Source organism: Miscanthus floridulus, chromosome 5 (assembly GCF_019320115.1).
Source record: "Miscanthus floridulus cultivar M001 chromosome 5, ASM1932011v1, whole genome shotgun sequence".
NCBI lineage: Eukaryota > Viridiplantae > Streptophyta > Magnoliopsida > Poales > Poaceae > Miscanthus > Miscanthus floridulus.
In genome coordinates, this window is record NC_089584.1 from 93,463,063 (window position 1) to 93,535,151 (window position 72,089).

General features: G+C 47.6%; 1 protein-coding gene and 1 long non-coding RNA gene across 2 annotated transcripts; one reads left to right on the top strand and one right to left on the bottom strand.

Annotated features, from left to right (window-relative positions):
- Positions 1–37,601: 37,601 nt before the first annotated feature.
- Positions 37,602–40,371, top strand: LOC136452622 (uncharacterized). The gene is made up of 3 exons (XR_010758862.1): positions 37,602–39,111; positions 39,197–39,626; positions 39,707–40,371. It is a non-coding gene; the product is annotated as an uncharacterized lncRNA (long non-coding RNA).
- Positions 40,372–59,607: 19,236 nt separating this feature from the next.
- LOC136452623 (inorganic phosphate transporter 1-11-like) lies at positions 59,608–61,666 on the bottom strand. The gene is made up of 2 exons (XM_066453224.1): positions 60,446–61,666; positions 59,608–60,358 (listed from the first exon to the last, which is right to left on the bottom strand). The coding sequence occupies exons 1-2, from the start codon at positions 61,585–61,587 to the stop codon at positions 59,854–59,856; spliced, it is 1,647 nt and encodes a 548-aa protein (XP_066309321.1). The 5' UTR covers positions 61,588–61,666; the 3' UTR covers positions 59,608–59,853.
- Positions 61,667–72,089: the final 10,423 nt, after the last annotated feature.

Below are 72,089 nucleotides of genomic sequence, written 5' to 3' on the forward strand. Positions count from 1 at the left end.
GGCCGGGCAAGGGCTCGTCTAGGAGTACGCAGACATCAATCGCGAGATTGAATGCCGCAAAGATGGGGGGGCGCGCACGCGCCACGGCCTGCACCATACACCAAAGGATCCTCACCGATGATGGGACCCTACCTCACTTTGCTCGAGCTAGCCAGAACATTGCCATAGCAACCGCCTTGCTGCATGGCCTTTTGGAGGCCGCGACAGCCGAAGATCGCTGGGCCCACAGGGAGATTCACACGTTGCTTGAGCATGCGGCGGCGTAGCAGGCGGAAAGTTTGTTGTCTCGACGATGCGAACCCGACACCAGCCAGCGCACGCCCTCAGTGCGTCCCACCAGGGATGCGTCCATTCACCAAACACCGCCAGCCAGCAGGCAGCCCTCTGCCGTCCCAGTACATCAACGCCTCGGCCATGGCCGCGACGTACGCAACATCATTGATGCTCAGAAATGCACCCATGGCGACGATGGAGAAGCAGCACGCCGCGGCTACCATCCCCGACGTGGCGGACGCTACGACAGCTGTAACACCCTAGGTGTTTGGCTTCCACTAAATTGCATGTCATTTCATAAACATATGCATCATCTATGTCATCACGCCATTGTCACTGAAACATACATATGCAACATTCGCATATTCTGTTTGTTTCGTACTTGATTGCTTATGAATGGTAGTAGTGAAACATGTGAATGCAACATGAGCTTCTCATACCTTAAAACATGGCAATATGGTAGTAATGTGACAAGTGTAAAGTAACAACAAAGTCATGAAACATGTGAAACATTACATTGCAACAATTGGGTGAAATGCTTGTTTTGTTGTTTCATCACATGTGATCATTTGAATGGGTATAACAATTGTGTAAAGTGGTTGATCATGGTCTAATACACCTTAACTACACTTAGGGTAATTGTTTGGACATTGTTCATGTAGATCAAAATGACAAAATTGCCCTTTGGGAGAGGTTTGACTTGAATTGACCCTTTGAGTGCTACTGTTTGACTGTTTCAAAAGACCAGCTTAGAAACTTTGCATGGCTGTGCACTCTTTACCAAAGTTGTAGCTAATTTATCAAGGAACAAAAGTTGTTTTATGATCAACTCATGACAATGTGTGGAACAGCCTCAAACATGGCCCACAAGTCAGAATTCCATGCTGATTTCACACTTAGAAAATATTCTAAGTCATAACTACATTTTCAGTTGGATCAAGCCCACTTTGGTTTGATGTAACTTTTGATCCATGGTGAATTAGATCATGGTCCTTGAAAAGAAGTTGTAGATGGATGGTTGACCTACATTTTTCATGTACACATTTTTTGCAAAGGATCATTGGTTTAGCCGTGTTGACACGATGAATACTCGCTGTCAGTCATAGTCATCGAACACTGAATCGCCATTTTTAGAAAACGGTCAGTGTTGTCATGGCCGACCGGCATAGGAGCCATTCACTGCGTGGCGTTCATGCTTGACCAAAGCCACCACGTCACGCGTTCGCGCTCTAGAAGAGGGCTAGTGCCTGCCCGAACGCACTCGCCAGCCCCATTGCTTCCCTCTCGCCTTCTCCACGCGCAGCACCGAGTCTGCAGCCGCCCTCCATTCTCAACCGAGCATCGCCGTCGTCGTGCATGCTCACCACCATGAAAACGTGTTGCCCAGCTCGTTTGTGGCTTCACAGTGATCTTCTCTACCTTCTCCACCCCACCGTCGATCCGATTGTGCCTTGGTAAGGGTGAATTGCCGTTTTCTTCCACCACCGCCGTGGCTATTCTCATCGGAGATGGCGCTCCACGTGGCTAGTCACCACCGTGGCCTTCCTGTCCTATCTATTTCTTGCGCTAGGTCCTAGGAGCGCTGCTGAAGCTTGTAGGGTCACCATTAGGGGCTGCGACACCGTCGTCTCGCCGGAGCCGACCATGCCACGGCCGTGCGCCGCCATGCTCATCGCTAACCTCGGTAGCCGCACCAATAGCATCAATTGAGGACACTGCTAGATGCGCACTGATGTAGTGAACATCGTAGCACCGTCAGGCTCGCCGGAAGAGTCATCGGCGATGAGCTTCGCCGCCGCCCTGTTCTCCTCCCATGCCTGTCCCTTTGTCATGTGGGACCCGCATGTCAGTCGCTGACGCACGTAGGCGGGAGCCTGGCTAGGCCACGCCGTTGCTGGGCTGCGCTTGCGCACGCGTCATGGGCTGCCATTTCTTCGGGCCGGCCCACCAGTAGTGAATTAGTTCTCTTATTTTGTTTTGTTTTATTATTTCACAGAATTGTGTACATATTTAAAAATATGTAGCTCTTAGATGGTAGATCCAAATGATGTGGTTCTAATTTTGTTGAGTTCATGATAATGTTTAGTTTCTACTAAAAATATAATCCATGTCATGTTCTGTTATGAAAATGGGAGTTTCAATTTATCTCTTTTAATCATGCAAGAAATAGGGGTAATTATATCTTTTTCTAGGTAGCTCCAAATGACATGATTTTTTTTGGTGTACTGCTCATATCATGAATAGCTTGTAGTTAGATTTTCATAAATTTTGGACATTGTATGTAGGAGATAGAAAATTATCTTGTTTGCATGAATGAATCTTGTGTGAATTTTCATAATTTGTCTATAGATCCAGTGAAGGTAAAAATTGGTGAGTACTATTCTTATGCTAGAATGATATTAGGAAAAATAAGAAATCTGTTGCTTGACACTTTTCAATAGGGTTTCCTAATTATGCTAAAAATAGACATGCCACCTTTTATTTTGGGTACAACAAGTTCTGCTTGCTCAATGGCTTTGAAATTTTTATGGTAGTCTATGTGAAGGATGAGATAGCTACTGTAATTTTTGTAGATTTTTATGAATAGTTTTACTATATATTGCTTTAATCACCTAATTAACTAAATAAATTGGAAAAGAATATTAAATAATTTATTTATAAGTTAGCACTATACTTTCTAGTGTTCCTCTGGTATGTGCAACAAGTTGGTAAACTTGGTTTGGTCAAATTAGGCTTTTGCATTATCATTAAATAATTAAGTTAGTAACCCTGTCATTTCTGAACAGATTCTAGGTTTACTGAAATTCGATTTGGTTAACGTAAGAATCATGCTTTGATGTTTACAATTGATTTGTAGAGAATTTCACAAGCTTTCCAGAATGTCCTCATGCAAGTCATTTGGAATTGTAGAACTTTGGTTGTGGTTGAATTAAGGGACTACTCATGTGTATATGAAACTTTAAATGTTAATTTATGTATGCCTTTACTATTTCTAAGTTTGTGATAATGTTCCTAGGTGTTAGGCCTTTAACTGAAGATGAGCATCTTTATCTTAGGTTATGCAAGTTAGGTAAGTAGATCTTGTTCTTCAAGTTAAGTGAGATACATGTTTTAAAGTGATTTGAATAGAGCTATTTTACTTGGTAAACGAGTGTCCAGTGATGCTTTCGTAAACACTTACTGTGATTCATTCATCATGAGCATCATGTCATTCCTTATGCATCCATGATATTTATCTCGTGCATCGGCATGCAATAGGTGTACCGGAGGGAGTAACACTGCTGGAATTCGAGGAATCGAGCGAGCAGCAGCAGCCGACACCAGAGGTTCAGGAGGTGCAGCCTTCAGGAGAAGTGCCAGATGAGGTCACCGTTGAGTGCTCGGATCACCGTCCATGCAACTTTGTGAAAGGCAAGCCCCAGAGCATATTAAGCCTCCTAATTTCCTAAATGCAGTTACAGTATATATATTGTTGCATTAAGTTTAGGTGTTAGATGCAAACACTTGCTGCATTGGTTATCCGATCCTTGTCCAGATATTGATACCCTGAATCCTATGTTGCTCAGGCTCGTGTAGTGCTTAGCCCTACTTAAACGTGGTAGAAGTCAGGTGATTTCCTGTCACCTGCGAGATATAGGAAGATACATATGGCACGGTTGGCTATATTTGCTATCGTGGAAAAGAACCAGTCTTAATTTGAAATGGAGACCGAGCGGAGGCTTGCCGGTTTGCAGTGACTCCGTCTGTGTCGATTAAGGACTGAATCTTGGAGCCTTTCCTATTCATGTTGAACGCATGCCTCTCTCTTAGTTGGCCGGGTCTGGAGACCGACCACAAAGCCGAGTAGCTCACCTCAGGCCGGGAGTCGATAAGTATAAAGTATGCCTTGGAAGGGAGCCATAGGCGTGAGTCCAAGGGCAGGTGATTTAAAAGTCCTGATCGTCCTAGCAGAAGGGTAATCCCTGAGAGCGCTGGCGCTGATCAAACCCACGAAATTGGTTCCTGAGTTGTCCCAAAGGTGACCCACGGCTACCCTTGCAAAGTATGCCAGGGTGAGAGTTAGGAATACCCCCTCAGCTGAGTTGTAATTCGATTCGAGTCGCCGTCTCTCTCGGTTAGTGAGAACTTGACGGGCTTATCTCCAAAGTAGATACACTAAATAATATAATGCTTCGGAAATGATGATATGATGATGACAGCCTTATTATACCTGCTATGGTTAATATTGTTTGCTCCTAATAAGTGAGTGCTCTAGTACAGGTGCTAATCTAGTGGACAGGTAAATGATGTTAAGCTTGATGCTAAGTTTAAATTGGTTACTATAATCATAAGCTCTTTTATGCAACTGTGTCAAGCTAGCCCACCTCATAAGCCTTGCATGATCCTTGGTGTCTTTTATTTCTGGTTTGATGGGTAAGTCTAGCTGAGTACCTTATCGTACTTAGGGTTTATCTCCCACCTGTTGCAGATGACCAGTTCTACTTTGGTTGCTGCAAGTACTGCCTTCTCTCAGCTGGGGATGAAGACTAGACCGTTGGGCGTGGTTTCTACTAGTTCTCGTACCTGATAATGCTTTTGTGGGACATGACTCAGACTTGGCAATGTATTTGAAAACTATGATGTTTTGTACTAAACTATGTTGCTTCCGCACACTCAAACTTGGTTTGTAATATGTTATTTGAACTCTGATGGATGTAATTCGAATGCTACTTATGAAATGTTGTAACGAATGATGTGTTGTGTTGAATCACTACGATCTTGGTTTGTATGTCGAGAGTTGGTTGAAATCCTTCATGATTTTCAGACTACCAGGATTATGGGAGCTTAAGTACAGGAATTTGATCGCTTCGATGATTGTTTTTGTACTTACGTTCTTATGATTTGGTCGGTTCTGTTACAGCTAGCATCAGAGCAAGATTCGACACTAAACATGTCATTTGTGTATTTAAAACAAAAGTATTTGTGAAAATCCTAAATTAAATACTAAGTATTGCCAGTGGTCATATCCCTTATGCCCAAATAAGGACTCTTAGGTGGCTTATTAAAGAACTAACTTGGGGGTTCCTACTTATTTCTTTTTCGTTGTCCATACGGCGTGCTATTGTATGGATGCCATCCGCTTGGGTGGTAATGTATGGATCAAAATACCTCTACGCTCTGGTAAGTGGGAGTTGTGAGAGCATGACCGTCCAACCGTCGGTCTAGGGGAGAGTAGTTGTGGTTGCTCGCATACTTACATGTCCAATCATGAATCTATGAGAGTACTTAAATGTGGGTATCTCTGACGGGTAGCTGTGATACTAGAGTATATGCATCAGGGGATGTATGTATGAAAGTATTTAGTTTACTGCTTGCTTTTTATGCATTTTGGGAAATTACTGGGCTGAAATGAAATTTTCTGCAGGTACACTAACAACGTATTGTTGTAGATCGACTAGCTACCGTATATGAGAGAACGTATGTGTGCCACCGTATATTTCGCTAGCCTTTAAATTTTTCTAGGTTTGTGAGGACGTACGGATCGTGCATGCATCATGTTCAAAGCATACATGGCATTTCTTTCATTACTCCCTCCTTTAAAATATGATTGTCCCGACTAATTAAATTTCGTATCCCTTAAATGATTCTCCCCTTATGTTGCAACTTTTTTCTACAGATGGCGTGTATGAAACTCACTACTCGCAAGTCCGCTGGGGGCAGGGTGCCTCGTCACCGGTTAGCTCCTCGTGAGCCCCATCCTGAGCCTACTGAGGCAGAAAGGCTGAGGACAGAGCTGGCCCAGGTGACTGCTGAGAGGAATGCGGCTCAGCACCGTTTGGAGCAAGTAACACAGGAATAGGACCAAGAGACCCTTGAGGTTCAGAGGTTGACAGTTGCTCACCGCAACTGTGAATGTTTGTTGATTCATGTGATGAACCAATGGAATGAAGCCTGGCACGAAGAGAATGTGTTGAGAGCACGACAGGTGGAGCTAGAGCAGCAAGTGGCAGTTGCTGAAGAGTACAATGACCATCTCCATGAGGAGGTTCACCTGTTACACAATCAACTTCACCCTCTCCTGCCACCTGATGATGAGGATGAGATGGGCTCTGGTGTCATCATGGCTGAAGATGATGATGGCATTGAGGTTAATGGACCTGAGGACGTTCCACCTGATGAGGAGGAAGATGAGGAGTTAGAGCCTGCTAGTGATGAAGATGGAGGAGAGATCTTCGACACTGACTCTGAGGACGATGCGTAGTTTAGCTTACTACTTAGCTAATGCGCTAGAGCTAGTCTTTTGTTGATCCTCATGCATGAACGAGTAGCTTTATATCAAGTTAATCATTGGGATGTAATATCGAACCCTATGTTATCCTTGATGTAAGTTTGGAACCTCTATGGCTTCGATGTAACCTATCGAACGTGTTATGCCCCACGTATGTGAGCTTTTGATGAATTTCATCTTTGCGGTCTATAGATCTCGCTGTTGGTTAAGTTCATCGTATTTATGTGTCAATTGATGCGCTTAATGAGTTGTGTGATTGTGATGAATGATTGTGCCTCTGTTGATTATATAAATGTATTCTCTCCAATGGACTCAGTTTGGCATAATTATACAATTCATCTACAAAAATTTCCACATCGTCAGTGCTCATTGGCTATACATTTTGTAGATGGCTTATAACCTTCATCGTGGTCATAGCATGGGAGATAAGGAACAACCACCTCCTCCACCGCCCACACCAGCTGAGCTAATGCAGACAGTCGTGGAAAGTCAGCGCATGCTAGCTGAGGCTATGCGCCATATGGCTAACCGTGAGGATCGGCATGTCCGCCAGGGACCTGAGTCGAACTAGTACAACAACTTTAAGGACTTCATGGACACAAAGCCTCCTATCTTTCGTGAGGTAGAAGAACCATTACAAGCTGATGAATGGTTGGGCATGATAGAGCAAAGGTTTGGATTGCTCTATTTGACAAAAGGCATGAAGGCTTCATATGTAGGACACCAGCTCCAAGGCCCTACAGGCATCTGGTGGACCCATCATAGGACCACCTTCCCTGCTAATGTTGAGATCGTTTGGGACCAGTTCTAGGTAGCTTTTAGGGGACACTTTATCCCTCCTGGTCTCATGGCCATTAAGCATACCGAGTTTATGAAGCTAACCCAAGGCAACAAGAGTCTTAATGAATACCTCCAGGCATTCAACAACCTGGCAAGGTATGCTCCCGAGTTCATGGATACTGACGCTAAAAGAATAGCTAGCTTCAAGAGGGGACTTTCCCCTAAACTGATGAAGTCTATGGGCAACTACAAGTGTGTCACCTTCAATGAGTTTATCAGTGACACCCTAACTTAGGAGAATAATGATAAGATATATGCCGCTTCCAAGAACCGTAAAAGAAACTTTGAGGCTAGTTCTTCTCAGTCTAAGGCACCAGTGGTATCCAAGACCCCATATCATCTACCCAATGCTAATGTCCAGTACCGCCCACCTCAGAAGAAGAATCAAGCTAAAACTGGTTTCCGCAAGGGGTACACAATTTCCTTGCCAAAGAATACCTCTAGGCAGGGCAGCTCTAATGCCCCACCAGTTAACAGGCCGTGCTAGAACAGTAACCAGCCTAGTCACTAGGCAAATAAGTGTCCCTATCCTCCCAAGAATGCTTAAGGAAATGTCCGTCAGGGGCATGTTCACTACACGACTATGGAGGAAATTCCTGCTGGTGAAGTGGTCACCACTGGTAAGTTCCTTGTTAATGATCACCCTACAGTTGTGCTCTTTGATTCGGGTGCTTCGCTTTCCTTTATGAGTTCTACTTTTGTGTCTATGCATAAGATGAATGTGATTACAATTGTCAAGGATGGTTATTGTATTAGTGCTGCTAGAAATAATATCCTGACTAACCAAGTAGTTAAAGATGTAAAGCTTGAGATTGGGGATCGAGAGTTCCTTACGGATCTTGTAGTTCTACCGGGGGTAGGAATCGATGTAATCCTAGGAATGAAGTGGATGAGTGAGAATGGAGTGTTGATTGATACATCAACCCATGTGGTAATGTTGAGGGATCCTATGGATAAGAAGGGTTTTCTAGTACAGTTACCTCGTGATATCTCTATCCACAATATAGCCAATGCTACCCTAGCCAAAGCCATTAAGGATCTATCAATTGTCTGTGAGTTTCTAGATGTCTTCCCTGATGACTTGCCTGGATTACCTCTGGACCGTGATGTAGAATTCAAGATAGAACTCATTCTGGGTACGGCTCCTATTTCTCGAAGGCCCTATAGAATGCCACCCAATGAGTTGGCTGAGTTGAAGAGTTAGTTAAATGAGCTACTAAAGAAAGGCTTGATTCAGCCTAGTTCTTCTCCTTGGGGTTGTCCGGCTATATTTGTGAAGAAGAAGGATGAGTCTCTACGCATGTGCGTGGATTATCGCCCCCTTAATGCTGTTACTATCAAGAACAAATACCCTCTTCCTCACATTGATATTCTGTTTGATCAGCTCTCTCAAGCTAAGGTATTCTCCAAGATCGATTTGAGGTCTGGCTACCATCAGATCAAAATTTGTCCTAAAGATATACCTAAGACATCTTTCTCTACTCGTTATGGCTTGTTCGAATACCTCGTCATGTCCTTTGGGTTGACAAATGCTTTGGCACACTTTATGTACCTAATGAATTATGTATTCATGCCAGAATTGGACAAATTCGACATTGTGTTTATTGATGATATCTTTGTATATTCTTAGAATGAAGAAGAGCATGCTGAACATCTGAGAATTGTTTTAACTCGGTTACGTGACAACCAGCTTTATGCTAAGTTCAGCAAGTGCGAATTCTGGTTGAACAAGATACCTTTTCTAGGTCATGTGTTATCTGGTGATGGAATTTCAGTTGACCCTACTAAGGTGCAAGAAGTCCTAGAGTGGAAGGCACCTACTACGGTCACAGAAGTCCGAAGTTTCCTGGGTTTGGCTGGCTATTATCGTCGCTTTATCCTAGATTTCTCTAAAATCGCCAAGCCCATGACTCGACTACTTCAAAAGGATGAGAAGTTTGTGTGGACTCCGAAGTGTGAAGAGGCTTTCCACACTTTGCGGACCTTACTAACCTCTGCTCCTGTATTGGCATAACCTGACATCGAGAATCCTTTTGATGTCTACTGTGACGCATGTGGCACCGGTTTGGGGTGTGTTCTTATGCAGGAGGGCTGAGTAATTGCTTATGCTTCGCGCCAGCTTCGAAAGCATGAAGTCAACTATCCTACCCATGACTTAGAGCTAGCCGCAGTTGTTCATGCCCTGAAGATTTGGAGACATTACTTGCTGGATAATGTGTGCAACATCTATACTAACCATAAAAGCCTCAAGTACATCTTTACTCAACCCGAGTTGAACATGCGTCAACGACGATGGTTAGAATTAATCAAAGACTACAACCTTCAAGTGCACTACCATCCTGGTAAAGCAAATGTGGTTGCTGATGCCTTAAGCAGAAAGGCCCATTGCAATTCCTTAGTTAGTGAAGACTTTCATCTGGCACACCTCCTTCATCCTGTAGTACTCCACAATATCACTGTGGATTGCTCTCTTAGAAGTCGAATTATCGAACTCCAGAAGACTGATGTGGGTGTGTTTCACATCAAGCGGAAGATGAAAGAGAAAGAGACCAAGCACTTTAGGGTCGATGACAAAGGAATTCTCTAGTTTAATGATAGGCTTGTGGTACCCAAAGACAAAGAACTTAGAAATCAAATTATGGTTGAAGCCCATTCTTCTAAATTGTCCATCCATCCTAGTAGCAGTAAAATGTATCAAGATCTCAAGCCGTATTATTAGTGGACCAAGATGAAGAAAGAAATTGCAGCTTACGTGGCAAAGTGTGATAACTGTTGCAGAGTCAAGGCTATTCACATGAGTCCTGGATTATTGCAGCCACTCTCTATTCCTGGCTGGAAGTGGGAAGAAATTAGCATGGATTTCATTGTTGGATTACCCACTACCAAAAAGGGTTGTGATTCCATCTGGGTTATCGTAGATCACCTAACTAAATCTGCTCACTTTATTCCAGTCAAGTCTACCTATCACCCTCACAATTATGCCGAGATTTACTTTCAACAAGTGGTATGTCTCCATGGTGTACCCAAATCCATTATTTCTGATAGAGGACCGCAATTCACGGCTCGCTTTTGGGAGTGCTTACATCAGAATCTTGGCACTCATTTAATCCGTAGTTCTGCCTATCATCCACAAACATCAGGACAGACTGAGCGTGTTAATCAAATTCTTGAAGACATGCTTAGAGCTTGTCTTATCTCTTGCAAAGGCTCTTGGGAGGACTGGTTACCTCTCGCTGAATTCTCTTATAACAACAGTTATCAAGAGAGTATCAAAATGGCTCCTTTTGAAGCTCTTTATGGCCACAAGTGTAGAACTCCTTTGAACTGGGTGGAACCCGGGGAAAGAAGATTCTATGGTATTGACTTTGTAAAAGAAGCCAAAGAGCAAGTCTGAACTATACAGAAGAATATGACTATCGCATAGGCTAGACAAAAGAGCTACGCTGACAAGAGAAGAAAACCTATTGAGTTTGAAGTAGGTGATCATGTTTATCTAAAGGTATCCCCTATGAAAGGAGTCAAGCGTTTTGGAATTAAAAGGAAGCTAGAGCCTCGATATGTTGGACCTTACCGCACTATCGAGAAAAGTGGAAGAGTAGCCTATAAACTCGATCTACCACGTGAAATGGGAGCTATATTTCTGGTATTCCATGTGTCCTAGCTGAAGAAGTGTCTCTGTATTTCCGAGGAAAGAATAGCAACAAGGAAAGTCAACTTGAAATCTGATCTTTCTTATGAGGAGAAGCCCATGCAAGTTCTAGATACTCAAGAAAGAGTGACTCATACACGAGTAGTTAAGTTATACAAGGTAGTTTGGAGTAATCATAGTGAACGGGATGCAATCTGGGAGCGGGAAGATTATTTAAAGGAAAATCATCCAACTTTCTATACTAAATGGTATGCATTCCAAATCTTAGGATGAGATTTTTCTAAGGGGGGAGGGCTGTAACACCTTAGGTGTTTGGCTTCCACTAAATTGCATGTCATTTCATAAACATATGCATCATCTATGTCATCATGCCATTGTCACTGAAACATACATATGCAACATTCGCATATTCTATTTGTTTCGTAATTGATTGCTTATGAATGGTAGTAGTGAAACATGTGAATGCAACATGAGCTTCTCATACCTTGAAACATGGCAATATGGTAGTAATGTGACAAGTGTAAAGTAACAACAAAGTCATGAAACATGTGAAACATTGCATTGCAACAATTGGGTGAAATGCTTGTTTTGTTGTTTCATCACATGTGATCATTTGAATTGGTATAACAATTGTGTAAAGTAGTTGATCATGGTCTAATACACCTTAACTACACTTAGGGTAATTGTTTGGACATTGTTCATGTAGATCAAAATGACAAAATTGCCCTTTGGGAGAGGTTTGACTTGAATTGACCCTTTGAGTGCCACTGTTTGACTGTTTCAAAAGACCAGCTTAGAGACTTTGCATGGCTATGCACTCTTTACCAAAGTTGTAGCTAATTTATCAAGGAACAAAAGTTGTTTTATGATCAACTCATGAAAATGTGTGGAATAGCCTCAAACATGGCCCACAAGTCAGAATTCCATGCTGATTTCACACTTAGAAAATATTCTAAGTCATAACTACATTTTCAGTTGGATCAAGCCCACTTTGGCTTGATGTAACTGCTGATCCATGGCAAATTAGATCATGGTCCTTGAAAAGAAGTTATAGATGGATGGTTGACCTACATTTTTCATGTACACATTTTTTGCAAAGGATCATTGGTTTAGCCATGTTGACACGATGAATACTCGCTGTCAGTCATAGTCATCGAACACTGAATCGCCATTTTCAGAAAACGGTTAGTGTCGTCATGGCCGACCGGCGTAGGAGCTATTTGCCACGTGGCATTCATGCTTGGCCAAAGCCACCACGTCGTGCGTCCGCGCTCCAGAAGAGGGCCAGTGCTTGCTCGAACGCACTCGCCAACCCCATTGCTTCCCTCTCGCCTTCTCCGCACGCAGCGCCGAGTCTGCAGCCGCCCTCCACTCCCGACCGAGCGTCGCCGTCGTCGTGTAGGCTCACCACCATGAAAATGTGTTGCCCAGCTCATCTGTGGCTTCGTAGTGATCTTCTCTACCTTCTCCACCCCACCGTCGATCCAATTGTGCCTTGGTAAGGGCGAATCGCCATTTTCTTCCACCGCCGCCGTGGCTGTTCTCGCCGAAGATGGCGCTCCACGTGGCCAGTCGCCACTGTGGCCTTCCCATCCTATCTCTTTCTCACGCTAGGTCCTAGGAGCGCTGCTGAAGCTCATAGGGTCACCATTAGGGGCCGCGATGCCGTCGTCTCGCCAGAGCCGACCATGCCACGGCCGTGCGCCACCATGCTCTTCGCCAACCTCGGTAGCCATGCCGATAGCATCAATTGAGGACACTGCTAGATGCGCACTAATGTAGTGAACACCGTAGCACCGTCAGGTTCACCGGAAGAGTCACCGACGATGAGCTTCGCCGCCGCCCTGTTCTCCTCTCCTGCCTGTCTCTCTGTCACGTGGGACCCGCACGTCAGTCGCTGACGCACGTAGGCGGGAGCCTGGCTGGGCCACGCCGTTGCTGGGCTACGCTTGCGCACATGTCACGGGCCGCCATTTCTTCGGGCCGGCCCACCAGTAGTGAATTGGTTCTCTTATTTTGTTTTGTTTTATTATTGCACAGAATTGTGTATATATTTAAAAATATGTAGCTCTTAGATGGTAGATCCAAATGATGTGGTTCTAATTTTGTTGAGTTCATGATAATGTCTAGTTTCTACTAAAAATATAATCCATACCTTGTTCTGTTATGAAAATGGGAGTTTCAATTTATCTCTTTTAATCATGCAAGAAATAGGGGTAATTATATCTTTTTCTAGGTAGCTCTAAATGGCATGAAATTTTTATGGTGTACTGCTCATATCATGAATAGCTTGTAGTTAAATTTTCATAAATTTTGGACATTGTATGTAGGAGATAGAAAATTATCTTGTTTGCATGGATGGATCTTGTGTGAATTTTCATAATTTTTCTATAGATCCAGTGAAGGTAAAAATTGGCGAGTGCTTCCTAATTATGCTAAAAATAGACATGCCACCTGTTATTTTGGGTACAGCAAGTTCTGCTTACTCAATGGCTTTGAAATTTTTATGGTAGTCTATGTGAAGCATGAGATAGCTACTGTAATTTTTGTAGATTTGTATGAACAGTTGTAATATATATTGCTTTAATCACCTAATCAACTAAATAAACTGGAAAAGGATATTAAATAATTTATTTAGAAGTTAGCACTATACTTTCTAGTGTTCCTCTGGTATGTGCAACAAGTTGGTAAACTTGGTTTGGTCAAATTAGGCTTTTGCATCATCATTAAATAATTAAGTTAGTGACCCTGTCATTTCTGGATAGATTCTAGGTTTACTGAAATTCGATTTGGTTAACGTAAGAATCATGCTTTGATGTTTACAATTGATTTGTAGAGAATTTCACAAGCTTTCCAGAATGTCCTCATGCAAGTTGTTTGGAATTGTAGAACTTTGGTTGTGGTTGAATTAAGGGACTACTTGTGTGTATATGAAACTTTAAATGTTAATTTATGTATGCCTTTACTATTTCTAAGTTTGTGGTAATGTTCCTAGGTGTTAGGCCTTTAACTGAAGATGAGCATCTTTATCTTAGGTTATGCAAGTTAGGTAAGTAGATCTCGTTCTTCAAGTTAAGTGAGATACATATTTTAAAGTGATTTGAATAGTGCTATTTTACTCAGTAAACGAGTGTCCAGTGATACTTTCGTAAACACTTACTATGATTCATTCATCATGAGCATCATGTCATTTCTTATGCATCCATGATATTTATCTCGTGCATCGGCATGCAATAGGTGTACCAGAGGGAGTAACACTGCTGGAATTCAAGGAACCGAGCAAGCAGCAGCAACCGACACCGGAGGTTCAGGAGGTGCAGCCTTCAGGAGAAGTGCCAGACGAGGTCACCGTTGAGTGCTCGGATCACCGTCCGTGCAACTTTGTGAAAGGCAAGCCTCGGAGCATATTAAGCCTCCTAATTTCCGAAATGCAGTTACAGTATTATTGTTACAGATATATATATATATTGTTGCATTAAGTTTAGGTGTTGGATGCAAACACTTGCTACATTGGTTATCCGATCCTTGTCTAGATATTGATACCCTGAATCCTATGTAGCTCAGGCTCGTGTAGTGCTTAGCCCTGCTTAAACGCGGTAGAAGTCAGGTGATTTCCTATCACCTGCGAGATATAGGAAGATACATATGGCACGGTTGGCTATATTTGCTATCGTGGAAAAGAACCAGTCTTAATTTGAAATGGAGACCAGGCGGAGGCTTGCCAGTTTGCAGTGACTCCGTCTGTGTCGATTAAGGACTGAATCTTGGAGCCTTTCCTGTTCATGTTGAACGCATGCCTCTCTCTTAGTTGGCCAGGTCTGGAGACCGACCACGAAGCCGAGTAGCTCACCTCAGGCCGGGAGTCGATAAGTATAAAGTACACCTCAGAAGGGAGCCGTAGGCGTGAGTCCAAGGGTAGGTGATTTAAAAGTCCTGATCGTCCTGGTAGAAGGGTAATCCCTGAGAGCGCTGGCACTAATCGAACCTGCGAATTTGATTCCTGAGTTGTCCCAAAGGTGACCCATGGCTACCCTTGCAAAGTATGCCAGTGTGAGAGTTAGGAATACCCCCTCAGCTGAGTTGTAATTCGATTCGAGTCACCGTCTCTCCCGGTTAGTGAGAACTTGATGGGCTTATCTCCAAAGTAGATACACTAAATAACATAATGGTTTGAAAATGATGATATGATGATGACAACCTTATTATACCTGCTATGGTTAATATTGTTTGCTCCTAATAAGTGAGTGCTCTAGTATAGGTGCTAATCTAGTGGACAGGTAAATGATGTTAAGCTTGATGCTAAGTTTAAATTGGTTACTATAATCATAAGCTCTTTTATGCAACTGTGTCAAGCTAGCCCACCTCATAAGCCTTGCATGATCCTTGGTGTCTTTTATTTCTGGTTTGACGAGTAAGTCTAGCTGAGTACCTTCTCGTACTCAGGGTTTATCTCCTACCTGTTGTAGATGACTAGTTCTACTTTGGTTGCTGCAAGTACTGCCTTCTCCCAGCTGGGGATGAAGACTAGACCGTTGGGCGCGGTTTCTACTAGTTCTCGTACTTGATAATGCTTTTGTGGGACATGACTCAGACTTGGCAATGTATTTGAAAACTATGATGTTTTGTACTAAACTATGTTGCTTCCGCACACTCAAACTTGGTTTGTAATATGTTATTTGAACTCTGATGGATGTAATTCGAATGCTACTTGTGAAATGTTGTAACGAATGATGTGTTGTGTTGAATCACTACGATCTTGGTTTGTATGTCGAGAGTTGGTTGAAATCCTTCGTGATTTCTGGACTATCGGGATTATGGGAGCTTAAGTATAGGAATTTGATCGCTTTGGTGATTGTTTTTGTACTTATGTTCTTATGATTTGGTCGGTTCTGTTACAACAGCAACAAAGACCGAAGCCCGAGCCCTGGCCTGCCAGGCCCTCAGGCCTTCGGTCGGCACATCCTCAATGCCGCGTTCCCCCTATGGTATCGACTGCCTACCAACATCCCTAAATATTTTGGCAAAACAAATCCTAGGCTTTGGCTCGAAGACTATCGGCTTGCATGTTAGGCCGGTGGGGCGAGTGATGACAATTTCATTATTCGCAATCTCCCGCTGTTCTTGGCCGATTCAGCGCGAGCATGGCTGGAGCACCTACCATCCAATGCTATTCAGAGTTGGGCGGATCTGATGGAGATCTTCATGGGCAACTTCTACGGCACGTACAAATGCCCTGGAAACCCATGGGACCTTAAGAACTATCGCCAGAAGGCCGATGAAACCCTTCGCGGGTACATTCAGCGCTTCTCTCGACAGTGCAATGAGCTCCCTAACGTCGCCAACGCCGACGTGGTAGGAGCCTTTCTGTCCGGAAAAACCTATGAATCCTTGGTCCACAAGCTAGGATGCAGGGCCCACAGACTACCAAGGATCTCCTAGACATCGCCACCAGTCATGCCTCTAGGGAGGAGGCGGTCGGAGTCATCTTTGATCGCTCCGACTTAAAGATGAGGCAGGACGAGGACGCCAGCGAAGGCACTTCCAACCGTCCCGCCAAAAAGAAAAATAAGAAGCAATAGCGTGACAACTCGCTCGTGGCCGCTGCCGACCACAAAGGTGGCCGGAAGCCCATGGAGGGCACTCCGAACCACTTTGAGAAAATGCTCGAGGGGCCATGCCCAAACCACGCCTTCCCGGCCAAGCATCTATACAAGGATTGCGGCCTCATGCGCAAATACTTGGCCGGGGGCCTCAACAAAGGGGAGCAGGGGAAGGAACCTATTCTCGCCACAGACGACGTAGAGGAGAAGGACGACACCTTCCCAACGCCAACCAGTGCCCTCATGATCTTCAGAGGATCAACGGTCTATGACTCCAAGCGTCGCTAGAAGCTCGCATGCCACGAGGTCTATATAGCTAGACCGGCCACGCCAGCCTTCCTCTGGTGGTTGGAATCCACCATAACCTTCGACTAGACTGACCATCCGGATGCCATCCCACATCTAGGAAGGTACCCGCTTGTCATCGATCCAATCATTGGACCTAAGCGGCTCATGAAAGTACTGATGGACAGAGGCAGCGGCCTCAACATCATGTATGCCAAGACGCTCGATGAGATGGGCATCGATCGAACAAACCTCTGCCCCATCCGAGTGCCTTTCCATGGCATCATGCCTGGTAGGCAGGCATGCCACTAGGGCAGATCGATCTACCCGTCACTTTCGGGGATCGGTCCAATTACCAGACCGAGACCCTCACCTTCGACGTAGTAGGGTTCCTAGGGACTTTCCACGTTATCCTGGGATGACCATGCTACGTGAAGTTCATGGCCGTCCCCAATTATACGTACCCTAAGCTGAAGATGCCAGGTCCCCGTGGGGTCATCACCATCGGCACCTCCTTCCAGCGCGCTTACGAGTGCAAAGTCAAATGCTGCGGATACGCATCCGCAGTCATCGCCTCCAAAGAGCCCGCCACCCTCAGGGAAGAGGTCGTTGAAGAGGCACCCGATGCGAAGAAATCAACCGGGTCGTTTGAATCGGCAGAAAGCTCTAGGGAGGTCCTCTTGGACCCCAGCAGCTCCAAGGGCAAAAAAGTCCGTATCGGGACTGCGCTCTCCTCTAAATAGGAAAGCGCGCTCGTCGACTTCCTCCGCGACAACAAAGACATCTTTGTGTGGAAACCCTCGGATATGCCAGGCATCCCGAGGGAGGTCGCCGAGCATACTCTCTAGATCCTCCCAGGCTCCAAGCCAGTAAAGCAATGCCTACGCCGCTTCAACGAAGAGAAACGCAGGGCCATCGACGAGGAGATAGCCAAACTGTTGGTCACAGGATTCATTAAGGAAGTATACCACCCAGAGTGGTTAGCGAATCCTGTCCTTGTGTGAAAAAAGAGCGGGAAATGGAGAATGTGTATCGATTATACCGGCCTCAACAAAGCGTGTCCAAAGGATCCGTTTCCTTTGCCACGAATAGACCAAATAGTTGATTCCACCTCAGGGTGCGAAACCCTCTGCTTCCTTGATGCATACTCCGGTTACCACCAAATCGCGATGAAAGAGTCTGACCAGCTCGCGACATCTTTTATCACCCCTTCGGATCATTTTGCTACATTTTGATGCCTTTCGGTTTGAAGAATGCTGGGGCAACATACTAGCGCTATATGCTCAGTTGCTTCGGAGACCTCATCGGGCGAACCGTTGAGGCCTATGTCGACGACATCGTAGTCAAATCCAAACGAGCTGACCACCTTGTCGCCGACCTTGAGCAAACCTTTGCGAAACTCCAGGCAAACGGCATCAAGCTCAATCTCGAAAAATGTGTTTTTGGGGTCTCGAGGGGCATGCTGCTCGGTTTTATCGTCTCCGAGCGTGGCATCGAAGCCAACCCAGAGAAAATATCAGCCATCACAAGGATGGGCCCAATTCAAAACATAAAGGGGGTTCAGCGGATCACAGGGTGCCTTGCCGCTCTCAGCCGATTCATTTCACGCCTCGGTGAATGAGGACTCCCCCTTTATCGACTCCTAAAGAAATCTGACTGCTTCGAGTGGACAGCCGAGGCTCAGGAAGCGCTTGACATGGTTAAATGATTTTTGACTAAACCTTCGGTCCTAGTTCCTCCATGCAACGGAGAATCCCTCCTACTATATATATCGGCCACCACCCAAGTGGTCAGCTCTGCCTTAGTGGTAGAACGAGAGGAGGAGGGGCACACCTTCAAGGTGCAGTGCCCTGTATATTTCATCAGCGAGGCGTTATTCGACTCCAAAGCTTGCTACTCCCAAATCCAGAAACTCCTCTACACCGTCCTCATCACCAAGAGAAAGCTGCGCCACTACTTCGAGTCACACCCTGTGATAGTAGTGACGTCGTTCCCCCTCGGTGAGGTTGTCCATAGCCATGACGCTATGGGAAGAACCACAAAGTGGGCACTCGAGCTGATGGATTAGGGCATTTCTTATGCCCCCTGAACAACGATCAAATCTCAGGTACTGGCTGACTTCATCGCGAAGTGGACCGAGGTCTAGATGCCACCAACACCCATCGATCAAGAGTACTAGACAATGTACTTCGACGGATCGCTGATGAAGAAGGGCGTTGGAGCAAGACTAGTCTTTATATCTCCCCTCGGGGTCCACATGAGGTACATGGTTCGGTTCCATTTTCCCTCATCAAATAATACTGTAGAATATGAAGCGCTCGTCAACGGCCTATGAATCGCCATTGAGCTGGGCATCCGACGCCTTGATGTCAGAGGTGACTCCCAGCTGGTCGTCAACCAGGTCATGAAGGAGTCAAGCTGCCACGACGCCAAGATGGAGGTATACTGTTAAGAGGTCCGACGGCTGGAGGACAAATTCGATGGCCTCGAACTCAATCACATCCCAAGGCGCCTCAACGAAGCAGCCGACATGCTTGCGAAAGTAGCATCTAGTCGAGAGCCAGTCTCGGTAGGCGTCTTTGCCAACGACCAACACAAACCCTTGGTACGCTACACGGGGTCAGAACAAGCCAACGATGGCCCATCTAGTCCGACCCTAGGGGCCGATCCTCCAACCGCTCTACTCGACCCCGAGGTCATGGAGCTCGAAGAGGACCCAGTAGCGAATTCCAACCCTCCCGATGACTGGAGAACGCTGTACCTCAACTACCTCCTCCATGACATACTACCGACAGACAAGACGGAAGCCCGACGGCTCACACGACGTGCCAAGTCCTTCGTTCTTGTAGGGGGCAAACTCTACAAACGAAGTCACATCAGGATTCTGCAACTCTGTATCCCTGGCAAATAGGGAAAACTCCTACTGGGCGACATCCATGGTGGAGTCTGCGGTCATCATGCCGCACCAAGAACTTTGGTTGGGAATGCATTCTAACAAGGTTTCTACTGGCCCACCGTAGTAGCAGATGCCGAGCAAATTGTACGCACCTGCGAGGGGTGCTAGTACTACGCTCGGCAAACACACCTCCTGGCCCAGGCTCTCCAGATGATCCCCATCATGTGGCCCTTTGCGGTCTGGGGGCTCGACCTGGTTGGGCCACTCAAAAAGGCGCCCGGGGGCTTCACCCACCCGCTTGTCACCATAAACAAGTTTACAAAATGGATTGAAGCTCGACCAATATCCATGATCAAATCCGAGCAAGCAGTGCTGTTCTTCCTCGACATCACCCATCACTTTGGAGTACCAAACTCCATCATCACAGACAACGGCACGCAGTTCACCGGTAGGAAATTCGTTTGATTCTATGATGAACAACACATCCAAATCGATTAGGCAGCCGTCGCACACCCCCAAACGAACGGGCAGGTCGAGCGCGCAAACGGCATGCTCCTTCAGGGCCTCAAACCCAGAATTTTCAACCGGTTGAACAAGTTTGGCGTGCGCTGGCTCGCTGAGCTCCCGGCCGTGCTCTGGAGCCTAAGGACAACTCCTAGCCGGGCCATCGGCTACACACCCTTCTTCATGGTCTATGGTTCTGAGGCCGTTCTTCCAACGGACCTTGACTATGGAGCGCCAAGAATCAGAGCATACGACAAACAAGGAGCCGAGGCATCCCACCAAGATGCCATGGACCAGCTAGAAGAAGCCCGCGACATCACCCTCCTCCATTTGGCTAAGTACTAGCAGGCGTTGCGACGGTACCACAACCGACGGGTGCGGGGTCGAGCCTTCAACATCGGAGACCTCGTCCTCCGTCTTGTGCAGAGCAACAAGGACCGCCACAAACTCTCCCCGCCCTAGGAAGGGCCCTACATCATCGTGGAAGTACTTCGCCTAGGCGCCTACCAGTTGAAAACCATCAACGATGAGGTCTTCACCAACGCCTGGAACATCGAGCAGCTACGTCATTTCTATCCTTAAAATAAGCTTACACTCTTCCTTATCAGATTTTGTCATAACAAAACCCCGATCCTTAGTGACTTCTGACCCCTGCAAATCGTGAGGGGTCAGACCTCACTCGGGGGCTGGCATGTCATCATAACATATGACATATGTAATACAAGTATTACGCTTGCAAAAACCTCCTGTGTTATGGTTATAAACATTCTCTAAGTTTTCCATTCCTCTCATAAACGAGTCCTAAGGGCTAAGATTTTGGGAACCAATTCTAAATACAACTGGTAGGACTGTAGGACACCCACACCCCAGCGGCTGCAACCTCTTTCCTCACCAGCTCAATCAGAATTAGTTCACCCACATTCCTAGGTTCTTATGACTTAGACCATGAGTAGGGTCGAAAAGCACTAGAATCATTTCTACCAAAAGGAGAAAGAGAAAAAATTGCTTGCCATAAGCAAAAGATGTAAATTCGTTCATTTTTTGCACAAATTTGTCACTTACAAAGCGATTTCATTACAAAAAGGAATAATATACTTGTAAATTCAGAGGACTATTTACTCGGGGGCTTCTCCACAAAGTTATTCAATTATAGTCTCTGCTTAGCTCTACTACAAGTACTACTGCGGTCGCCGTGCCATGCTCTCTATCAGCGACGCTCGGGGCATGTACATGGGCCAGCTCGTCTACTGTGGTCGCCGCGCCACGCTCTCCATCGGCGATGCTTGGGGCATGTACATGGGCCAGCTCATCTACTGTGGTCACCACGCCACGCTCTCCATCGGCGACGCTCGGGGCATGTACATGGGCTAGCTCGTCTATTGCGGTCACCGTGCCACACTCTCCATCGGCGACATCCAGATATCTCGCCGCTTCGCAGGATCCTCGAAGGCGCCGCCATCTGCAACGCCTCCATCGGGGCGTCCGGGGACTACGCCATCATCGTCAGCCCCAACCTCGACAGTGATGCCTCCGCCAGGGTGTCCGAGGACTATGCCATCATCCCCAGCCATAACCCTGACAATGGCGTATGGGCAAGAAATGCCTCCCACCAAAGGAGGAGCACAGCGGACGACGACGCAGTCGACGACGTACGACGCCCACCAGCGCCTCTTCTCCTTCGGCAGCAGCGACTCCTCAGCAAGGGCGGCATGCACCATCTCATCTATGTTGGATAACCTCCAGCTCGACATCACGCTCCAGATTCATGAGCGAATCTGTAAGTTTTCTCTCTCTCTAGCATTACTCTTCCTCACTTAGGAACCGCCACGACGCACGGACGCATTTGGCGGAAAGGAAGAAGAAGGAGAGATAGCGGCTCGGAGGCAGAAGAGGAGGTGGGATGAGAACTCCCCTCCCCCTCCCTATTTAAAGAGGAGGCGCTGTAGCTAAGAAAAGGCGAAAGGTTGGACAAAAATCCCTCTCTATTCCCCTCTTTAAATACGGAATCAATACTAATTGATACCTGAGGGGATGCATTGGAATAGACGGGACGCGCCTTGGTCGACGAGGCGTCCCCCCTTGGTCAAACTGAACACTGCCTGGGTATGGTCCGCCACTGACCCGCTCCGGACGTGGCAATTAAGGCACCCACATAGGCAGACAACCCTTCGCCTCCCCATGCAGGACCATGGGATGATCCGATGACAGGACCTTTTGGATCTCCTGGGCTGGCCATCTAGCCCAGAAGAGATGACAAACAAACACCCAAAGAAAGATAAGCATCTCTGCCTTCTTACTTTACGCGTTAAAAATTCATTCTTAGGCTTCCAACCCCGTCAAACGGTAGGAATACGAACATCAATCGGGGTCTACCGAGGATGTCTACCAATCTAGACTTCCTCCTCACCCGACCCCCTCCATACACTTGAAACTAAGGATGCGAAATACGGGCATAAAACTTTGAGTAAAAACTGGATGAACTAGCAGACCCTACACCTCGGTAGCTACGGTGTTTTTGTTCGCCAGAAAAATCATGCTCAACGCCCCTCGCGTCTCCAGCTTCAACGTCTGCCTTCTCAAAAAGGGTTTGGAGGGGTCTGCCTACAGAGTCTCTCCCAAAGGAGAAGCTGTCAGGTTGCCCAAGTTAATTAAACGGCTCAGATCGCCACCGAGATACGAAAACAAAGAATAGCGATTCTTATGCAGGTTACTCCAACCTCATCGCAAACATCAGGGTCCGAACCCCGCACGGACACATCTGGTAGGAGCTTTTCGTCACTCATACCGCCAAGGTAATGTTACCGAGCCTTCATTTTGATTATATTATACATATGCAAAACATCCCAACACTTCGTGTTGCATCATGAAACGGCCATTGCCTCATTCGATATAGGCGACCATAGGCTGAGGTTTGAAGGTTGGTCCACGAAGGGCTCGAGGCCGCCTCATGCCAAACAGAGCTAGGGAGAAATAACTGAGACAAGCCCCAGTGGCCCTACCCGACTCCGCTCAGAAGCGGACAAGGACGTCTCGACCTTTTCTCGTTCAATTCTAACCCCGAGCCAAACCCACAGAATCTCCATCGAGGAGAGGCCATCAGGCCGCCTGAGCCTATCGAATGGCTCAGGCATCTACCGAGAGGCGGGTTAAGAAGTTGTGGAGTGCCACCAGAGAGCTCTGCCGACCCCATCAGCAAATGATGGACCCAGATTCCACACGAACGTACCCGTTAGTGAGCTCGTTGAGCGCGATACTCGAGCCATCGAGGCAAGTGTCATTTACTCAGCCCCTTCGATTGCGAAAATCGAGGATGGGGTAACACGCAAATTACGACTGACCCCTATCAGACCCTAACAAGGCTCGGGGGCTCGAGCCAATCAATACAGGGACACAAGTTCGAAGGTCCCACCTTGCCGAGCCCATAGAATCCCTAGTTGGGGATTTCTATTGGAAGACAGGGCAGGGAATATTGTAATGTCATCCAAGGACTTCGTCGACCCTATCACCAAAACCACAGTTCTGATCTCCAGTAACCCCTGACCCCAACAAATGCAGGGGGTCAGACCTTACTCAGGGGCTGGTTAAGGTACGGCTACCTTCCTTTCTTTCTTTCGAAATAATCTCCTCGCATCAAGACTAGCAGCATGATTCGGGGGAACAGATTGGTAAGATCGCAAAAAATCAAACAAAACGAAATTACGACGCAAAATCACGAAACCGCGTCCAGACTCAAAAAATACCGACACTTGTCCACATATTACATATAAGTTGTTCTCAAAATTGTTCGACTAACTACTCCCATGAAGGGAGAACCATCTCTTTTAGATTATCCGCCATGTTTTTCATAAGGGGAGCAACCATCTTCTCCATTTCCTCTAGCTCATCATCCTCGTAGGTGGATGGGAAGCCTTCGCTCATCACCTTCAGGTTGATTTCCTTCTCGTAATGAGCATGGGCGATGGTGAAGGCCTGGGTGATCCTGGCGTGAAAGGCACTCTCCTCAAGCTGGCCCACCCGAGCCATGATACCTGCAGCATGAGCCGCGAGCAGGCTGGTCTCCACCGGCTCCGTCACCTTCAGGGCATTGAGAACCACCCTGACCGTAGCTTGCAGAAGATCGTGCTCATCGCTCTCAACCTGAAGGGCCCTTCGTGCATAGGCAGCCTCTTTTTCTAGCTTGACGGAGACGTTTTCGGCGCTCAACCTTTGGCTCACCGCGTCACTGAGCTTCGCCCGGAGAGAGCGGACCACCTCGACATCCTCATCCACCTTCTGCTAAAGGGTTGTGGCCCTACTCTTGGCCTTCCACCGGAAGTCCCACTCCATGTCCAGCTCCTTCAGGACTTTGCCAGCCTTCTCATTGGCCGCAACATTCCTCTGCAGTAGCTCGTCTCGCTCCTTTTGGAGCATGGCGATCTCCTCCCCATCCAGCTTGGACCTCGCCGACAAATCCTCGAACATCCCATGGGCCTCCTCCATGTCTCGACGCGCCTAGGCCTCCTGCTCCTGGGTAGTAGCAAGCTGTGTGGCCAAGTCTGCTCATAGCCGGGCCTCCTTGGAGAGGCGATCCCACTCCGCCTTCTGCTCGCGGAGGAATCGGGATTTATTTCGACTACGAGCAACAAGAACCTGAAGAGGAAGAAGAGTGGAATCAGAAATGTGAAAACACAAAAACATGCAGAGAAAGAAGAAAATCAAGCGAATACCTAGGTAGTAGGAACGATAGTTTCACGAAGGGCTCCTCTGGCCTGGTCCAGGGCCTCCAGCATGGTCGAAATTCTGATGTCAAGACCCTCCCGCTCTATGCTCTCAGAATGATCATCGAGCGAGAATAGAGCTGACGTTGGGTCCTAGGCGGCCATCCACTGAAGCGGTGGCTCCCCCCGCACGAGGGAGGGGCTTCCTCCCAACAAAGGAGCCAGGGGTGGCTCCCTCTTGACCCTGTGCAGCACCACTGCCGCACTCAAGGACCCTCCGGCTGGACCCTCCTCCGTCTGGGCCGCTTCGAGCGCCACGGGCAGATCCACCTGGGCCCCTGGTGGCACGGATTGCACTACGCCCTCGAGCACCACCACGACCGCGCTCGGCTGATCCTAGCTTGGCGTGGTCACGACCACCTCCACCAGTGGTATGTGGCCCTCGGCCGGCTGTTCCACGTCCGCCATGGAGGAGGCCACCCGCTTAGTAACCTTCGTGGGCGTGGGAGACACCACGGACGCCGTTGGGTTGGCCAACGCGGCCCCAATGTCGGCACCACTCCTGCCCAAAATGGGGGTGACTCCAGGCGATGCCATCTGTCCCGCTTGAATGGCAAGGCTCTTCTTGGGCACCAGCCCTAGGGGGTGACCCGTCCGCAAGAACCTGCACAAAGCTATTGATCATTAGATCAAAATAGAAATGGAAAAAGGATGAAAACAGGGGAATCAGTAGCTCACGTTGACGTCCTCGGTCGGCGGAAGTGTTTTGGGGACGGATCCCTAGATCCCTGCCCTGACTCATCTGGGTGGGACCGTTTTGAGCCTACCCCCTGCTCTGGGGCAGGGAGGCTTACCTCGTGGGGCACGGCACCAGACCCGCTCCCCTCCATCATCTCATGGGGCACGGCACTAGACCCGCTCCCCTCCATCGTCTCATGGGGCACAGCACCAGACCCGCTCCCCTCCATTGTCTCACGGGGCGCAGCACTAGAGCCACTCTCCTCCCCCGTCGCTTCGGGGTCGGCAGCGGCAGGCCTGCTTTCCTCCACCCACCGGTCCTCGGCCGGCACGCCGTGTGAAGCGGCGGACTCGCCGGCCTCCACCGACCTCATCGATTCGCTTCCCTCCACGTGGAAAGGGAAGGGTCCCTGCATGGATGGGTGGACACTTGTCAGCGTGTTCTTGTCCTCCAGGACATCCCAATCCACGCCGATGGCTACCTCGTTGTCATCATCATCGTCGTCGTCTTCATCCTCACTGCTCACATCCTCTCCCCGATCCCGTGCCTCCTACTTCAGTCACTTCGCCTTCTTCATCTGCTCTCTTGCTTTCTTGTCCTGCTCGGCCACAAGTCGATTCGCCGCTGCCACGACCTTATCCTTGGGCAATAGAACTGGACTGTCCTTGAAGACTAGCCCCCTCGGTTGGTTCCAACACCATGAAGGTGAGTATCAAAAAATAGAGATTTAGAAAAAAGAAAAGAGCACGAGAGAAGAAGGCTTACGAATTCAAAGAACCTAGGCTCCGGCTGCATTGGGGGATGTCCAGGCACCGGATACACGATGTCGAGGACCCTGTCGGCGGAATCCTTCATCGGCTTCGTCGCCTCCTTAATGCGCTGCGCCACTTCCGAGTAAGGGAGCGCCTCGTCAATGAGCACCGTCCCTTCGAACAACATCCCAGGCACCATCCGATGTAGGGGAAGCACGCACGCCATCAGTGGCGCCACCCTCCTTGCATGATAAGCGCCGATAATCCCCGTCCCCTTTACACCCTGATCCTTCAGGGCTTGGAGGGTGGAGAGAAGGTTGGAGAGGTGTTTCTTGTCTTTGGACTGGACGCCCCAGCTCCACGACTCCAGAGCATCTATAATAAGGCATCTAGTGTACCTTGGAATGGTGGCACTCACATCATCCCTAATATAAAACTACTGCGAGTGCCATCCCTTGTTGGATGTCACCAGACGCATGTATGGGTAACCCCTCGACCGGATATGGCGCAGATGAATGCTGGCACATCCCATCGGCGCGTTCACATCTTTCCCCCCAATCTTCCTCTTCGACAAACTAATGTTAAAGAAATATCACCACAGATCTAAATGGGGATCGATCCCCAGGAAACCCTCGCACAGGGCAACAAACGCTGCCATGTGTTGAATCCCATTGGGAGTTAGATGCTGCAGCTCCACCTCGTAATAATCCAGCAGCCCCCGAAGGAATCTATGCGCGGGTACCATGAATCCCCGCTCATGAAAGATGGCAAAAGAGACAACATACCCTTCGGGCGGCACCGGCTCACCCTCATCGCTAGGTAGCAGCCACTCCTGGACGGCAGACAATGGGCAGAGAAGGCCATGGTGGACGAGGCCCTCCAAACGTCGTGAGGTGATGCTAGATCTACCCCACAACTCCATTAAAGCAATGAGGGAGGAGGGCAGGCGCGAGCTTGATGGCGGCTGCAACACGAGCGCAAGCTGGTCGATGGTGACGATACGGGCGCAGGAGGCTGGGGCGATTGGCAGTGGATGTTTTAGAATGCAAAGGCAGGGGAGCAAAATACGGAACCTTGGGGGGCGAACCCCGTGGTTTTATAGGGGGCGATGGACGCGAGAAGGGCAACCGTCCGCCTCGATCACCGGGCCTGCCATGAACGCCACCGCGTCACATCACGAGACACGCGCTCGCAGTCCCTATCCTCTCATCCCAAAAATCACGGTGGACGGTTCACCTTCCCTAGGCGAATCCGGACTCTTTACCCACCTGAGAAACGTGAGCCACGAAGGCCCTTTTTTCTCTTTGGCCCACCTAGGGCCCAGAAGCTCGGTGGCTGGCCCAACTAAGGAAGGATCCACGAACGATCCAAAATCAAGGGCAGAAGCACCAGTTAGGTTAGCCCTGAATGAGTTCCCCACGGACGGATGCCACGACCCTCTCGAAAAAACATCCAGTTGACGAAAAACTAAGTCCTTCAGCCTTACCCGCGAAGGGACCGATACAACCCCCCGGGCGACTCTACTCGAATCACCCGGGGGCTCGGGGGCTACACCCATCGGGTGCGCTCGCGCGCACCCTTCGGCAAAGTAACTCCGACGAAATCAAAAAACACCCTCTAGGCGGTTCTGCTCGAATCACCTAGAGGCTCGGGGGCTACTGTCGGGGACCTAATACCGGGGTACCCCAGAAGGTGGAACCAAAAACCACCGAACGTTAAAAACTTCTGGACACACAAGAGCACCGTTTCGTCCCTTGTTTGAGTGACAGGGGTTTGGTTCTGCCTCGCCCGACGCCTTTTTGAGATAGCTCTGCCTCGCCCGAGGGCTCAGGGTTAGTCTTCGTCTCGCCCGACGCCTTTGAGGTGGCTCAGCCTCGCCCGAAGGCTCAGGGCTAGACTCCATCTCGCCCGATGCCTTTGAGGTGGCTCTGCCTCGCCCGAGGGCTCAGGGCTAGACTCCATCTCGCCCGACGCCTTTGAGGTGGCTCTGCCTCACCCAAGGGCTCAGGGCTAGCCTCTGTCTCGCTCGACGCCTTTAGGGTGGTCTCGCCCGAGGGCTGAGGGATAGATTTCGCCTCGCCCGACCTCAGAGGGGTAGGGACGGTCTCGCCCTAGAGATAGGGATTGGTCTCTGTTTCGCCCGATGGTAAGGAACGAGCCTCACCCTGCTCCATATCTAAAGACCGGATTCATCTTACCTAACAACTTCTCCCCGTTCCCTCAAGATGATAGGTACAGGGCAGGACAAGACGTTTGGGTCAACCGTGGCTCCAAGGATCATACCCTGTGCCTTGGCAGGAAAAGTACTGCCAGGGGATGACGGGACAGGTGCTTTAGACCCTTCTGGGAGCCGCAGAACCCGAAAGGTTGTACTGGTGCGTGCTCCTCGCCCTGTAGAGTTGTAGGCGCCGCCTTCAGCCCTAGGACATGGAACCCGACGAAGATATACGACAACCGCTACGCTCCAGAAAAGGATTTACTATCTCTACGCACGACGGACATTCCGTCACCACGCTATGGACCCAAGGGAGCGACACCCACTTCTCGACCCCTCAGGTCCGCCAAGTCAGAAGGCCTTGACCACGGCGTTGCTCTGGACCCCGACCCCTCGTCCCTCTGACGAAGACTCACAGGAACCAGAAGGCGTGCAGAGCAAGGCTGGGAGAGGCCAATAAGTCAAAACCACTGTACTACAGCCCATACCCTGCGCAGGGCAGCATTCTGTAATCAACCTGACATTCTACAGAGACATCGACAATATTGTAGGTGCTTATCTTCCTTCGTACTCATCAGAATGAAGAACGAGGCCAGGTAGACGTGAGCCACAAGACTAAGTAGAGTATACATCCTAAACCCTCACCCTTGTAAAAGCCAGCCCCTTCCTCTATAAAACGGGATGCGCTTCCTCCATCAAGGGGGATGGACTTTGAACCGAATAGGAAGACACACATACACACAGTCAAGTTGCTACGAAGCTCTTGACCTCATTTCAACCCTTCCATCAGAGACTTGGGACCAGTCCCTCTCTCGATCGTTTGTACCCCTTACTACAGACCGTTCACGGTGCTAATAACACGAGCAGCAGCAAACTGGACGTAGGGACATTCGGCCCGAACCAGTATAAATCTTATGTCCTTTAGCGCACCATCCGAGCCTAACGCGCATTACTATAAATTTACTTGCCGATGCTCGTACGAAACACCGACACGGGTAGGTCCTCCCCTTTCTCTGTCCATCCATCTAGGGTTAGGGTTAGTGTTAGTGTTGGGGTTCAATCCGATTCATCTCCTTCTTGATTTCTTTTCATTTTCTACCCCAAACTGGATCTACCCACTAGCAACCATGGCTCTGATACCATTGACAGATCTGAAAGTACTTCTAGGCATAGACCAGCGGGTAATACTTAGCTTAGATAGAAGACTTAGGTCGCCAAGCGCAGTCGCGGTCATGGCACCGTAGCGACGTAGCCATTGGGGTCGGAGTCGGGGAAGCCGTGCAGGCGCGGTCCAGTGGCGGCGACGAAGTAGCAGCAGTGCGGGCTCGGTCTGGTGACGGCCGTGAAGGCGATGGCGATTCCCGTCGCACACAGCGTCCCTCTCGATCGGTCTAGAGATAGGACATCGGTGGGGTGCTGGCGGCTGCAGGCCCCCACCTTCTATTTATTGCGCTGCGCGACAGGGGCCATCAACCAGTAGAAAGGTTGAGCGCCCCCGATCAGGACACAGGGCACAATTGGCCGTTGGTGGAGATCAACCTAACAGGGTGCTCTCCCGTTTCTTTGAGGGGTCAGGAGATGATTTTTAGGGGCTTTGATTTTTTTTTAATTGGGGATGATATTGGGAGACTGCTGGAGCACCTCAAATCAAATCTCTAAAACAACAAAATTTTGTCATTGGGGATAAAAAAGGGAGACCGATGGAGATGCTCTAAAAATGCAAAGGGTGCTCCCATTCTTGGCTTTGCAGTTTGCTTGACTGGATTTCAGCCTAGACCAGGTACTCGGTATGCTAGTTAGCCATACGCCTGCGTGGCCGTGTTTGATTTGCCTTTGTACCTACTGTGACTGCTACCTGAGCATTCGGAAGCAGAGGATGGAAACACAGTAAGGCTCCTTAATTGCAATTGAAAGTGGCATATTGGGGATGACCGTTTGTCTTGATGGCAAATAAGGAAAACAAAAGAATTAGTGATAAAATAAGGCGCACCCTCTTAAAACTTTGATAAAGAGTCTTCTCTTAAAGCACCCCCAATTATTATGACTTAACTAGCAAATGTGTCTGTTTTTCTCGATCACACAAAAAGTTTGCGCGTCTTAGTATTAAGATAAAGGAAAACTTTAATACAACACGCCTTAACGACGCTCTAGGTGGTCAGAAGATATTTATATGGACGCTCAGACAATCCCTAGTGTATTGAAAGCTATGCTATTACATTGGACAGTGATCAACCTGAATTATGGCGTCGGCTAGGAGGCTATGCCCGGGCTGCCGAGCAGCAGCGGCGCTGCCTGCGCGGACCCACGTCGCCGTCCGGTGGAAACAACTTGCATAGAGCCTGTATATTACCGAGGTCCCCGCTGTAGATTTCATCGTACGCCTTAAGAGCCGACGTTGAAGGAGACGACATCCCGCTGGTTAGTCTCAGGCGTTTCAAGACAAGGTGTTCATCTCGTTTGGACGCCGCGATATGTGATATGCTCATTATGTTTTGTAATTGGATTCCGTACCATCATCACTAGACGCGAGTTGTTCAAACTTGTATGAACATGGATCGTGAATCCAAATTACATACGGGGGCATGAATGACGCAGGGATGTTCCAAGAATAAAAAAATGGGTGAGAAAAAACCCTTTGTTCTTTAATATTAGGTAGGTATAGAGATCAAGGAGGGCATTGATGTTCAGAATTCACGTGTAGTAATCAGTGGATTACATTATATTGTGGACTGAGATCATCATGTTATTCTTAACATACATGGACTTGGAGTTTCATCCTGTTCTTTAGCTCAATCAGTAACGCGCGCACGTCGGAAAGAATTTGGGTGCCAACTGCCTGACGCTAGATACAGGTGACCTTTGAAGGGTGAGGCTTCGTCAGTCGTTACACAGGTAAAAAATGATCTGACCTTGAACCGCTCTGAATCCGAGCGTGCGAGAGTGCGAGGAACGAGCGAGGCCGTTCGTCCGTCCCTTGTTGATTCCTGCATGCTTGCGTTCCGTCTGGTTTCCACCACGAAATAAGGCTGTATAAATCCTTCCGGGGCTCTCCTCCTGCATCGCCGGAACCAAACGCCAAACGCCGCTGCGCTCTCTCCTCGTCCTGATCCCCCCAGAGCGAGAGGGAGGGGCACCCGGAGGAGCCCGGCGTTTTGATCGGTGTCACAGCCCCCGTTCCCGCGAGGAGAACAACCGGAAGGAAATGGCACCGATCTCCAGAGCCACGGCAATCCTTGTGATGGCTGTCGTCGTCGCCGTGCCCGCCGCCGCGGCTAACGCCCAGGCCCCCGCCCCAGCACCTGCCATCAGTGATGGTCAACTCTCAGATCCTTTTTTTTTTCTTTTCATCGTTGTTTTTTCTCTTGTTCCATGCTTTATTTTCTCTTTTTTGGGAGGAATAGCCGATGCAGGCAGTTTGTTGTGGAAGGAATGCACTATGCAGCTACGTTGTTTGCGTCGAAGAACACAGCCTGATAATCCACATTTTGTTTTTCTTCATTCATGACGATTGGTCTCTTGTCCGTTTTTTGGCAGGAACAAGTGTAGACCAGGGAATCGCCTACGTCCTGATGCTGGTGGCGCTAGTCCTCACCTACCTCATCCACCCAATGGACGCCTCCTCCGCCTACAAGCTCTTTTAAAAATCATCCGCTTTGTAATTTGGCGCTAATTGAGGGTGCCATTAACGGTGTTTAATTAATCGATCCAGTTTGCCCCACAATCAGAAAAGAAAAGAAAAATATGCACACATCTTATCCTTGCTACTTCTAGGACATTTTCCCCTGTCTTTCAGTCGGGGCGAAGCCTGAAGGAGCCACATTATTGCAAATGACTCATTAGGGGACCGATTTTTTTCATTCATCTGCATGATACAACAGTAGTGTGCAATACTAGTGGTGCTTTCAGTAATTCAATTATCTGATCTGATCTCCACCGGCATATCCTGAAGAGTAGAAAATTAAAACAAATCATTGGGGGTAATAATGCATATATCACATAAAAAGTTTTGAAATTTCCCTGGTTGCATGATGCTGACAACATTGTCCAATGTATCCCTTTTTGGAGCATTTTAATTTGTAAATATAAATATAAATCAAAATAAGCATGCCATTATAACATTCTCAACTTTTACCTACGGTTTTTGATGAGTGACCTATAGTTTTTGTGTTCTTTAGTATTTTAATTGAGTGAGGCCTATAACTTTCCGTGTACATATTAGCATATTGTCTTAGAGTTTTATCAAATTGCCAACAACATAATTCCCTACAAATTCATTATTACCCATGGGTATGGTAGTTTGTTAACCATTTTTTGGCAAAGAGTTAGTTAACCAAATATAATATGTGCTTGTTTGGTTCACCTAAAGAAAATATGAGAATTAGATGAAAGAATGATAATAAGATCCAAAACAGGTGGATTATAGGGAAGATTCTTATAATGCGACCACAAGATTGTAAGAATATATAGTAATCCACCTCCAACATTTGGAGATAATGGGTAGAAATATCTTGAACTACCTATAATCTCTTGTTATAATCCAGGGATCCAAACATACATCTTCTTTTTTCTTATATGTGACCCAAATTTTACAATCACTCTTTTGAATTCAGATCCTCATAATCTTAGGAGATCCAAATAGGCCCTATAAATACTTAGCCCATTTGCGAGGAAACCATGGGAAGATGGTTGTTAGTCTTGTGTGTTGTGAAGGTGATTGTTCTCCCCTTAGGTAGATTTTTTATACAACATTTTGTGCTATCTCTCTCTCCCTCTCTCTATCTCTATCTCTATACTTATAGTAAGTGATTTTGAGTTGTTCTAAGCCTAACTGTCATAAGTTTGACTAAGCTAATACAGAAGAAAAATAATATTTACAACATCAAATTAGCATCATTAGATACATTATGAAATATAGTTTTATAATTTATATCTTCGAAGTGGTAGATGTTAGTGCTCTTCTCTATAAACTTGGTCCAACATATGGTAGCTTGACTTAGGATAACCTTACATCCCTTACATTTTAGATGGAGGGAATAGATGTAGTACTCACGACCTAAATGTGTAGTCCTAGATATCATAGGCTGAAGTGTGGGTTTTTTCAAGAGTTGATCATGGTCCATTCCATGTTTTAAACCTTGAGGAGTCATCCTTGCTCTTATTATTCTCATTCTTCTTTTTCTTCCACTATTTGGGATGAGGGCAATCATAAGAAAGATTATTGTAGTCACTACAATTATAGCATCTTCTTAATATGTCCTACCCACCCATGTGTTGCTTGAACTGTTCTTCTAAGGGTGGTGTCGGTGCGAAAAGTGACCAACAAGTAAATATTTATAGTTTTGCCGTACGTTGTGATTGGATGTGGCCTAACACTCAATGACATAGGGTTTATACTGGTTTAGGCAACGTGCTCTACGTCTAGTTTCAGTCGGTCGGAGACTTTATTCCTAAGCCCAGGAGCTCGAAGTTTGCTGTGGGGTTACAAACCAGTGGGAATAAGAAGGGGGTGTTAAAGGTCCGGTCGGACTCTAGACCGAAGGGCCAAGAGTCACGGGAGCTCCAACGTGTGCTAAGTATTGGAACACATGCTCTTTGTAGCTTTAGAGCTTTAGAGTTCTAAAGCCTAGCAGAGAGAGAGTCTGAATGAACGTCCTTTTTAGGAGAGAGCACATCCCCTTTTATAGGTGAAGGGGATGACCTTATAAATTTAGAGAGAGAGTGTGTCACAGAAAGAGAGTGTGTGTGCCACCTAGTCTTGTTGCCCACGCCGTCGGGTACAAGACGGTTTGTCGGAGCCCATAATACTGTTGATGCCTAGATGCATGTGGCAGGCTCCATCGTGTTCTTCTGATGTGGCAAATGTCGGTGCCCACAACACTGTTCGTGCTCTGACATGTCTGGAAGAATGCAAAGCACCCTTCTGACATGGTCTAGCAGTACTGTCCTGCAGGTGTGCAGGGTACGGTCCTCGGTATTGCGGTTGACTTGAGCGCCTTGCCTTATCTACTTTGCCTAATCCCTAGATCCTCACCGAGCGGGCATCCATGGTCGGTCGTTCCCAGTCAGCTCTGACCACGCCGGTCGGAGAAGAGCTATAAGCAGAGGTTCAGCATATTCCCGGTCGAAAAAGCGGGTCGGAGTCAGAAGCAGGTGTCGTCCCCTCCTTGGCCAAGCCTTCTAGTCGGAAAAGCGAGTCGGAGTCAGAAGCGAGCATCGTCTCCTCCTTGGCCAGGCCTTCCGGTCGGAGATTGGAACGCTTTTTCGGCCTATCGTTAGGTATCTAGGCCGGCCTAGGAGTTGCACGTTGTTCATAATGCCATCTGCTAGGATGAGCTTTTGCTGGGAAGCGGGTCCATTAGGGACCCTGGGTTTATGAACCCAACAGGAGCCCCCAAGCCCCCAGGCGATTTGGGTAGAATCATCTGGGGGATTTTTCGTTTTGTTAGTGAGTGCATGCGAGCGCACCCGATGGGTGTAGCCCTCGAGCCTATGTTCGACTGGTGAGTCAGTCAGAGGCTGAGTATCTTGGTACTCTTTCCTAGGGCCATAGACTCCTATGTTTCTACCGGTTGGGGTGTTCGCCCACGTTTGTCCCGCCCGCGACCCGTGCGGTCAATTGGTTTCCTGAGTCGACATCGGGCGACCCGAGCCCCTGAGCCTCGTTGGTTTTGTAGGGGTTTGGTCTAGTTCCATGCGTTACCCTGTCCATGGTTTCTGCAACCGAAGGGGCTAAGCTAACATCGCTTGCCTCGATGGCTTGAGTGACGTGCTCGATGAGCTCACTAACGGGCACATTTGAGCAGAATCCGGGTCTGTCATTCGTAATGGGGTCGGCATAGCCCTCATGTAGCATTCCACTGCTCCTTAACCTGCCTCCTAGTAGATACTCGGGTCATTCTAGAGACCGACTCAGGTGGCCCGCTGGCCTCCCCTCGATGGAGATTCTATGGGCATGGCTCGAGGTTAGGATTGAACGAGAAGGTCAAGATGACCCTGTTTGCTTCTAAGCATATCAAGCGAGGGCCACTGGGGCTCATCTATGTTTTCTCCTCTGGCTCTGTTTGATGCGAGGCGGCCTCAAGCCCTTTGCGGGTCGGCCTTCGAACCCTGGTCGGTTGTTGCTCATGTTGAATGAGGCAACTACCACTTCGTAACGCAACACGAAGCGTTGTGATGCATTAATTGCATATGCGATGCTTTGGGTGTATGGGATGAATGAATGATTGTATGAATGAATGTGTGAATGCATGTATGAGAAAGGAAGAATGAATGATCATGCATTAGAAAATAAAGTAAGAAGGTTTGGTAAAGTTACCTTGATGACTCGAGTGACAGGTTTGAGGAGTGCTTATCGAATATGTCCGAATGGGATCCGTGTCCGTCGTTCGTGGCAGAGATGGTGTAGCCCACATGAGGCATCCCACTGCTCCTTACCTATCTCTCGGTAGTCACCTAAGCCATCCGATCGACTCAGGAAGCCTTTGGTCTCTCCTTGATGGAGATCCCATTGTTGGGCCCTTCTAAGCCCTACCTAGGAAGGCGGAGGGCCGTTTGCGTGCGGTTGCGCCTTGTTTCCTACACCTAGGGTGTTGTAGTGGTGGGCCCAACCTAGGCCACATCCTATTTTAATCGAGCGATGTTTCATTAGGCAGGGTGCATCCCATCAGTCAGGGCACGTCCCACCGCATGCCTATCCGCATTAAATAGGGAAAGGGAGAGGGTTTTCATCCCATTCCTTCACCTTTCTCCACCTGCCGTCTCTCCTCCTTTTTCATTCTCACCAAGCCTGTTCTTGCACTGTGGTGGGTTCTAGGAGAGAGAGAGAGAGGGTAAAGCGAGGGAGAGAAAAACTTATAGATTTGTTCATGAATCCAGAGCACGATGTCAAACTAGAGGCCATCCAACGTAGATGAGGTGGTGCGGGCCGCCTTCACTGAGAAGGGGTTGCTCCTGCCAAAGGAGGTGGCGCACTAGAGGGCTCCTACGCTAGGGGAAGTCGTTCCATGACCTCGGGCCAATGAGGTTGTCTCCTTCCTCGCCTTCCATGAGCGTAGGCTAGGATATCCTGCGCATTGGTTCTTGCGTGGGCTCCTCAACGAGTGGGGCCTAGAGCTGCATCACCTCAATCCGACTAGGGTGCTGCACATTGCTGGTTTCATCACTGTCTACGAGGCCTTCCTTGACATGGAGCTGCACGTGGACCTCTTCTGGCAGATCTTCACCGGGCGAGCCTTGTCAGAGGGGAATCCACCTAGAACTGCGCCGGTTGGGAGCTTCGCCTTGTAGAAGAAGCCAAGGTCGTCGGGCTCCTACCCCACGTACTCCCCCTATGACTCCAATTAGGGGTGGCATAGGGAGTGGTTCTACATCAGAAACCCAGCGGAGGTGCCATTCCCACCATTCACCGAAAGAAGGCTGGAGAGGCAGAAGAGCTGGTCGTGTGGTCCCTCCAGTTGGTAGAACAACCTAGAGATCATTGAGGCGAAGCTTTAGAAGCTGGTGCAGCATGGCCTCGATGGGCTACGGGTATTCCACACCTTCTTCCATCGTCGAGTCGTCCTGCTGGCGGAGAGGAGGCAGCTGATGTGGGCCTACTCTGGCCCAACAGATCCTGACCGCATGTCGTTGGAGGAGTTGGCGAAGGACGAGGTCTGGAGCCGACTCGATCAGATGCTACAACTGAGGGATAAGGAGTCCCTTGAAGCAAAGCCCAAACCTCTCCATGCCGTGAAGCTATCCAATCTGGTATGCTCCGCTCTTCTTATTCTGTGACCTTTTTCTCTTGCTCTCCTTTGTTTTGACTTCGAGTTGTCCATTTCATAGGGACTCGCTGGTTACAAATCCTGGCTGCATCTTCCGAGGGGGCCGGAGGGCGTGGCTCGGTAAGCTACCCTAAAGGAGGCAGCGGCCGCCAAGAAGAAGAAGAGAGCTAAGAAGGCTCAAATGAGGCACAAGGAGAAGGAGATTGCCCGGTGGGTGTGGGATGGTGAAAACTAAAGTGACATGGAGGCGGAGCTCAAGTTAGAGGAGCCCACGAAGATGGGTGGCGACGTGAGCACCTCCGAGGATGAAGAAGACTGGGGCACCATTGCAACCTCGGTGAAGTGTCATGAGCCTACGGCCATGGCCATTGGTGGTGGGCGGGATACGGAGAGGCGCAGCGACATTCCCGTGTCAAGGAAGCACGCCACGAGCTTGGATGTCATCGTTGAGAGAGAGGCGAAGCGGGCATGGTCGCCATGCTTTTCAGAGGCGTCATTGACTTCGCACCCTCCTGCTCTAAGCATGGCATGGCATGTCGGATGATCAAAGGAGAGTGCCCGTAGCCCTATATCTTTAGGGTCGGCTTGTGCGCCCAAGCCACAATGGGGAGATTCCCTGTTAGTCGCTCCGGTGGGTGCGCCACAAGCCAGTGGTCGCGGCCATTCACTGGCCGATCGGGAACTGATCGGGTTGGCTCCTCCCTCAGTCGATATGAGGGGGCGTGGGTCACGACCCGTAAGCAGTCCTTGTCTGGCAGGCTCATTGCTAGCGGGTTGGGGCTTTAGGGCCCTGCCACTTTCATCTCGGTATGCATCTTTGTTCCTTTTTGATCTCTCAGTTGAGTTCTTTGAGCACGACTGACCTGTACTTATTTGACAACGGCCAGGGACTGATGGAACTGGGCATCTCCCCGCCCCCCATGTGGGAGGAGTGGAGACCCAGCCTACAACAAGTCATGATGAGCGGTGGGGAAAGTAGACTGGCAGCGATGCAACCTTCCCTTCTGGGGGTTGCGCCGTCCTAGCCGGTTGCGAGTACAACAGCATCGGCGATAGCGGCAATGGTGGTAATCCCCGTGGTGATGATAGAGGTTAGGTTAGAGGTGACCCTTGTGATCCCTCCCCCAATAGTGATGGCAGAAGAGAGGAGGGAGATTAGGCTCCCTGCCTCGCCCGGCGGAGGAACACACGGCTCGCCCTCCTGATCATAGCTAGAGGGGTCAAGAGGAGACACGGTCAGGCTAGAGGTAGAACATCTGCTGGTGGGCCACAGAGTCAAGATAGTGGAGATCCCCTGCTTCAGCAAGGAAGGCACTAGGGTGGAGCTGCTAGCCATCCTGCTGTCGAAGGAGTTGGCGATAGTCCTGTTGTCGCATGATATTGTGAAGGCTGGATCTTCCAGCAGGTTGGGGGCAACCCGTGAGCTAGTGTGGCCCTGTCCCGGTGACCCAAGGAAGGCTCGGTTCATCCTTCACAATGAGGAGGAGGTGGCGCTCTGGCACTTGCTTGAGGAGAGAGGACTATCGATGGAGTCCGATCTCGCCCAAACCAAGGCGATGCTCAAGGAGGCCTTGGAGCGGGTTGAGCTCGTCCATCAGGCAGTTTCAGTCGACCTACCGCATGTCACAGAGGTAAGCTTTCTATGCTTTTAGCGTTTGTCCTTGATTCCTTGGTTTTTCACTGGTTGTCTCAACATGCTTGTTTCTCACTTTACAGGAGTTAGAGGCGACGTCGATCCGCAAGTCTCGTTTCCTTCGGGAGGAACATGGTTGGATGGAGTGAGAAGCCATGATGTCATGGTGGGTCAATGAGCTTGAGCACTAGCTAGAATCCACCCACCATGAGTCCCAAGACCGGGCGGCCGAAGTGATGGGAGCGTGGGTGGTGGAACTGCTTGTGGCGGAATGGCCGACTGCTGCTGAGTGGGGACTCGACGCAATGAAGGTCCACCTGGCAGAGATCAAGGTGGTGCTCTAGAAGTCCTTGGAAGCGCTGGACACAGAGCGGAAGGCCCGGTCGGAGGCTAATCAAGAAGTGCTCGCACTCTGGGGGCAGGTGCTTGGGGTGGAGGAGTCGAACGCTCAACTGCTCAAGAAGGTGACCTAGCAGGAGGAACGACTCTCCATCCTCAAAAACACCCACCTTGGTATGTACTTGTTCTGCCTTTGGTTGATGTCTTAGTTTTTCCTTTGCTTTGCTTCTGAACTTGTCGTCCTTTTTTTCTAGAACTAGGTGGAAAATTTGGTTCATTAGAGCGAGAGTTGGAGACAGCCAAGACGACGAATGGTTGGAGCATGGAGGCTCTAGCCAAGTCCCTTAAAGAGCAACGTGCTCTTGAGGGGGAGCTCGACCAGATTCACAACGTTGCCTAGGTGGTCATTTCTGAGGTGTTTGGGTCGGCGCCAAGCACCAGTATGCCCTCCATCCAGCTAGCGGAGGTCCCAAACAAAGTTCGGGCGCTCATCTCTGATGGGATGTTCTACAGGACGTCAAGGGTGCTGACCTCAGTGGTGATGCACCACCTGGACCTGGACTTCGTAGCCATCTACAGAGGGTACACTGTGGGCTGGAGTGTAGAAGCCATCCATGCACTCGGGGAGAGCTTGGTGCCATACACATAGATGGATGCCGAGCAAGTCTCTGTGCAGTGGGTGATGGAGGCTCGCCATGCAAGCATGGCTGAAGGCGTGCATCAAGAAGATGTCATTAGCCTATGGACGGAGTGGAGACCGGGTTGGAAGCGAACGTCATCCCGCCTCCGACTGAGCCAAACGTCGTCCCGTCTCCGATCGAGCCAAACATCATCCCGTCGGAGAGCAAGCTGCTCTTATCCTCGTCGGTCATGCCATCAGTCGATGCCGTCAGGCGGCCACAATAGAATTTAGGTTAGAAACAGTCAGTATATGTAAAGGATAAGTTCTAGGGGGAGCCCCCGTGTGAACAGATTTTTACATTCATGAATGCTTTAATTTTGTTTTGTGATGGAATCACATGTAAGGGGAAGCTTGTCCCATCCATCCTTGTTTTTACCCTATCATAGCTTTGTTTTTATCCTTTCTTTTTCGCACCTGCCTTTTTGACCCATAGGCTGCAACCTTAAGAACCCAGACATGGTCCGCGAGGCTCAGCTACTCGTAACCATAGGTCGTGGTGGGGTGTGATCGGTTGGGACTTTAAAACATAAGTCATGTAGGGTAATCAAAGGAACGGAATGCCCTTTTGCTCGGGCGACGCCCTTTTGTTTGGGTGAAAAGTATTACTATATGATAGTAAAAAAGAGAGGTGGTATCGCACCCTCGTGGAGCCCCCGAGCAACCCAGGCCAAAAGTGTTTGGGCTGGGGTGCTTATAGGAGCAAACGTTGAATGAAAGAAAATGATAAGATAGAGCTTTAGGGGAAGAAACAATGTAACTGTTCGATGTTCCATGTATTGGTGAGAACGTCGCCGTTGTCGTCCTTCAGTCGGTAGGTGCCCGGTCGGATCACCTCAGTCACTATATAGGATCCTTCCCATGGTGGACAGAGTTTTTGTTTCTCCTTGGTTGATTGGGTTCTTGGGAGCACGAGGTCTCCGACCTCGATGATCCTCCCTCTTATTATTCTTTCATGGTACCTACGGAGAGTTTGTTGGTAGCGAGCGGAGCGTATGATGGTCGTCTCATGAGCCTCCTCGAGTAGGTCAACCACATCCTGCTGAGCCTCCGTGGCTTAGTCTCAGTCGAAGGCCTTCACTCTTGGGGCACCGTGGTCGAGGTCGGAGGTATAAGGTTGAGATGGCGGACTAGAGCGGGGGGTGGGGGTGGTGGGTGAATAGTCATTTCTAAAATTAATCGCGTCGACTAACTGAAACAAGTGCGGAATTAAAACTATCGGTCTAGCTAAGACTACACCCCTCTATTTTTGTTCTCTAGCACCTTCCAAAGATACTAATTAAGCAACAAAGGTGCCGGTCTAGCTAGAGCTCACCTAACCAATTCTAGAAGCAATGTCACACAAACCTATGCCACTAGTACTTTAAGCAACAAGGGAGCTCCTACACAAGCTAGTAAACAAAAGCACAAAGCCACCTAAGCTCACTAGCAATGCTCAATAACAAGGCAACCAATGCCAAATTAGAGAGCACAATTACTTAGCTACACAAACTAAGTAATGTGACTAACAAGGTTACACAAACCAAATTAGCCACACAAGGGAGCTACTTCTATGCTATACAAACAAGAAGGTAACTAGTAAGCTACACAAGCTAACTAATTACAAGAGCAACTACACAACCACAATGTATATGAAATACAAATACAAGCTTGTGAAACGAGGATGCAAACCAACGGGAAGAACATGGTTGACACGATGATTTTTCTCCCGAGGTTCACGGGTTTGCCAACACGCTAGCCCCCGTTGTGTCGACCGCTCACTTGGTGGTTCGGCGGCTAATTGGCATCACCCACCAAGCTCGCACGTCAGGCACTGCAAGAACCTACCCCAAAAGTGAGGGTAGCTCAATGAAACGCTCAACTGGAGTTGCTCTTCGCGGCTCCCGTGGGGCGAGCACAATGCCCCTCACAAAGCTCTTCTCTAGAGCACCACACAAGCTTCTTGCGAGCTTCGATGGAGACCACCACCGCACAAGCTTCACATGATCATATTGGTTCATCGATCTTGACTTCACTTGCTTTTCACCGTTGCCTTCATCCATCGGCGCCAAGTGTTGCTTAAGCTTCACCGCCACGCGGTCCATCGCTCTAAAGCCTCTAACGTACCCTTCACACTTGCAACTGGTCCATCAAGCCAAATCATGTCTTGATCTTCTCCACCTTGATCACATGACTCAATGTCATGTCTCATTTGCAATGAGCTCCTTCATCATCACATGTGTGAGCTTTGCAACATCTCCAAGCCGTTTTCACCTTCATGGCATATGTTGCTCACATACATGTACATGTGGACTAATCACCTGTGTATCTCACATAAACACAATTAGTCCACCTAGGTTATCACTCAATTACCAAAACCACACAAGGACCTTTCAATCTCCCCCTTTTTGGTAATTGATGACAACTTTATAAAGATATAGAAATTAAGCTCTTTTGGATTCATGTTGCTTGCCCAAGCAATTTTACCATGTGAAAATAATTTTTGGACAAGTACCACAAACCCGAGATAGTAGTATTAGCTCCCCCTACATATGTGTTAGAGTGGTTAATTTTAAGCTTGCACATATGCATATATTAAAATTGTGGGAGAGTAATTACTACTAAATGATGCTAAGGTGTATAGAATAAACCTTTGAAGCATGTACCAATCAGAGTTGTACCTTTAAGTTCATCCTTAGCACCATGGTTAGCTAGATATCACTTGGAAATAAAAGCACTAGATACCTTGTGAGATCAACATTAAAAGCAAGGTACTAGCATTACTTGAAAAGCATACCAAGTGTCTAGCTATCATCCTATGCATGCTAGTTATCAAATCATCATTCTAGTTCTACAACTAGCATACACCACACAAGCATGCATATTGAATTTGAAAGCTTATGCAATGCAAGCAAGCACATGAATATGCACATATCAAATGCAATCAATCAAAGTTCATGAGCTTGCTCCCCTTACTTGTGTGCTTCTCTTGTCCAAGAATTTTGATCCATCTCTTTTCTTCAATGTTGCCCCCTCTTTGTCCATGTCCATGTCCAACCTCTACTTCTTTGAGCTTTTATATCTTATCTCCCCCCTTGTACAATCTTAATCTCAAAGCTTTCATATCTTTGTACAATCTCTCCCCCTTTGTCATTAAATTTCCATAAAAGGTGTGCTTCTCATTGATGCAAAGGTACGCATTTGGGGTAGATGGTTGAGGCTTGAATCTTGCATTTTTTGTGGACGTCACTTGATTGTTGGAATGACACCATTTGTAAATACCACTTGTAATTTGTACCACTTGTATCTTGTGTAGGGCTTCTTGAGATACCACACATAAGATTTTTGATCTTGAGATCAATTTATGGGACACCTCCTCCTATGTGATAGCATGGGTCATCCATTTGATACACTTGAGCTCTTGTAGGTGAAGGATGCATTCTTCATTTGATGATCACTTGTGGAACCATCGTCTTGCATGATTGATACCATGTGTAGATATGATATTACTTGAAAGAATTTTCTAGTATGGAACCACTTATTGGATTTATCAATAAAAACCATTTCTTGAACATTTGCTATCTTCATGAGGACCACTTATAGGATATCACTTGTGAGTTGATCTAGACATCATTTGTAGATTCTTGATGAAATGCTTGAGTCTAGATACCACTTGAAATAAACAACTAGATATCCATTTGCATTGTTGTCTTATGCTTGTACTCTTATCACTATCATGAGCTTCTATGGTTAACTTGAACTAAATTGATTTGCCTAAGCTTTCAAGTCCGGTTTGAACCAATGACAAGCTTCTTCATACCTCTTGCAAGGGTTATCTTGCCAATGTTGTACTTGTCACTTGTTAGCAATCCAAATTAGATCAAGTACTTGGGATCACTAGCTCATGAATAAATTCATATACTAACCACTAGATCAAGTAATCATTCAAGTAATAGTGGTAGGTTATGAATTTAAACATTTCATTTGTTATGCATGATCCTATGAAGCATGTACTATATGCACTAACCGCATACCAGTAAGGGATGAAATGATCATGCACATTACAATGATACCTTTGCTATGTTGGAGTAGAGGATAGTCACATAGATTCCAATTCATTACTCCAATAGCAATGTGAAGTCCAATTATAAGCTTGGTGAAGACTAATAGATACCATGTTGAATTCCATTCTTCACCCATATGAAATGAATACCACTTATAATCAAGTGCACTTTCTTGTTGTGGTTGTCTTGCTTCATCTTTTGATCAATGCTTGCATGAGAGCATCAATGTGAGAATACCGCTTGAAATATTATGACTAGCTCTCTTTTAGGTGTTGCTTGCTTTTCTTGATCAACCCTTTTGATTGCTTTAACTAAGCATCTTAAATGTTCTTCAGATCACCATTTTCATGTTAGCCTTCCAAGTACTACACTTGGTTCACCTACACATAGGCGGCAAGTCCCTACACTAGGGAGAAGTGACCTCTCTCGAAAAACCATTCTTGACACTCACTTGAAATAACTTGATTGCTTGATCCAAGTGATGGACTTAACTTAATGAGTAACCTTGATTCCTTCTTTAAGTCCTTTTCTTTCTACTTGTTTAAGTCCTTTTATTTCTTCCAAATGATCTCTAATCATATCTAGAACTTAAACTTCATCTTCAACTTGAGTTTGATCTTGATTTTCCAATTTGAGTACCAAATATATGCAAAGTACACTCCACAATCAAATTGCTTTGTACTCTTTGCTTGTAATGCTTTTAGATAATCTCAAAACCAAACTTATATGCCTCAATTACTTATAAACATGTTTCCAATTTGAGGACCTTTCAATCAAAGTGACTCTAGATCAATCCAATATTTGTCACTTTTCTGGCAGATTTTGTACCCTTCAAAGAAATAAGCATATCTCCCAAAGTACAAATCCAAATATCATGAAATTTGGTGGAGATGTGCTTCACTTAGTTATCTAGCATCTGTAAAAATTTGAGCTTCATTTGAATTCTTGATTGCTACCAGATCTCAATTCTTTCACCACTGCTACATGCTGAAAACTGCTGCACTATAGCTGACAAGAACCACTCCAAACCCAAAGCATTTCTTATCCAATTTTCATGAAATTTCTACAGAATCTCATACCATAAGTCTAGAGCATGTACACTAATTTTCATGCCAATCCAATAAGTTTTGATTTCTCAAACATGGCTAAGATCACAGCTCACTCAGATTTTCAATATAGGACAGATTTCAATCACTTGAGCTATACTTCATCAAATATGAATCAAACTTGAAACTAACTCGTTTGAATACTTTCAGAAGACATAAATCCATTCAATCCACTTACTAAATGCCATCTTATGAACTTATCCAACATAAATTAATCCAAACTTGACTACTAATCAATTATCCATTCATTCATCTCATCGCAAGCAACATTGCATATTTATCTAATTCAATCAACTCATATGCACCCAAATGAAATGATCAACAAGAGATATACCTTAGTTAGCTCATGATCATCCAACTAGCAATCTTCAACTCAATTATTTGCAAGTCATCAAATATATCCAATGAATCACCAACAACTTGAATTATAGCACTTGTATGTTGATAGCACTTGGACTTCACTCAATTTTCACTTGGCATTGGATTTGAATGCACACTAGGCTTCATATCTTGACTCAACATATGATGATCAATATGAAATCAATTGAATCAAGTCTCTAATGCCGATGGTACCTACAATCTATCATCCACTTTTTGATGGTACCCAAACAAGTTTGGGTCCTCTCAAGTTAGGAGCAACATACTTAGGCATAGCCTTAGTATGAATAGCGGGATGTCTTGCAATAAAAACCATAGAGGTACCATTTTCATCCTTTCTAAGCATAGAATCATCATCAATTGAAATAGGCTTAGGAGTTTTACCTAGGGGACATGAATGTGCCATGTGTTCCATTTCCCGACATGAGTAGCACTTTCTCTTTGATTGAGCCTTCTCTTCCTTGCTCATATGGTGCTTCTCATTGCCTTGCTTATCCTTGTTTGCTTGAGCCTTCTTCTCAAGCTTGTTTGGACAACCTGAAGCTAGGTGGCCCAATATGTCACAACTATAGCATCTCATGTGAGCAATCTTCATTTTCTCTTCTTCGTTCTTGCTCACTTGCTTTGCATCTTGATTCATCCTTGGACGCATTGCTCTTTCTCTTGCTTTTCCACCCCCTTCTAGTTTTCTTCTTCTTTATCATTAAATCACCACCATCTTCATGGTTGATCTTGATTTACTCTTGGGGTGTCTTCTCTTGCTCAATTTGTGGCTTTGGTTGAGGCTCTTCTAGTTGCTTCACCAATTGCTTGCTTGGGCATATTGAGGTAAGATGACCCCAAGTGCGGCACTTGAAGCACTTAACATGCCTTAGCCTCTCTTCTTCTTTCTTCAACTTGAGCTTTTCTTCATTGGAGCAACCATTTGCAAGATGTCCTACTTCATGGCACTTGAAGCACATGAAATGAGAGAGCTTCTCTTGTTCTTGCTTCTTCATCTCTCTTTCATATCTTCTCTTACCCCATCTTTTACCCTCGATCTTGCTCTTGTTGAAGCCAATGCCACTTATGTCATTTCGTCTTTCTTAATGATTGACTTTGCTAGTCTTGAAGCCGACTCCACTCTTGTCACCAAAGTTTCTTTGAGTCTTCAACATATGCTCAAAGGTGGCTTGAGAGTTGTAGCACCTCTCTAACTTGTTGCTCAATTTCTTCACTTGTTCATTGAGCTCATTGTTCTCCTTCAAAAGGTTAGTCTCACAAGACATAGAAGTAGAACAAGCATCTATATGTGAAGAACATGGCATTTCTAATAAATCATCACAAGAGGTGGATACATGCTTCTTGCCTACATCACAAGGGTTAGCAACAATTTGTGATTGATCAATTGACCCATGTGATGAGCTCTCACTATTTTTAAGTTTCTTTGTTAACACTTTAATGAGAGAAGCGTGTTGTTCTAATAATTCCTCATGGGATGCAAGTAGTGTCTCATGATTCAATTTTAGCTCATCATGTGAAGATTTAAAAGCATCAAGTAATTTCTTATGTTCTTCACAAGAGTTCTTTAGAAATAAGTTTTCATTTTCTAATTTCAATGTTTTAGCTTTCTCATTTTCTAAAGACATGATCATGCTAGCAAGTCTACTAACAAGCTCATCATATGAATCAACATGATCAACCACATTATCATTTGATACCTTGGTGTCACCTTGTGACATGAGACAATGTGGTGTAGTTGGAGAGTTTGTAGTAGCATCATCATCATGTCTTGAGCATGAACCAACATTACCATCAAGTGTGCATGGGGTAGCATCATCATTCGTAACACTTGTGGCATCATCATCAACCTTGTCAAGTGAACTTGTAGTGAATCGATCATCATCATCATCACTTGACCATGAGGTGGAGCAATCTTTCTCAATCACCAAATTGTGATCATGCTCGACACACTTATGCGCCTCCTTCTTAGGCTCATCCTCCTTGAATTTGCCATCATCCCATGTGGAGGAATCACTGAAGGTGACCTTGATGGACTCCCATATCTCACGAGCGGTTCCCGTGTAGTTTACTTGTTTCATCAAATCAAAACTCAATGCATCCATTAGAAAACAACAAGCATGTGCATCAAGTTTATAGAGAACTCTTTGAGCTTTGGTGAGATTTCTATGGTCCAAGACATGAGTGAGACCACTAGTGACAATCCACCAAAACTTAGGTCGCTTTGCACAAAAATGATCAAGCATGTGATTTTTCTAAAGTGCAAAGTTTGTGCCATAAAAAATGTGTGTCCCACAAACATCTAACCCACTAGACGCCATCCTCTCGAGTCAGTGAAGACCACAAATGAGAGACCTAGCTCTGATACCACTTATAAGGTTGAGATGGCGGACTAGGGGTGGGGGGGGGGTAAATAGTCTTTTCTAAAATTAATCGCGTTGGCTAACCGAAACAAGTGTGGAATTAAAACTATCAGTCTAGCCAAGACTACACCCCTCTATTTATGTTATCTAGCACCTTCCAAAGATACTAATTAAGCAACAAAGGTGTCGAGCTAGCTAGAGCTCACCTAACCAATTCTAGAAGCAAGGTCACACAAACCTATGTCACTAGTACTTCAAGCAACAACGGAGCTCCTACACAAGCTAGTAAACAAAAGCACAAAGCCATCTAAGCTCACTAGCAATGCTCAATAACAAGGCAACCAATGCCAAATTAGAGAGCGCAATTACTTAGCTACACAAACTAAGTAATATGACTAACAAGGCTACACAAACCAAATTATCCACGCAAGGAAGCTACTTCTATGCTACACAAGCAAGAAGGTAATTAGTAAGCTACACAAGCTAACTAATTACAAGTGCAACTACATAAGCACAATGTATATGAAATACAAATATGAGGATGCAAACCAATAGGAAGAACAAGGTTGACATGATGATTTTTCTCCTGAGGTTCACGTGTTTGCCAACACGCTAGTCCCCGTTGTGTCGACCGCTCACTTGGTGGTTCGGCGGCTAATTGGCATCTCCTGCCAAGCCCGCACGTCGGGCACCGCAAGAACCTACCCCAAAAGTGAGGGTAGCTCAATGAGATGCTCAACTAAAGTTGCACTTCGCAGCTCCTGCGGGGCGAGCACAATGCCCCTCACAAAGCTCTTCTCCGGAGCACCACACATGCTTCTTGCGGGCTTCGACAGAGACCACCACCAAGCCATCTAGGAGGTGGCCCTCTTGATAGTACGACCATCTATCCTAAACCTAGTCATCAACTTCTCTACACACTTATGACCGGTGAAATAAAATGCCCTAGGTGATACCTTTGCCTTGCGCATTCCATTTCATCTCCTTCAATGTTGATGCAACACATGCACCAACATGATCAACAATGATATGATCCACTTCATATCATCATGTGATCATATTGGTTCATCGATCTTGACTTCACTTGCTTTTCACCGTTGCCTTCGTCTATCGGCGCCATGTCTTGCTTAAGCTTCACCGCCACACGGTCCATCGCTCCAAAGCCTCCGACTTGCCCTTCACGCTTGCAACCGGTCCATCAAGCCAAATCATGTCTTGATCTTCTCCACCTTGATCACATGACTCAATGTCATGTCTCATTTGCAATGAGCTCCTTCATCATCACATATGTGAGCTTTGCAACATCTCCAAGCCATTTTCACCTTCATGGCATATGTTGCTCACATACATGTACATGTGGACTAATCACCTGTGTATCTCACATAAACACAATTAGTCCACCTAGGTTGTCACTCAATTACCAAAACCACGCAAGGACCTTTTAGGAGGGCAACACTGCTTTAGCTCCATGGGCTAGGAAGAAAGGTGTGAACCCTGTGGATCGGTTGGGGGTTGTTCTCAGGCTCTAGAAGATCGCTGGGACCTCTGCAACCCATCATCTAGCATACTTATTGAGTCGGTCAAAGATGCGTGGATTAAGTCCTTGGAGGACCATGCCATTGGCCCGTTCGACCTGACCATTAGTACATGGATGTTCGACCAAGGCCCAGTTGATCCTGATGTCGTATCCATCACAAAAGTCTAAGAACTTCTTCTCGATGAAGTTAGTTCCGTGGTCAGTGATGATACAGTTAGGAACACTGAAATGGTAGATGATGTCAAGGAAGAACTTGACTGCCTCTTCTGAGCGAATGTTGGTGATGGGCTTCGCCTCTATCCACTTGGTGAATTTGTCCACCACTATGAGTAAGTGAGTGAAGCCGCCTAGGCCCTTTTTGAGGGGTCCAACCATGTCAAGGCCCTAGACCATGAATGGCCAAGTGATGGGGATGGTTTGAAGCTCCTGTGCTGGCAAATGAGTTTGTCAAGCGTAGACCTAGCATCCCTCACACCTGCGGATGACCTCCTCTGCCTCTCGCAGCGTAGTGGGCTAGTAAAAACCTTGTCGAAAGGCTTTTCTGACCAGCGGCCTCAGGGCCACGTGATGTCCATAGATTTCGGCATGGACCTCGATGAGGAGCTGTTTCCCTTGGTCGGTAGGGATGCACTTCATGAGTATTCCCGATGGACTTTGCTTGTAAAGTTCATTACCGAATGTGACGAACGTCTTGGCGCGTCGAGTGATCCATTGGGCTTTAGTCCTTTTGGGTGGGAGAATCTCCTCGAGAAGGTAGGCAAGTAGTGGTGTTCTCCAGTCAGTTTGATCAAGTGCCTCCACAGCGATGTCAGTGGGCGACGTTGTCGTGGAGGCACCGAGGTCGGAGCACCCGAGTGCTAGGTTGGTGTCGGAGTGTGTCTAGATTGGACCTTCCAGGATGCGGGCAGACGGCTCATGAAGGTCATTGATGAAGACCCCATCTTGAGATGGAACCTGCCTAGCAACCAATTTTGTGAGAAAATCAGTGGCATCATTGTCCTTTCAGGGGACATGATGTAGCTCGATCCCTTGGAATTTGTCCTCAAGCTTGCGCACCTCTTGGAAGTATGCTGCCATGAGGGGGCTTTTGCAAAAGGACTCCTTCATGACTTGGTCGATGACCAACTCTGAGTCATCGCGGACGTACAGCCCCGTAGCACCGAGCTCGATGGAGATGCACAGTCCGTTGATAAGGGCCTCATATTCTGCGGCGTTGTTTGAGGCTAAAAAGTGGAGACGGATCGCGTAGCGTAGCCTGCTCCAATCTAGGGAGATCAGAACCACTCTAGCCCCTGAGCTAGGTGCCATCACCGACCCATCAAAGTACATTGTCCAGCACTCATGGGCGATGTCTAGGGTCGGGAGTTGCACCTCCATCCATTCGGCAACAAAGTCTGCGAGAGCCTAAGATTTAATAGCGGTGCAGGGGATATACCTGATGTTGTGGCCCATTAGCTCGAGTGCCCACATGGAGATCCATCCTGCGGTGTCATGGTCATGGACAATGTCTCCAAGTGGGAATGAATTGATGACCATGACTTCATGGTCGGTGAAGTAGTGCAGGAGCTTCTGGGTCGCTATCAGCACAACATATAGAAGTTTCTACACCTAGGGGCACCGAACCTTGGCATTGGTGAGTACCTCTCCAATGAAGTATATGGGTTGTTGGACCTTCAGGTGGTGTCCTAGCTCCTCCCTTTCGATGACTAGGGTGGCGCTCACCATGTGGTTGCTTGCCATGACATAGAGGAGGAGGGGTTCTCCTCATTCGGGAGCGACGAGGATTAGGGCCGATGTTAGTGATGTTTTAAGGCTTTCCAAAGCCTGCTGTGCTTCCTCAGTCCAGACGAACACGTCTGTCTTTTTGAGAAGCTTGTATAGAGGCATCCCTCGCTCGCCTAGCCGAAAGATGAACCAGCTCTGGGCAGCCTTGATGTTGTGTATAGGGCCCATGTTAGAGATGGCTATGATTTTTTTGGGGTTGGCCTTGATATTGCGTTTGAACATGATGTATCCAAGCAGCTTCCCCTTTGGAACCCTGAAAACACATTTTTTGGCATTCAATTTGATGTTGAACCTTCGGAGGTTCGTGAATGTTGTGGCCAAGTTCATGATTAGGTCACAAACTTGAGCCATTTTGACCACTATGTCATCCACATAGATGGCGATTGTTGGTTTTGGCCGCTCAATTTGGTTAGGCTGGTCGAGCGGGTCAATTTGGTCAGCAAAGCATTGCTGCATGCACCGTTGATAAGTGGCACTAATGTTCTTTAGATCAAAAGGTATGGTTACATAGCAGTACGAACCATATGGGGTGATGAATGAAGTTGCGAGCTAGTTGGACTCTTTCATCGTGATCTAATGGTAGCCCGAGTAGGCATCTAGAAAGGAGAGGATTTCACATCCTGAGGTGGAGTCGACTATCTGGTCTATGCGTGGCAAAGGAAAATGGTCCTTCGAACAAGCTTTGTTGAGGCCAGTATAATCAACGCACATTCTCCATGTCCAAGTCTTCTTTTTAACAAGAACAGGATTGTCAAGCTAGTCGGAGTGGTATACCTCTTCGATGAATCCAGCCGCTAGGAGTTTTGCGATCTCCTCGCCTATGGCTCTGCGCCTCTCATTGTCAAAGTGATGCAGTCATTGCTTGACGGGCTTTGAGCCCTGGATGAGGCATAGTGCGTGCTCGGCGACCTCCCATAGTATGCCTAGCATGTCAGAAGGTTTCCATGCGAAGACATCATGATTGGCGCATAGAAAGTCGGTGAGCTTGCATTCCTATTTTGCCGAAAGCTTGGCCCCAATCCACACCGTCTTGGTTGGGTCAGTGGGGTCAATCCCCACTGCCTTAGTCTCCTCGATTAGGCAAAAGGCAGTCAAGGAGGATGGCTTGTTGTAGTCTAGGACTGTTGGAGTCGATGAATTTCTGAATTGAGGGAGCTCGGCTGAGTTGATGACGACAGTGGTGAGCTCGTAATGCTCATGGTCACACATGTAGGCATCCGAAAAGGTGCTACCCATAGTGATGAGGCCATTCGGTCCTAGCATCTTCAACTTGAGGTAGGTGTAGTTGGGGATCGCCATGAACTTGGTGTAGCATGGCCGCCCCAAGATGGCATGGTAGGACCCTAGAAAGTCCACCACCTCGAAGGTGAGGACCTCCGAGCGGAAGTTGGCTCAGTCACCAAACATGATGGGTAGGTCGATCTGCCCGAGTGGGTATGCCTGCGTCCCTAGGATCATGCTGTACAAGGGAGAGCTCTCTGGGTGGAGCTTCAACCGGGGGATGCGCATGGCGTCGAGAGTGTCGACGTAGAGAATGTTGAGACAGCTACCTCCGTCCATTAGCACTTTGGTGAGGTGCTTCTTGTGGACAATGGGGTCAACGATGAGTGGGTAGTGACCTAGTCTAGCGACGTGGGAAGGATGGTCCCCCTGATCAAAAGTGATCGGAGATTCTAACCAGCTAAGAAAAGAGGGGACGGACGTTTCGGTGATGCATGCCTCTCTATAGCGCACTTTGTGCTGGCGCTTGGAGTAGATGGCATCGGATCCCCTGAAGATCATGAGGCATTCCTCAAGATTGGGAAAGCCGTCCCCATCCTTGCCCACCACGCCTCTTTTCTTGGCCGCTGCCTCCTTGCCCTTTCCTTTCTTTGGCCCACCCGCCTATCGTAGAAAGCGCTTGAGGAGTTCGTAGTCCTTATAGAGGTGCTTGATGGGGTAGGCATGGTTGGTGCATGGGCTCTCCATGAGCTTGTTGAAGTGGTTGGGCTGGCCCTACTGGGGCTGCTTGCTCACACGATCGGCCATGGCGACCAAAGTAGAGTTGGCCGGTTGGCACCGATCCTTCTTGTTCTTTTTGCCCCTTTGCGTGGAGGGGCTCTCATCTTGGTCCTCATGCTTGGCCTTGCCCTTTTCCCGGCCTCCACTAAAGAATACTCTGACTGTCTCCTCGTCGGAGGCATGGTTCGTGGTGATGTCGAGCAGGTCACGGGTGGTATGGGGCTTCAGACAGACGAGCTTGTGGATCAAGGACTCATAGGTTGTCTCATAGAGGAATGCACTGATGATGTCCACGTTAACGACATTAGGAAGGGAGTTGCATCATTTCTAGAACCTATGGATGTAATCCCGTAGGGACTCATTGGGCTCCTGCTGGTAGCTCTTGAGGTCCTAGGAATTCCCAGGACAGACATACGTCCCCTAGAAATTTCTGATGAAGATCCTCTTGAGATCCGCCTAGTCGTGGATACTGTCAGGTGGGAGGAATTCGAGCCACGCTCAAACATGTTCCCCCACGCAGATGGGGAGGTATTGAATGATGAAGTGGTCATCATCCACTCCTCTGGCTCAATAGGTGAGGGGGAAGTCTTCAAGCCATATACCAAGATTCCTTTCCCTAGTGTATTTGGCGATGTTGGTAGGCGGTCGGAAGCACTATGGGAATAGCTAAAAGCTCTAGTTTGGTTTTGGTGAATTGATAAAACCCTAAGTGCTAACCTAGTTTATCAAGTGATTATGAGATAGGTAGCACATTCCAAGTGGTGAAGCAAATGAAGATCATGACATGATGATGGTGATGCCATGGTGATGATCAAGTGTTTGGACTTGAAAAGAAAAATGAGAAAAACAAAAGGCTCAAGGCAAAGGTATAAATGGTAGGAGCCATTTTGTTTTGGTGATTGAGACACTTAGTGAGTATGATCACATTTAGGACCGATAGCCATACTATTAAGAGGGGTGAAACTCATATCAAAATGCGGTTATCAAAGTGCCACTAGATGCTCTAACTCATTGCAAATGGATTTAGGATCTAGTGGAGTGCTAACACCCTTGAAAATGTTTGTAAAAGTATGCTAACACATGTGCACAAGGTGATACACTTGGTGGTTGGCACATTTGAGCAAGGGTAAGGAACTTCACCAGCGGAGGTCACCGGCGCCCTATACAAAAAGATGGAGGTCACTATAAGTGACCAGACGCTGGTCTCGGTAGGACCAGTGCGTCCGGTCAGAAGAAGCAGCAAAGACGCTGGCATCGGTCTCTGACCGGACACTGGGATCACATAGTGACCGAACGCTGGAGGGGTACATTTGGTCTTGCTGATGTGGCAACGCATAGAGGAGATGTCGAGTGACCAGACGCTGGGTGAGTCCAGTCGAACATGACCGGACACGTCCAGTCGTGATTTCTCGCTTTTGGATGCTTACTAGAAACGACCGGACGCTAAGGTCCAGTGTCCGGTCACTTCGAAGCAGCGCGTCCGATCATCACTTGACCGTTGGGATCAGGTGCTCAGCATTTGAAGAGAGGGGACATGTGGTGTGCATCGCATGACCGGATGATAGGGTCCTGCGTTCGGTCGATCTGACCGGCACATTCGGTCACCACGAGCAGTGTCGAGTGAAGGGGTACAACGACTCTATTTCGTGGGGGCTTCTATTTAAGCCCCATGGCCGGCTCATGCTCATTATCTTTGGCCATTTGCATTGACATAGCAACCTTATGAGCTTAGCCAAAGCCCTCCCACTTATCTCTATCATTGATTCATCATCTTTGTGAGATTGGGAGAGAATCCAAGTGCATTGCTTGAGTGTTTGCATCTAGAGGCACTTGGTATTCGTGTTTTGCTGCGGGATTCACTTGTTACTCTTGGTAGTCGCTGCCACCTAGACGGCTTGGAGCATCTAGGATCATCGAGCGGAGGTTGGTGATTGTCTCTGGCTCTGATCGTGGTGATTGTGAGGGGTTCTTGACCTTTCCCCGGCAGAGAGCCAAAAGGTACTCTAGTGAATTGCTCATGGCTTGTGTGATCCTCATCTTGTGTTGGTTGTGCAACACCCTATTGAGGGTTTGGCGTGTGATGCCAATTAGCGCGTGAACCTCCAAGTGAGTGAATCTCCACAACGAGGAGTAGCTTCTCGGCAAGCAAGTGAACCTCGGTAAAAAATCATTATGTTCATCATTTGATTATTAGGTGATTGGTTTTCATTGGTATTCATCCTTGTGATTGATTGGTTCACTCCTCGATACGGCAGTATAACTATCTTGCTCTCTCTCTTTACAATACCGCAAACTAGTTGTCAAGCTCTTTAGTGTAGCTAGTTATGAGAGCTTGTTAGTTTGGTTAGTGTGGCTCTTTAGTTAGCTTTTGAGGGCGCACTAACTTAGTGTAGTGACATAGCAATTGTGTGGATAGAAATCATATAAACTAGAATTGTGGTAGGTGGCTTGCAATTTTAGTAGGCTAGCGCAACTCTTGCTTTGCTTCATAATTGTCCAACCAGTTTGTTAAATGTTGTTGTAGAAATTTTTAATAGGCTACTCACCCCCCTCTAGCCATTAGGACCTTTCAACAGCGCTTTCTGGATGCGACGGCCAAAGGCCTATGGACCCAGGCCGTCCGGGCTAGGACTTTGGTCGTCTGGTCGGCGACCATTCCCGGGGTGCGTTTCCCCAATCCATTTGATGGTCCGGCCGATTTGCCCCTTGATGGACGTCATCATCACGTCGGGCTTGATGCCGATTGTTGATGACGCTGCGAGCGTCTTGGTTTGGCCCAAGCCGTTCACGCACAGGTGGTCGGTGTGGAGCGAGCGCCGAGTCAGGCTATGGTGTAGCTACGGCCTCCTGTTCTGCGCCCTACGACTGTAGTGGTGAGCGGATGGAGCAATTCAACTAGTGCGCCCCCATTCCCCATTAGGGAAACAGGTCGCAAGTCAGTGTCATGACGTGGAGCTGTCCGCCTGTTGAACGGTGGTGGTTTCCACCAGCGCCCGGAGGTTGCGGTGGATCGCGTGCTCCTAGGAGTCGATAGGCTCGGGAAGGCCGCGCAGAAGCATCACCGCAGCGGTGATGTTCCGGACAGCCCGAGCGAACTGTGGGGGATCATTTCCTCCATCCATGATGTTGCGCTGGACCGGACGGGCATGACCCTAGGCGCCGCTCACCAGGATACGAGCGCGTGGTGCAGCGTGCTACACCGAGCGCGCCAGCGCAGGTGGCGGCTGGCTTTGCCGCCTTTGTTGTAACTCTTCACCATGCTCCTACGCGCGAGCGAGGGCCTCCGCACAAGGGTCTGGAGGGGTGTGAGTCTGTAGATACTCCGCTACCACCCGCGGTTGTCCTAGAGCATCCACCATAGCGCACTCCCTAGATAGAGGGTGGCCAGGTGCCACGACATCACCGATGCTGGAGCCATCACTTTTAAACTCGTCATCGATGAGGTCGTGGAAAGAGGCGGGAGTGTAGCCCGCCATCCCCACTAATTCGGATGTGAGAGGGGGCGGCATTAGCATCTTTTGGAGCCCCTGTGCATACGCATCCATGGGGGACGTGAGGCCGTAGGGGAGCCGGTCGCACGACGGTTGCGGTGAGGACAACGGGGTCCCTTCAGAGAGTTGGTGGAAGATATTAAATAGCAAGTAAAGAACAATATGTACGTTAGTCATAGTGGGGTTTGAACCTAGCGTGGGCTCAGAGCGAAGTGCAGGTGTGTCGTCGTTGAAGTTGCCGGGTGGCCCGAAGCCAACGGAGGGCGCTCCTCCTCCGACGGGCGTTGGGACAAGTGCCTCCTCGCGAAGGCGAAGTATGCTGAGCTGGTCGGCGATGAAGTCCAGGCTTCCGAAGAGGAAGGTCTGGGATGGCTCAAAGATGGGAGGAACCCATGTCCCAATAGGTGGGAGCGTGGGAAACTCTAGCGAGCCGAAGCGAATTGTATCACTTGAGCCCATCATGTTGAAGATGGCATAAAGGTGGGCCCTCCAATGACCAAAGGCGTGAATGTACGGCGTTCTCCCCACGGACGGTGCCAATTGTCGGTGCGAAAAGTGACCAACAGGTAAATATGTGTAGTTTTGCCATACGTTGTGATCGGATGTGGCCTAGCACTCAATGACATAGGGTTTATACTAGTTCAGGCAACATGCCCTACGTCCAGTTTCAGTCGGTTGAATACTTTATTCCTGAGCCCAGGTGCTCGAAGTTTACTGTGGGGTTACAAATGAGTGGGAATAAGAAGGGGGTGTTAAAGGTCCGGTCAGACTCTGGACCGAAGGGTCAAGAGTGATGGGAGCTCCAACGTGCGCTAAGTATTGGAACATATGCTCTCTGTAGCCTTAGAGCTTTAGAGTTATAAAGCCTAGCAGAGAGTGAGGCTGAATGAATGTCCTTTTCAGGAGAGAGCGCATCCGCTTTTATAGGTGAAGGGGACGACCTTACAAGTTTAGAGAGAGAGTGTTAGAGAAAGAGAGTGTGTGTGCTACCTAGTCTTGTTGCCCACGCCGTTGGGTACAAGACGGTTTGTCGGCACCCACAATACTGTTGATGCCTAGATGCATGTGGCAGGCTCCATCGTGTTCTCTTGGTATGGCAAATGTCGGTGCCCGCCATACAGTAGGACAAATGTCGGCGCCCACAACACTGATCGTGTTCTGACATGTCTGGAAGAATGCAGAGCACCCTTCTGACATGGTCTGGCGGTACTGTCCTGCAGGTGTGCAGGGTACGGTCTTCAATATTACGGTTGACTTGAGCGCCTTGCCTTATCTGCTCCGCCTGATCCTTGGGTCCTCACCGAGCGAGCGTCCCCGGTTGGTCGTTCCCAGTCGGCTCCGACCGCGCCAGTCGGAGAAGAGCTGTAAGTAGAGGTTCGACGTATTCTCGGTCGGAAAAGCGGGTTAGAGTCGGAAGCGGGCGTCGTCCCCTCCTCGGCCAGGCCTTCCGGTTAGAAAAGCGGGTCGGAGTCGGAAGCGAGCGTCGTCCCCTCCTTGGCCAGGCCTTCCGGTCGGAGACTGAATCGCTTTTTCGGCCTGTCGTTAGATATCTGGGCCGGCCCAGGAGTTGCGCGTTGTTCGTAATGCCGTCTGTTGGGCCGAGCTTTTGCTGGGAAGCGGGCCGATTAGGGACCTTGGTTTTATGAACTCGACAGGTGGTTTGATAAAGTTTTTAAGTTACCAATTAGCGTGTTTTCTAGGATGGTTTGGTAAAGTTTTAAGTTAGTAATTGTCACAATACTTAGCTATAACTTGAAGAACTTACTTCCAAGCATTTCAAGGCTAGCATTGCACATGTTAAATCAACACAATTTGATGTGCCACAAAGCTAATGTCTCCCTACAGAATTATAACTAGCACCAATGGGGATACCTTAATACTTGCATCTACCAACAACACTAATCCTACCGGATCACAAATCCTATCACATATACTCCGCAATTCATGCCATGACCGGAACACCAACTTATATGTGCCTATCTAGTAATGGTTACGAGTCGTCATGGATAAGGTGTTTTGAAGTGATGTTCACTCAGAGAAGTAGTTCTTTGAGAAAAAGGACGCCAATGACTAGCCAAACCCACAATAGTGACAGCTTGACAGGACAGAGAACAGTGAGGCAAGGTAGCGCTAACATTATCAAACGAGGTAGTGGTGGATAGCCGATGAGTAAGATCATGATGGTGGCAACAATAAGAACGATAGGAGGCAACTATGACGAGGTTATATATCCCTGGTAAGATGTGGCCAATTACTCTTGGGCTAGTGGGTAGTGTCATGGCACTTTAACGAAGCCTACCCAACTACCCCACCATGACAAGGGTAGTGGCTCGTCCTAGCAACGGTGGGCTAAGATTATTGCAAGAAAGAGGAGGAGGAGCTAGTCGGAGGTTAAAGAAAAACATGAATCATAGGATGGTAATCAGATGACTAGAGAGATAGTGTGATAGGGCGGACGAAACACGAGGCGGTTTGGCTGGACAAACCCAATAAGGCACATGTCACGTAGCCATGAACCTATAAAAATGGATTGGGGTGGAAAGTGGATTTAGGGGTGAACGAATCAAGGTGTGGGCAGGGACTCTATTGGAAGAAAAGGAGGAGGGGAGAAGAAAAAAGAGAGGAGATGGAGGAAGAAGAAGAGAGACCTTCCCTATACATCAGCTTTGCATCCGCCATTGAAGGAGAGAGAGAGGGGGAGGGGGGACAAAATGAATGCTAATACAATGATATACTCTTTATTTTATACACAAATACATTGAACAAAGTAAATGGTATTTCAATACTGACATAAATTACAACTTAAGTATTATTACAGAGAATACCTCCTTATAATTGTATAGATGGCTGCATGCAACACTCTCGTGTACTCAAATAACTTTATGGAACACTCTCAAGCTAGGGTAGAAGCCGGCAACATATAAGTAGTTGCCCTTATTCGTGTCCCTCAATTTCCACACTGTTCAAACCAGCAACAATAGTTTTGGTGTGTGCTTAACTGCTTACTGGAGGCATCGATCACGTATGCATGGAGCTCTGCCACTCAGTACTGGAAACAGGTATCTTGTCATCCCTGCTGACGTCCGCAACGTCCATGCCCGCGTTTCCGGCGTTGCCGTCCTCCCCGGAGATCTCCTCGAGCGACCGCCCCATGGTCTCCGGGACGAGGAAGGTGAAGAAGAAGCCGAGCATGTTGGTGACGGCGAGGATGATGAGCGCCTTCTTGATGGACTTCACGTCACCCTTGAGCGTGAGGCTCTGCACCCCGAACGCCGCGACGATGGCGCCGGCCTTGCCTGACGCGGCGCTGATGGCGTGGCAGGTGGAGCGCACGCGTGTCGGGAACAGCTCGGCCGGCAGCACGAAGGTGGTGCTGTTGGGGCCGAAGTTGGCGAAGAAGAAGGTGAGCGCGTAGAAGAGGGCGAAGAGCGTGGTGTATTTGTTCTTGAGATCATCGTACATGATGCCCATCAGTAGCATGAACACGGACATCATGAAGAAACCGATGAGCTGGATCAGGTACCTGCATTATATTTTAATTTGCATCAAGTATGTAGTTACATTACATTTATGTGTATGTAGCCGTGGCGAGCTAGCTTAGTTAAGTTACCTGCCCATTTTGTCGATGAGGGCGACAGTGACCCAGTAGCCGGGGAAGGCGCCGAGGAGTGCGACGAGGAACATGGCCTTTGAAATCTCGAACACCTCCTTGAGGGGGTTTATGTCGCCGGCGGGGCTCGTCAGTTTGATCGCCGGGAAGATGTCCTTCTGCGTCAGGTTCTGGCTGTAGAAGGCTATGTCCAGAAGGAACCACGTGGTGGCCGTGCCGATGAGGTGCAGGCCGTGGCGCTGGGCGAACTCCCTCGACAGCAGCGGGTAGTCGTTGGCCGCCTTGTACCTGGCGAGCTTGTCCTGCTCCGCCTGGATCTCCACGTCCATCACCTTCTGCATGTCGTTGGCCGCTTGCTTGGCGTTGCCCTCGATGAGCGCGGTGTACCTCGCCGTCTCGGGCATCTTCATCCGCCAGTAGAACGTGGCCAGCGCCGGGAACGCGCCGAGCATGAGCACGACGCGCCACATGTAGTCCGCCGCCGGCATCTGGTCCTTCCACGAACCGTAGTGGTCCTCCTTCCACGACGGCGCCGGGTGGTAGCGCAGCATGATTCCCGAGATGATCATGGACACAAGCCCCGCGAAGATGATGCCGACGCCCTGCATCGCGAACACCGCGGCGATGAAGGCGCCCCGCGTCTTCTTGTTGGAGTACTCGGACATGATGGTCGCGGACAGCGGGTAGTCACCGCCGATGCCGAAGCCGAGCCAGAAGCGGAAGAAGCAGAGCGTGCCGATGACGGCGCTCGGCGTCTTGCCGAACGAGAGGCCCGAGCCGATGGCGCAGGCGGCCATGAGCACGAGCGTGATGCCGTACACGCGCTTCCGGCCGAGCTTGTCGCCGAAGTAGCCGAAGACGAGCTGGCCCATGAGCGTGCCGACGAGCGAGACGCCGGTGACCAGGTTGTTGGCGGGCACGGGCAGCGTGCCAGGCTTGGGCTTGTCTATGAACAGGTTTTCGTCCGGGTAGTAGATGCGGCCGAGCAGCTTGGAGACGGTGGAGATGCAGAAGAGGTCGTAGGCGTCGGTGAAGAAGCCCATGCCGGCGATGACGATGGCCTTCATGTGGTACATCTGGGTGCGCGCCGAGTCCAGTGCGTCCAGCACCGCCAGTCCGTTCGACCCGCCCGCCGCCGCCATCTCGCCGCCCACACGCGAGTCACGAGCCGACGACGACGTACGGCAGGGTGTGTGTGTGCGTGGCGTGGGTGCGTGTGCAAACTTGATCCGTGCTTTGGTGCGTGCTTTGGCTGCGTGCTCGCTGGGGCTCTTATAGCCGGCGTACGAACCAGGAGCCCATCGCAAGGTCGATGAACGAGAGGGGGCGTCTGCAACGATTCCAAGGCCGTCGTCGTTGGCGCCCTGTCTCGTGCTGGTTGGCAGAATATTCCGCTTGGCTTGATCACTAGGTGCCCTTCGTCTCGAGAGATCGACGCGGCTGTGATGGGTCGGGCAGTGGATATAGACGCAAACGGACCTGTAATTTTGTCTCTCGAGCGATTTACCGGGAGGCTGCAGCTGGGGATCGTTTGTCCATAGCGGGGACGGGCGTAGTCAACTAGGGAGCAGTGGTGTCGTTTCGACCAGGATATTCGACACCGCCTGCCGATTGGCGATGGGCACCATACGGTTTCCTCACAGTTGCAGGACAACTGTCCAAATCACAGATCGTGGTGGTTATATATATGGCAAAAGAATATCCAAGTTACTACATCGTCTTACTATGCCGCGCAACGATGGCGACGATGGTGCATTTGGCGTCATACTTATTCGTGGAGGCGTTACAGAAGATTCTGCTACTACTAACCGCTCAACGAAGCATGCCTAGGGGTGAAAGACCTTCCCAGCTTCGGCCTATGACGGTGGCACCGGCGAACGTCAAATTCCTTGTTGAAGGCGTCCTTGAAGTACACATGTGGCCACCCATATCTCGACGCCACTTTGAGCTCTTCCTAATTGTTCTTCCACCTCTCCCCGCTCTAGTTCAACTACCCTCCTACTTCTTGTGCTCTCCCTCCCCATCTTGTTATTGGTCAGACATATACTTGGCCAAATAGGCCAGGCCCGCTGAGCTGGCATTGGCACGACACTATAAAGTACGGCCTAGGCACGACCTGGCCCGGCTCCCATCGTGCCCGTGCCTGGCATGGCCCGGTCGTAGTGCCTTGCCTGGGCTGCGACTCTGGCCCATAGTGCTGGCCCAGGCATGGCACGGATAAAAGGGCCGGCACAATGCGGCGTAATCTTCACCTTTGATGCATTACAGCCGTTGGATGTAGTATATAAATAGAAAATCCTAACCCTAGCTCCCATATCCCAATCCCTCATGTACTCTGCCGCCGTCCGCTTACGGTCGCTCGCCTAGTCGCCTCCCGTCCATCGCCCCTCTGCCATCTTCTTCCCCAGCCACTCCACTTCCATCCTCCCTCACTCCCTTCTGGCGCTCGCGCTCCCTCCCACGGCATCCCCGCGGTGGCGGCGCTCGGCCATGGCGCATCTGCTCGTGGCGTGGGCAGCTACAGACTTGCACTAGCTCCGGTTGTAAGATGAGCCTGTAGCTGAATCATGTCGTTATTGTTTGTCTTGCTTTTGTTACTGGTGTTGTTTCCTTCTCTCTTCCTCTATATCATGTACTTCTGTGATCTTCAAAAGTCGTCCCAGTATTAGGTAGTTTGCACCCTACATTATCGGCTTGCCGAAATATGTGAAAAATATATTCAGGTGAAGCCTCTCAGCTCTCCCGATGTTGACCTAAAAAAAGTGTAGAGGACCGTGACGCCTAAGAGGGGGGGGGGGGGTTGAATTAGGCAACTTAAAAGTCTAACTCTAAACTATGGCCTCTTTTTCTAACCTTAGCAAAACCTATGCAAAAGATAAACTATCTAAATGTGCACTACGATTTTGCTAGTGTGTTGCTATCTCTACCACAAAAGGAGTAATACAATCAATGTAAATGCGGAAGCTAAAGAGCAAGGTAGAGATATACAAACTCCCATCGATAACTCCGGTATTTTTACCGAGGTATCGAGAAGCGCGCAAGCTTCCCCCTAGTCCTCGTTGGAGCCTTTCGCAAGGAATCCCTCGCAAGGACCAAGCTCCCGGTCGGGTAACTCCGTGGATAGCCTCGGGCCTTCCCCACGCGCAAGTGGGTCTCCGATGTGCCTTCCGGCAAGCCTCTCCTGGATGCTCCCCGCCGTCTTCACTATCAAGCTTCCGACCAAAACACCGCGGGCCTTGTTCCTTCCGGTACACGGTGGCGGCCACACCACAACCGCGGTTGGTGTGATCTCACAAGACTACAAGCCCCTTCGATGTACAACGATGGTGCGCGCAAGCACCGAGTGGTAAGAGGTATGCAAACCTCACTAAACACTAGGCCTAAACCTAGAGCAAGCGCATAAGCGGTGGTCTAATCAACCTAAGTACTTCGCAAAGCACCTACGCTAATCACCTAATGAAACACTAAGCACTATGCAAGTGAAGATCACTAAAATGGTGTATCAACACCCTTGATATGTTTCCTCAGCTCCACACTACTCATTTGGCCGGTTGGTGATTGTATTTATAAGCCCCACTGAGAAAGTAGCCGTTGGGGACGAAATCCCGCTTTTCTTCTACTGATCGGACGCTCAGGTCGTCCTGATCGGATGCGTCCGGTCATCCCGACCGTTAGAGCCGCGATCAACTGATTGGATGCTGCCAGCGTCCGGTCACAAGCCACCGGACGCGTCCGGTCGCAATTTCACCGCTCTGGAACGTTTCTGTACTCGATCAGACGCTGCTCTTCTGCGTCCGGTCAATTTGCCGTCAGCGTCCGGTCGCTGCTGCTGACGCCTTTTGTTGTCGAGCCTCTTGATCGGAGCGTCCGGTCACTTTCCTCCAGCGTCCGGTCACCTCTGTGAGCTCGTTTTTTCACGATCTTGTGTACGGCTTGGTTCCTATCTTTGTGCTTGGACTTTGCTTGATATGTTGGGTCTTCTCTTGTGCTCCTAGGGTCTTACTTATGGTATTGATCATCGGATCATCACGTCGCCTTCGTCCAAGTCATGTCTTGCACCCTATTGAACTACAAAACAATCACTTGCAAATTCATTAGTCCAACTTGGTTGTGTTGGTCATCAAATACCAAAATCCAAAGTAAATGGGCCTAGGGTCCATTTTTCTTACAATCTCCCCCTTTTTGGTGATTGATGACAACACGACCAAAGCAAGCAAATAATAAAAATTTGGAATTTAAAAACTATCTACTTGCTAGGATGCAATGTAAGGGGCAAGGTTATATGATGCTAAAAAATACTACTTGTAAGACTAAAAGATACTATATAAAAACTTATCTTGCCCTTGCAAATGTCCCCATGTGGCATTATGGATTTAAGCCTTGCTTCCTACAAATTCTCCCCATTACATAGGCAATTCATAATCCACTATCCTCCCTTTCTCGGACCATTACCACTTGTAGACACCACTTGTAGATCATTACCACTTGTAAATTATTATGATCTAGCTTTTGGTCCTACAAATTAATGCTTGCTTTTGGTCCTCCAAATTCTCCCCCTTTGGAATCAAACACCGAAAAGAAAGACATTAGTAGCACAAGGGAGGGTCAAACTTTGTGATCCTTTGTATGTAGAGTGGAATAGGTCACAAAATTTGACTCTCACATTATATAGACTAAGCTCCCCCTAAATGTATGCATACATATGGTAGAAGGGAAAACATATGCATAGTTGGCAAATTATTGCTTAAGGGAATTTAATCTATATAATGCATGGAGAAAGCATATAAATATCAAAATGAAATCAACATGATGATATCGGTTTAGAAATACCACATGTGGAAACTAATTTGATTTCTACCACTTGCAATAGGTGGTGGATATTTGAAGTATGATGCTTAACTCTGGGGACTCTATTTTCCTTGCAATGAGACTACTACACACATGATAAGCTTGAAAACGTGTTAGTCTCAAGGCATCCAACTTGTAGAGTAACCTCCCCCTAAATTTGTGCACACAAGTATGGAGTACTTGTAGGAAACATGCACATTGATTTTAGAATCAAAGATACCACTTGAAACATGACATCACATGAATGTGAGAGTCATTTTCGAAGGCAATATTCGGGAGAAATTATCTACAATTTGGACTTTGGCATATATTAGATGAACAATCGAAAGACAAGCTATGTATTGTGCTCCTAAACAATTTTAAACCATGTAGGTTTGCTCCAAGGGTTAAGAATGAAACCGAGCAAGCCTACCATAAGATATACCTAGTGTATGCATGTCAAAAGATATAAGCATGCAAATGCAATCCTAGGCACGAAGAGTAACTAGATGCTTAAAGATGCCACTCGTAGGAAATTAAATCTAGTACCATTTGAAGCAAATTGAATCTAGTTACCTAACATGGGAAGGGGAATTTGGGTCCTTAGTATTTGCTAACCCACTTGGCAATGTTTTTTGTCCATCATGATGCACCCCATGAAATGCATCCACACTTTGCCAAGTCTCTAAATTCCCTGATGTCCATCGGACTTCTCACTTCCCTTTCGGGATCCAAACCTTCTTGGTGCTCATCATGTTGGAAATGATTTCTTTTGGCACCCAAAAGCGTTTGACCCCATTGTTGGCTTGCTTGTTCACCTTGATGGCCACCACCTTGTCATTTTTCTTCTTCTTTAACAAGTACGGTGTGGAGGCCTTCTTGTCCACCTTGTTGGTGTAGGTGTTGGAGAGCTTGCTTGCTTTCTTTTTCTCTTTCTTCTTTGCTCCTCCCACATTCTTCACCTTGCACTCATAGGACTTGTGACCTTCCTTGTGGCACACGTAGCAAACCATGGTTTGTCCTTCATCAAGCTTCTTCACTCCCTTGATGGTGTTATCTTGATGAAGTTGGGCTTGCTTCGCCTTGCCTTTCACTTTGAGTCAAGTCTTTGGTGAGACGAGCTACTTCTTGCTTGAGTTGCTCATTCTCCTTTGCAACCTCTTGTGTGCATGTATCTACAATAACTTTCTCAACACAAACTTGGTTGTACAAAGATGAGTCTAAACATAAATCATTACAAGAAGTAGAGGCATCCTTTTTAGACATGTTAAGGATAGAACTTTTCTTTTTAGATGCCTTGGTGGGGGTTGTACTAACGGCTTTAAGATTAGCAACTTTTTTAGTTAGCTCATCACAATGTTTGCACATGGTTTCCATTTTAGCAAGCAAACTTTTATAAGCATCTTGTGAGCTAGCTAACTTTTCTTTTAATTTTTCATTTTTCTTTACAAGTTGCTCATCATTGATTGTGCATGCATTTGTTGTTGCACTAGCCTTAAGTTTCTCAATTTTAGTAGATAGTTCAACATTGAGATTAGCAAAATTCTCATATTATTCAAGCAAAGTTTTGTATGCTTCTTGTGAACTATCTAGCTTTTCTTTTAATTTTTTGAGCTTCTTTTGTTGACTAGTGCAAACTTTAGCATTTTTAAGATTTTGTTGCACAATTTTATCATAAGAAGGCATTTCATCATCACTATCACTCTCATTAGAGGATAAGCTTTTATTACCTCATGCCATAAGGCACATACGAGAAGAGCTTGATGATGAGTGCTTGCGCCCTCGCCTCTTGTGATGGTGTTCTTCTTCACTTGAAGAATCATCCCATGACCTTATTGATATGAGGGCTTGGTTCTTGCATGCCTTCTTCTTTGTCTTGGATGTGGGCTTATTTGGACAAACTTCCACAAAGTGCCCCAACTCGCCGCATCTATAGCATCCTCTCTTTCTTTGCTCATTTCTTTGATTGGTGAAAATGAGATCTTGGATTTGGATGGGCACACCCTTGACATTGAGCCTTTGGATCATCTTCTCCACCTTGTTGATTAGTTTGATTGATTCTTCATTAAGGTCGGAGGTGGAGGAGGAAGATTGATCATCTTCACTTGAATCTTCATCATCATCATCATCATCATCATCATCCTCATCTTCTTCTTCATCTTCACTTGAGGAGCTTGAGCTTGAGCTTGTCTCAACTTGCTTGCCCTTGATCTTCTTTTTCTCGCTACATGCGAGAGCTTTGCCTTTGCTCGATGAAGAGGCTTCGTCTTGACCCATCTTACGTGACATTTCAAATGCCACTATCTTGCCAATGACTACGCCCAGGGTCATGGTGCTCAAGTTCTCCATGTTGTGAAGGATGGTGATGATGCTTGCATATTTCTTTTGTGGTAGCACGGAGATGATCTTCCTCACGATGTCTGCATCATCTAGCTTTGCTAATCCTATTGATTGGAGCTCATTGATAATTAGATTCAAACGAGAATACATATCACGAACAAGCTCATCATCATTCATTTCAAAGGAATCATAATTTTGTTTAGCTAGACAATGTTTTTTCTCACGGACATTACTTGTGCCGTCATGGAGCTCTTGAAGTTTTAACCAAATTTCATGTGCCGTATTTAAAGTGAACACTTGGTTAAACACATCCATACTAAATGATTCAAACAAGCAATTTTTAGCTCTAGCATTAAAATAAATTTCCTTTTCTTCACTCTTCGTGGGTTTATCGGGATTCTTAATGGGTTTCATCCCGTCACGAGTGACTCTCCAAACACCCAAATCAACCTTCTCAAGGTGGCAAGCCATTCTAGCATTATAATAAGGGAAGTTAGTGCCGTCAAAGTACAGAGGCCTAGAGGTATCCATCCCAACCACTCTAAATAGCGTCGGCTCAACGGCGGTTAAGCCAAAGGTCCAAATTGAGCCAACCGGCTCTGATACCACTTGTAGAGGGCCGTGACGCCCAAGAGGGGGGGGGGTGAATTAGGCAACTTAAAAGTCTAACTCTAAACTATAACCTCTTTTTCTAACCTTAGCAAAACCTATGCAAAAGATAAACTATCTAATTGTGCAACTACGGTTTTGCTAGTGTGTTGCTATCTCTACCGCAAAAGGAGTAATACAATCAATGTAAATGCGGAAGCTAAAGAGTAAGGTAGAGCTATGCAAACTCCCATCGATGACTTCAGTATTTTTACCGAGATATCAAGAAGCGCGTAAGCTTCCCCCTAATCCTTGTTGGAGCCCCTCATAAGGAATCCCTTGCAAGGGCCAAGCTCCCATTCGGGTAACTCCGTGGATAGCTTCGGGCCTTCCCCACGTGCAAGTGGGTCTCCGACGTGCCTTTCGATAAGCCTCTCCCGGATGCTCCACGCCGTCTTCACTATCAAGCTTCCAGCCGAAACGCCGTGGGCCTTGTTCCCTCCAGTACACGGTGGCAGCCACACCACAACCGCGGTTGGTGTGATCTCACAAGACTACAAGCCTCTCTGATGTACAACAATGGTGCTCGCAAGCACCGAGTGGTAAGAGGTATGGAAACCTCACTAAACACTAGGCCTAAACCTAGAGCAAGCACATAAGCGGTGGTCTAATCAACCTAAGCACTTCGCAAAGCACCTACGCTAATCACCTAATGAAACACTAAGCACTATGCAAGTGGAGATCACTAAAATGGTGTATCAACACCCTTGATATGTTCCCTCAGCTCCACTTACTTCAAATGGCCGGTTGGGGGGTCTATTATTAAGCCCCACTAAGAAAGTAGCCGTTGGGGATGAAATCCCGCTTTTCTGCTACTGACCGAACGCTCAGGTCGTCCTAATTAGACACGTCTGGTCGTCTCGACCGTTAGAGCCACGATCAACTGATCAGACGCTGCCAGCATCTGGTCACATGCCACCGGACACGTCCGGTCATAATTTCGCCACTCTAGAACCTTTCTGTACTCTATCGGATGCTGCAGTTTTGCGTTCAGTTGATTTTCCACCAGCGTCCAGTCACTGTTGCTGACGCCTTCTCTTGTCGAGCCTCTTGATCGGAGCATCCGGTCACTTTCCTCCAGTGTCTGGTCTAGTGTCCGGTCAGCTCTGTGAGCTTGTTTCTTCGCAATCTTGCATATGGCTTGGTTCCTATCTTTGTGCTTGAACTTTCCTTGATATCTTGGGTCTTCTCTTGTGCTCCTAGGGTCTTGCTTATGGTGTTGATCATCGGATCATCATGTCACCTTCGTCCAAGTCATGTCTTGCACCCAATTGAACTACAAAACAATCACTTGCAAATTCATTAGTCCAACTTGGTTGTGTTGGTCATCAAACACCAAAATCCAAAGTAAATGGGCCTAGGGTCCATTTTCCTTACAAAAAGTATGCTGCAACTTGTTTCATGAAAAAGGGGCTGGCTAGTACAAAGGTGTAGGGACACCGGCAAATAGCTAGAACTGCGATTTAGTGCATCATGGCTCCCATACAGCCCATCAGGCATCAACTAACACACTTATGTGTTTATTGGTTTATATCCAAGAAGAGTCTCAGCCTATATGATGTAGACAAGGCCCGATCTTCCGAAAGGTATGATAGCGTCGATTGGTGGAGACTCAACATTCACGATCTAGGCTTCGAACCAAGACTGATTCAGACCCCCGCAACCATTACACCACTGCTCCGTTGGTTATCAACCACGCGAACACGATTGACCTCGCTGAGAAGGCTTTCCTGCAAGCGAATCGAGAACACAAGAAAGAACAGGATAAATGCAATCTGAAATTGCAAATAAATATGAGGCTTATGATAACGAGAAGGAGTTCAAGTCTTTATTCGAAAGGACTAATTGCCATAGGCGAACAAGATCAAGAACTAGGGCCCTGGTTCACAGCAAGCGGCCTTGGTGGCGACAGTTGTAGCAAAACGATGTCTATTTCATGAGGAAATCAAGAACTAAACAAAACCCAAACCCTAAGGAGAGCAATAACTGGTATTTATAGAGTCTTGAGCGTCACCCCCTGGACGCGCCCCCTAATGGGCCCAAACACGATACACGGTCCAACTGACCAAAAGACGGTGTTGCAGCACCCTGACAGGTTCTGGAAACTGACTTGTTTCGACGATTCCCATTGATTCCGAAGAGATTTTGATGTGAGACTACTTGGATTGTCTTCCTTATCAAATTATCTTTCCATCCATATGTGGATCATCGAAAACGGAGTCTGGATACGTTCTGGGTGACTAGTTTAAGGTAGACTGGTCCTAGAACCCGAGACGGGCTCGAACTTGAGTTGCTTTGGGCCTCCACCTCGGGGACTCGAACCGAATTAGCCTCGGGCCTCCTTCTTGGCTTGGACACCCTTGCTGGCCTCCTACCCCATCATACCATATGCCAAACATGGTCATATACATGGGTGTTATGTCCTCATCATCCTCCCCTTCTTGACAAAAAGCCATCCTCGACGTCGATTGTGCTTGAAACTGATCCTGCACAACACAAAGGAGAATGGGGTTGCGAAGACAAAGGAAACTGAAATAATTGTAAGAAGGAATGTGACCATGTTTCCAAGTTTTTAGCACGTAGACTCCATGATCCGAATACACATGATGTATGTCAACACTATCCTGCAAAAGATTAGAACTAACCAAAGACAATGCAGGAATAGATGGTCTCGCAGACATAGGTAGCAACCAACAATGCTCCCCTTCTTGGAAGTGAACTTGTGTCTTTGAGGAACATGAAAAAATGTTTATATGATTATGGCTGCCCTCTAAACGATCATAATTTTGTACAACAAAAGGAGAATTCATATTACTACGAACATATACTCAATGTATCATATATTGTCCTTTGTTGTTATATTTGCCATTAACATGGTATGTATGTTTAGAAAACCAAGGCAAATCAGCATATTTAAATAGGCTCTCCTCTAAGGAATCTAGGTTACACAAAACATCAAATTCAATGTAACCCAAAGTATGTAAAGAAGATAATAGTTTGAGCTCATCAGTTTTAGTAGCAATATGAATAACATGTTTATTTTCAGCACAAGTGGTTGGTTCCAAAACATGTAAAACTGAACCATCATCAACCAATTCATCTTTATCACAAGGAACATCAAGCAAGTTATCATGGGACAAAGATAAATCAAGAGAGGGTTCCACTAACAATTGCTCTATGATAGCATGGTTTGTGGAAAAATTCAGCACATCAAGAGAACTCTCACATTCCATGAGTTTAGCCTCGTGGGCTTTACCTTTGCTCTCATGTTCAGCAGGAGTAATAGTTGATGGTTCTGAATTATCACATGAGACTATGAGCATCTCATTTCTGTCAGGTCATCCTCGCTCTTTTGTACATTGTCCTGCAAAAGGTTAGGCATAGCAGGAGGAATAACAAGAGATTGATCTAGTTGATACACCTCATTATTTGAATTAATTATAAGAGATGGATTAACAAAATTTTCTCTCATAAGATCTTTCATATCATTCCAAGTTTGAGGTTTATCAGAAGGATCTAAAGACTCCCACCAAGATAAAGCAGAATGTCACAAAACACTAGATGCATTTTTACCTTCCTCCTTGGACACATAAAGCGAGTAGCAAATATGTTATCTATGGCAATTTCCCACACTATGTACTCATCAGCACCTATACCATCATAAGTCGGTGGATATGAACAACCTGTCATTGTTAGAATCAAACAAGAAAACACACAAGTATGTATTTTCCTATGAACTACTATAGGATGTGGTCAAGGAGTAAAGTCACACACTTTCAAGCGTCTTACCACGGTCTTACAAGTGTTCTTACCAAAGCAACAGGCGGTG

Bases quoted from the DNA above. Each gene is read 5' to 3' on its own strand.
- LOC136452623 (XM_066453224.1), bottom strand. From the start codon at position 61,587: ATGGCGGCGGCGGGCGGGTCGAACGGACTGGCGGTGCTGGACGCACTG. The intron at 60,359-60,445 runs GTAACTTAACTA...AATATAATGCAG, and splicing joins CTCATCGACAAAATGGGCAG to GTACCTGATCCAGCTCATCG.